Source organism: Podarcis liolepis (genome assembly GCF_965112155.1).
Source record: "Podarcis liolepis genome assembly, chromosome: 11".
NCBI lineage: Eukaryota > Metazoa > Chordata > Lepidosauria > Squamata > Lacertidae > Podarcis > Podarcis liolepis.
The window spans coordinates 24,101,209-24,162,156 of NC_139565.1; the positions used below are offsets into that span (position 1 = coordinate 24,101,209).

At 41.3% G+C, this 60,948-nt stretch overlaps 1 protein-coding gene and 1 long non-coding RNA gene across 8 annotated transcripts; one reads left to right on the top strand and one right to left on the bottom strand.

Moving 5' to 3' along the window:
* The first annotated feature begins 16,189 nt into the window (after nucleotides 1-16,189).
* PJA2 (praja ring finger ubiquitin ligase 2) lies at nucleotides 16,190-56,535 on the top strand. 7 transcript variants are annotated; one of them, XM_083464495.1, is made up of 10 exons: nucleotides 16,190-16,306; nucleotides 27,857-27,973; nucleotides 30,291-30,491; nucleotides 32,243-33,272; nucleotides 37,352-37,537; nucleotides 42,095-42,280; nucleotides 43,556-43,667; nucleotides 53,564-53,678; nucleotides 53,915-54,036; nucleotides 55,851-56,535. In XM_083464495.1, the coding sequence occupies exons 2-10, from the start codon at nucleotides 27,928-27,930 to the stop codon at nucleotides 55,977-55,979; spliced, it is 2,127 nt and encodes a 708-aa protein (XP_083320621.1). In that variant the 5' UTR covers nucleotides 16,190-16,306; nucleotides 27,857-27,927; the 3' UTR covers nucleotides 55,980-56,535. The 7 variants fall into 7 exon arrangements, with proteins under 7 accessions (XP_083320621.1, XP_083320619.1, XP_083320624.1 ...); XM_083464493.1 differs by having other exon boundaries at nucleotides 16,259-16,414; XM_083464494.1 differs by lacking the exon at nucleotides 16,190-16,306 and adding an exon at nucleotides 19,418-19,506.
* On the bottom strand, nucleotides 16,873-19,465 carry LOC310688346. The gene is made up of 2 exons (XR_014516879.1): nucleotides 19,351-19,465; nucleotides 16,873-19,004 (listed from the first exon to the last, which is right to left on the bottom strand). It is a non-coding gene; the product is annotated as an uncharacterized lncRNA (long non-coding RNA).
* Nucleotides 56,536-60,948: the final 4,413 nt, after the last annotated feature.

The window sequence follows — 60,948 nt, forward strand, 5'->3', positions numbered from 1 at the left end:
TTTTTTGCATTTATTGTGGTTCTAGGGGGCTCATATACAGTACACAAATATATATTGTGGCATACACATTTTAAAAATTAAAATCAGAATGTACATGGCGGCCAGCTGGTGACAGTGAAGAGGTTATCTAAACAGAAATTACACTGGGCGCATTCAGGGGGGTAGCGTTCAGTCAACAGTTGTGGAATTTCCCCCTGAATGAGACAGCTCCATAACTGCTCGGTTGAAGCGGTCGCCATTTTTCAGTTCTCTGTTATATGTTTTGAAACTTTATTTGCTATTTTTCATATCACTTCATATATTTTATTTATTTATTTATTTTAACAATTTCTTAGTGATTTCTTCCTCAGTACTTCAACTGTCCTTTTCATTCTTTTATTTTTTCTTTCATGGGTGCCATGTTCTTTGGAGGCTTGCTTAGACCAAGTTAATGGCCTTTTAGGCTTCCTCCACGTGAATAGTTCACTTTTTTGAAAAATAAGAATGATATGTAACGAGGAGGGGAGAGGATCAGGATTTTAGAGATTCTTAGGTGGGGCATGGCCAAAAAAAAGGTTGGGAACCACTGCTCTAGAGTAATAATCATTCCAGCCATGGAATTGGTAGCAAAGTTGCCAATGTGATTTAGGTTGAATGGCAATGACCAGCCCTTTTCTTACACTTTCTCTCTGCCTATTCAATGAGGATTGAGATTCTGCTCCCAGCATCTACATATGCACTCTCTCTGAGCCCGACTTCCATATAAGGGGTGGAACGTAAGAGAGGGTCCACCTTGTCACAACTATTGACCCCTATAGTTCACAGGGCCCATTTTAACATTCCTCCCCATCTGCAGAAAGCAGAAAGGTTGTCAAGCGATGCACGGTTCAAGGATGGGCTGGGACAGAATGAGATGAGTGCTAATAGCCCTGATCCTGCTATAGTCATGTTACACTAAGGTGCTATTTAGAAGGCAAGAGAGTTGGTACCTTTGCACAATCCTATCTACACTACAAAGCAGATGAGAGACTCATCTGGATCCAAACGTGCACATCAGATCCACATTCAATCAACATGCAAAAGGAAAAAAGGATCAGTGCAAGTGTATTTAATACACTTTAAGGCACAATTTAATACAATTTATTTAATAAATACCATTCTGGAGGCCCCGTTTGATCCTGAACCACGATATTCTGGAGGCTGTTCAAAATTTAAGAAGCCATTATATCTCTAATGGTCAAGAAAGCCAGGATGACTGTAATTATTCCAAAATGAATGTTCAGTTTCAGGGTTTTAATTTTGCAGCACATACTCACCCTGAATAGATGGATTTATTTTCCCTGCCAAAGCGCAGCAAGAATGCCAAATAATCTGTTTCTTAATCAATAGAAGGCTATGTGGCCTGTTGCAGGACTATTATGCATTCCAATATATGAATATGTTGACATCTAATTCAGCACAGAACTTTGCACTTCCTTAATGATAATGATAGCTTCTTTTTGCTGCTGACAGCATGCAAGATGCTGTCTAACACAAACTCAGCTGCAGCAATTTTAACATTTCCCCCTCAGAAAAGCTTGCTGCTGATTTATTCCAAGGAATATGGTTGAACCACAGCACTGTACTGCTGTATGAAGTGCACTGGAGAGCCATCTCTGAATAAAACATTGTAAGCATAGTCAAGAGCCATAGCCACTCCCACAGAAACTGTAGTTTGTTTCGAATGCTACGATTTGTTAGGAGACCCCTATTCCCCACACAGAGCTGCAAATCACATAGTAGTTTAACAATTGATCCTTCTGTCCAGGGGATCTTCCAGACCTCACTGCCTAACCTTTGAGATTCTTCCAAAGCCACACCCCTTCCTGTTCCTGTTTTTCCCAGGCCACACCCCTTCCTGTTCCTGCTTTGCACCTCCCTCAAGTGTTTTGCTTGGCTGCACTGTCTCATTGTTCTAGGCGCATTTTGCGACTGGGAATTTCATTAGCGCAAGCAGCTTCTGAGCTCTGGGTGTAGTACTGAGCCTAAGATTTCAGATTAAAAGGGCAGAGTAGTAGGAAAGGAGGACCTTTTTTTGCCTCCCCACTTCCAGCTACTCTCTGAAGACTGCAGGTGAGACCCTCTTAAGAATATTAGGGGGTTGGGTGGTGGAAGGACTAGACCATGTGAAAAATTAACATAATATTTTAGCTGCAGTTCATTTTCAGCCTTGTATTCTTGTTATAAAAAAAAGCGTGGCTAAACATTCCGTCGTTGTGCCCATAACCTAGGTTTAAGGTGCCATTTAGCTCCTAGATAAATATCTCAGTTTCTAACACTGCCTGGCTGTAATGCATCCTTGAACTCTAATCATGCGTCTTCCTGGCTTGGATGGACAGAGAGGGTTTTGTTTTGGTGTTGTTGTTTTTTTGTTTTTAAAAAAATAATATTTATTACTTTTCCAACAATTTAAACACAACACTAAAAAGAAAAAAAAGAAAAATACAATACAATACAAAAACACTACATAACACTAACACATTAAACTAACAAAACCAAACAAAAACAGTTTAAAACACATCAAACAATTTCAGTATCTTATCTTTCATTCACTTATTTCAACAACCTCCTCACACCTCCCTTTTTGTATTCCACTTCTGTTAATTGTTTCAGCAATTCCTTTCCATCTTCCTCTGTTTTCTATCCTATAATTATCTTAACACATTCTAACCTTATTTTTCCTTTAATATTCTATTAATCTATTTATACTTAGTTCCTTATAACATTTCTACTAAAGCCATATAACTTCATTCCAACATTTTTCTAACATTCATTAATTTTACAGTATTACTGTAAATAGTCTTTAAACTTTTTCCAGTCTTCTTCCACCGACTCTTCTCCTTGGTCTCGGATTCTGCCAGTCATTTCCGCCAGTTCCATATAGTCCATCAACTTCATCTGCCATTCTTCCCTGGTGGGTAAATCTTGTGTCTTCCAATACTTCGCGATGAGTATTCTTGCTGCTGTATACATAAAGAAAGTTCTATCCTTTAGCACCAATTGGCCGACCATGCCGAGGAGAAAGGCCTCTGGTTTCTTCAGGAAGGTATATTTGAATACCTTTTTCATTTCGTTATAAATCATCTCCCAGAATGTCTTAATCCTTGGGCATGTCCATCAAAGGTGAAAGAATGTCCCTTCAGTCTCATTACATTTCCAACATTTATTGTCGGGCAAATGGTAAATTTTTTCAAGCTTGACTGGTGTCATGTACCGCCTATAAATCAGTTTCATTAAATTTTCTCTTAGGGCATTACATGCCGTGAATTTCATACCTGTGGTCCATAACTGTTCCCAGTCAGCCATCATTATGTTATGTCCAACATCTTGTGCCCATTTAATCATAGCTGATTTCACCGTTTCATCCTGAGTGTTCCATTTCAACAGCAAGTTATACATTCTTGACAAATTCTTGATTTTTGGATCTAACAATTCTGTTTCCAATTTTGATTTTTCCACCTGGAAACCAACTTTTTTGTCCAAATTGTACGCCTCCATTATTTGGTAATAATGGAGCCAATCTCGCACTTTGTTTTTCAATTTTTCAAAGCTCTGCAATTTTATTCTGTCTCCATCTTGTTCCAGAATTTCCCAATATTTCGGCCATTTGGCCTCCATATTGAGTTTTTTCTGTGCCTTCGCTTCCATTGGTGACAACCATCTTGGGGTTTTCTTTGCTAACAAATCCTTATATCTTATCCAAACATTAAACAATGCTTTTCTAACAATATGATTTTTAAACGCTTTATGTGCTTTTACCTTATCGTACCACAGATATCCATGCCAACCAAATGCATTATTGAAACCTTCTAAATCCAACACTTCAGTGTTTTCAAGAAGCAGCCATTCTCTCAGCCAGCAAAAAGCAGCTGATTCATAATAAAGTTTAAGGTCTGGCAGGGCAAATCCACCTCTTTCTTTGGCATCCGTTAATATCTTAAATTTTATTCAAGGCTTCTTGCCCTGCCAAACAAATCTGGAAATATCTTTCTGCCACTTCTTGAAACAATCCATCTTATCCAAAATTTGCAATGTTTGAAACAAAAACAACATCCTTGGCAACACATTCATTTTTATCACAGCAATTCAGCCTAACAATGATAACTTCAAATTTGTCCATACTTCTAAATCCTTTTTCACTTCAATCCAACATTTTTCATAATTATCCTTAAATAAATTCACATTTTTGGACAGAGAGGGTTTTGTAGGGTGTGCAGGAACCTACATTGCAAAGGTAAAAGTCATATTAATTGTCCTGCCCACTTTTGCCTCTCACCACTTAGTAGGGTGTCAGGTGTGTCAGGCAACTGCGACGGGTACCTGGGGCGTGCCCCGGAGTGGTGTGGGGATGCAGGGGTGCCCCAAAGGTGCACACGCCCCAGGAGGGCGGGGCATGGACGGTGAACGGAGCCCTCGCCCAGCCCATGCTGCCGCCACCCACCATACACTGATTTCATCAATAAAGCTCTTGGGAGTCCAGGTCTTTTGTTTGAGAGTGGGAGCCAGAACATTAATTTGTATGTATTTTCTAGATTATAAAGGTTCTACATAATTAAGGCTCTGATTTCTCACAATGCTCTGGAGCAGTGGTTTGCAATTAGCTAAGTACTGTGGACCCCCTGTTTTTGTTTTTGTTTTAAAAAAAAGTCTGGCAGAGTTTCCAAGTGCCCAACTTCTTCAAAGGACTATGTTGTTGGACATGTAACACTGTTGGTCTAATGGAAGTATGTGAAATGTAACTGATATGCTTTTGTGCCTAATTGAACCATTACGTGTAGTGCTGTATATAAGGAAACCATTACGATTGTAACTAATGCCTTATCTCGGTGGGGAGGGGTGTTATGTACTGAAGTTCTCACCCTGGGCCAGCAGGGGGATACTGTAGATAGTTATGCAAATGAAGGATCGAAAGTGACGTTCAGTGATTGGATAGTTACAGAAAATGGTTACTGTTGCGTTCTAGTGGAGCTCTATATAAGCAGGCTGGCTGAACCTTCAGTTCAGTTCTCTTCTGGCCTGTGAATAAACAAGAGCTGTTTGAAGAATCGCTGTGTCGTCTGATATGTTCACCCACAACTTAACACATGGACCCCCTAGTTTTGAAACTTTTGATATCTCTATGGTACTTTTTGTCATGTGAATGGTGCCAAGGACTTCCTGGTTGGATTATGCGGGTCCCCTGGGGTACACAGACCACTAATTGGGGACCACTGCTCTAGAATAACGCTAGATGCATTGTGGGAAAATAAACGGGCAGCTTCCCAGGTCCAGCCAACTAGAGCTTAGTGAAACCTGGTGGGTCTTGCTGATGTCTGCCACTGCCGGATAAGCCTTCTGGGGCAGGAGTGGGGGTAAAGAGGGATCCACCAGATGTTTTTTTCCCTGAGGATCCCCTTAATCCTGGATCCACCCCTGAGTGTACAGTAAATACTGTTGTCCTACTGCTGTGGACACAGAGCCCTTTCAAAGGCAGCACACTCCCATACATAATGCAAAGGAAAATGAGATGTCTTATTACTTTCTTCTCAGCTTTGGGACAAAATAAATAGGAACAGCAGTCCCTTAATAATCTCCACTCAGGTAGCTCTGCAAGCCTTACAGCAGTACTTTAATGAACCCATTTGCACCTGTCCTTCCAAACAACAGAGCGTTATTATTTCAGCAATAAGGAAGGACAGAGGATGCTGACTTTGAAAAGGGCAGTCTCACCAGCTACTGCTGACCAGGGTGACAGATTTAGTCGCATACTCTGCACGAAGAATATTCCGCGTTTTACCCTTCAAGCATCCAAGAGGAAAATGCTACCAGAACTTACAGCAATTTGACACCAAGGGGAAAGGTGACAGAGGCACAACCAGCAGAAGTTTGAGCAGTTGGACTGCCAATGGGCTCACATCCAAAATCAAAGTCAAACTGGACAAGAACCGTTAAAATTTTAATCAGGGAAGGGCTGCAGCACAGGTTGATCACACGATGGAGTTCCCAGGATCAATCCCTAGATCAGGGTTTCCGAAACGTGGGTCTCCCGCTGGTTTTGGACTACAATTCCCATCATCCCTGACCACTGGCACTGCTAGTTAGGGATGATGGGAGTTGTAGTCCAAAAACAGCGGGAGACCCAAGTTTCGGAAACGCTATCCTAGATCCCTGAGTTGGGGCTGGAATAGACTCCTGCCTGGATCCTTCAAGAGCTGCTCCCAGTCACAGTAATCCAGAAGTGGGGAAACTGTGGCTCTCCATCATCCCTGACCATGGGCCATGTCCAAACACATCTGGAGGACCATAAGTTCCCCGCCCAGCTGTAGTTAACGCCAAGGTAGATGAACCAGCGTTTCAACTTTGTACAGTGGTACCTCAGGTTAAGTACTTAATTTGTTCTGGATGTCTGTTCTTAACCTGAAACTGTTCTTAACCTGAAGCACCACTTTAGCTAATGGGGCCTCCTGCTGCTGCCGCGCCGCCGGAGCATGATTTCTGTTCTCATCCTGAAGCAAAGTTCTTAACCTGAAGCACTATTTCTGGGCTAGCAGAGTCTGTAACCTGAAGCGTCTGTAACCCGAGGTACCACTGTATAAGGCTGTTTCCTATGATCTGAAGAATTGCCAGATGTCTGTAAAAGTTAATTAGACTTTGTTGCAACAAGATTCATTTTCCTCCTTTGCTTCAAAAATAGAAGTGTCGAAACTTGGAAAAACAAAGGTCATTTGCTTCCTGCTTTTCAAGCTCCCTATAGCAGGCGAGCTGAAGCATATTCCATAAGTAACACTTGCTACACTAGTGTGAAACACGCGCCCCCCCCCCCGCATTTATCAGTCTGCAACCCCATTCATTTACTTGTGTGTGTAACATGTCTGCCGGACTGTATTGCTATTGAAAAAGAAAAAATAAAGTACATTATTAACTCTCCCATTAAAATTGATAGGTCTTACATGTTAAAAATTCTGGCAGGATTGTTTAGGATACAGATAGCCAACTGGGGTACCAACTTGAATATAATACTGGGGGGACAGGTAAGCCCTGTCAGTATCTCAGCTCACAGTCAGAGGTAACTGGCCTCCCCCGGGCAAACTGAGTGAGATACTTGTTTACCTTCCGTCTGCTCCTCCCGGCAGGCTAGGTCGTAAATCGGCGATTCTCCTCTACTTGAGAAGAACACACCCTCTGCTACTTCTCTCTCCCAGCTTCCCCCCCCCCCCAGGGAGGGGAAATGAGACAGACAGGAGTCCTATTTACTTGTCTTTTATTCCTGTCATTCAGCAGTACATAGAAACGTGACTGCACCTTCCAGACTCCAGCAGAAGAGTCACAACTCCACCCCTGTACTTCCAGTACAGGTCAGATGACACTCTGAGCTAACATCCGGTGCTCAGTACAGAGAATAGACTCCTCCTTTTTCCCACCAGTACAGTTCGACACATCAACATCCTGTTTTGCATTCCAGCCACTTGCAGCTGGCTTTTGCATTGCTGCTTTTATCCAACAAGCCCAGCCCCACATAACTGATCACAGGACAGTGCACACACACCTTTTGAATGGCAATGTCCTTTAACTGGGGGGAGAGGGGACTACAACTCCCATCAACTAGCCAGTTTGACTGGGGATGATGGGAGGTGTGGTTCAAAACATCAGGAAGTCACCACATTGGCAACCCCTAGTTTAGGATATTGGCAAGCGGCTTCCACAGCAATGCATTGTTACCAACAGTACCATTGTGAAGAGAAGAAGAGTTTGGATTTGATATCCCGCCTTTCACTCCCCTTCAGGAGTCTCAAAGCGGCTAACATTCTCCTTTCCCTTCCTCCCCCACAACAAACACTCTGTGAGGTGAGTGGGGCTGAGAGACTTCACAGAAGTGTGACTGGCCCAAGGTCACCCAGCAGCTGCATGTGGAGGAGCGGAGACACGAACCCGGTTTCCCAGATTACGTGACTACCGCTCTTAACCACTACACCACACTGGCTCTCAATTGTGCTGTTGTCATAAATCAGTCCACGATAGTTAATTAGTGAGGCAGCCATAGCTGTCAACTTTTCCCTTTTCTTGCAAGGAATCCTATTCGGAATAAGGTAATTTCCCTTTAAAAAAGGAAAACGTTGACAGCTATGCAGCATAGAGCGTTGCTGCTATGCTGGTAATGGACTGGACGAGAGCCAATAAACTGAAGCTCAATTCAGCGAAGACTGAAGCACTGTTAGTAGGTGGTTCCCTAGACCAGGGGTCTGCAACCCGCGGCTCCGGAGCCGCATGTGGCTCTTTTACACCTTTGCCGCGGCTCCGGGGTGGATACTAACGAGGGGAGGAGGCGCATTGTGCTCCCCAACACTCCCCACTGTGGTGGGCGCTGTACTGGCTGTGACGTCGCATGGGGGCGGTGCATGCGTTAGTCACGCACCGTCCCGACGTCACCTTCCCGCCCGCCCGCTACATAGTAAGGGGCATGTACGCTGGTCACTGTTTTGAAGGGGAGTGAAGAACACACACACACAAAAAGGTAACTTGTTAATTTAACGTTTATTTCTATGAGGAGGAGTAATTCTGAGGGCTCAAACAAAGAAATAATTAAAAAGTGACAAAAAAGTCCTCCTTTCCCCATATGAACTGACCAGGGCTCTGTGATCTTCTTTGTGTGCCCCCTCTATGAGAGGTTCAAAGAAGCAACACAAGAAGGGCCTTTTCTGCAGTGGCTCCCCAGTTGTGGAATGCTCTCCCCCAGGGTAGCTTGACTAACATTTTCTTTACATATCTTTAGGCGGAAGGCAAAAACTTTCCTCTTCAACCAGGCCTTTGGCCAATTAAACAACCACATTTAATGTGGTGAAAGCATGTCTTGGGCAGAACAAGAAACTTCTTACCTATGTGGTACCCTTAAGGCATGATAACCAATGCAACTTATGACACCTAATGTTTGGTAGCAACTTCTTATAATGGAATGCCAGTTTGTGCCATCAAATGTGTCTCACACATCCATAGGTAGGATGGGATTGTATCTGTATCAGCAATATAATTTACTACCCTTCACCCTATCAGTGATCAATGCCAGCATGATAGGTGAAATCTTTGTTCTTCTTTTGGAATGAGCTTTTTCAAATTTCATTTATTTTAGTTACCAGAATTTCCATGTTGCACAACAGTGATACACCTTTCAACCACAGCATTTTCTCAAATAGCTGTCTTTCAAGGAAAACAAAATGGCAGCCGCCAGGTGTGGCCACTGATGTCTCATAGAATCATAGAGTTGGAAGAGACCACAAGGGCCATCGAGTCCAACCCCCTGCCAAGCAGGAAACACCATCAGAGCACTCCTGACATATGGTTGTCAAGCCCCTGCTTAAAGACCTCCAAAGTAGGAGACTCCACCACACTCCTTGGCAGCAAATTCCACTGTCTAACAGCTCTTAATGTCAGGAAGTTCTTCCTAATGTTTAGGTGGAATCTTCTTTCTTGTAGTTTGGATCCATTGCTCCGTGTCCGCTTCTCTGGAGCAGCAGAAAACAACCTTTCTCCCTCCTCTATGTGGCATCCTTTTATATATTTGAACATGGCTATCATATCACCCCTTAACCACCTCTTCTCCAGGCTAAACATGCCCAGCTCCCTTAGCCGTTCCTCATAAGGCATCGTTTCCAGGCCTTTGACCATTTTGGTTGCCCTCCTCTGGACATGTTCCAGTTTGTCAGTGTCCTTCTTGAATTGTGGTGCCCAGAACTGGACACAGTACTCCAGGTGAGGTCTGACCAGAGCAGAATACAGTGGCACTATTACTTCCCTTGACTATACTCCTATTGATGCAGCCCAGAATTGCATTGGCTTTTTTAGCTGCCGCGTCACACTGTTGGCTCATGTTAAGTTTGTGGTCAACCAAGACTCCTAGATCCTTTTCACATGTACTGCTCTCAAGCCAGGTGTCACCCATCTTGTATTTGTGCCTCTCATTTTTTTTTGCCCAAGTGCAATACTTTACATTTCTCCCTGTTAAAATTCATCTTGTTTGTTTTGGCCCAGTTCTCTAATCTGACAAGGTCGTTTTGAAGTGTGACCCTGTCCTCTGGGGTGTTAGCCACCCCTCCCAGTTTGGTGTCATCTGCAAATTTGATCAGGATGCCCTTGAGTCCATCATCCAAGTCGTTGATAAAGATCTTCTAAGTCATGAAATGAGGAGGAGAGGAAAGTACTTGCAGATATTATTCCATTTAGAAATGTCCTGTGGTGAAGTGAGAAAGGCCGCAAAAGCCTTTTGTGCCTTAATGAAAGCACCTCTGTTTGAAAATATAATACACTCTTAAGAATTTTATTTCAAGATCTGGTTTAGTAGAGTATAGGAACTCACAAATTATTGAAGGTGATTCAGAGGGTTTTTTTTTGCTTTGTTTGGTGTTTTATTATTATTATTACTTGCTTATCATGAAGGTAGGCTGCAATTTATTTTCTGCTTGTAAAAGCATTTGAAATTCAGCCCTACTGCTTGCAAAGAATCTAGGGCACCCGAAAAGCCAGAGGGATTAGGACGTTACAAATAAATGGGAAAAATAAAACCCTGAAGCTGAAGATGAGAAATGATATATTCAATCTATTTAAACTTATGTAAGAATTAAGAAACATTTTTATATTTTTTAAAAAAATGAATTAATAAAGAACTGGAGTTCCCTATGCATGTGAAACAATGGCAATCAATATTAACAGCTGTCGGGTTCTGCTCCTTCAACCTTAGGCTACATCATACACAACAGAAACTTGTTTTTCAGTCATATGGACCCTGCCCTTTTCATTGTCTCTGTCAAAAGCATATCTACTGATATGTGTTGGCATTGTGGTGAGTGGGAACAGCACCGTAACTCATGACTTGGTCTCACCCTGCAGTGGCCCCGTTTGGAGCAGAAGTCCTTACCTGTATTAACTTGGTCCTAGAAGTATCTCCAAAATTTTCAGATGTCCATGCTGTACTTCATTATGTCCAAATCTCCTGGAATTTATTGGAGAAACGCCAGATCTGGACCTGGAGTGGCCAAGTAGCTGATCGTGCAGCACTGGAAGGAAAGAACAGTTCCTCCAGATGCCCATTGACTGAAACATCTCTTTTTTCTTGTTGCATATGAAAGAGCTGCTTGTTCAGCGGCGCACACACAAAAATAAATACTGTTGAGATTTGGGGCACCTATCTGGAACTGTTTGTGTGATCTATCCACTATGTGGAATCTGCTGTGGCCTGTTTCCTTCCTCCTCTTCCCTTTCCCAAGTCCTCCTAATTTCTCCTCTTCTTCTTTTATTATGCCTGGTTTTGATTACATATTCCCAGTGCTTTTTTCCTTTTAAAATGTTTAGGGGTACTCTCATTTTCCTACTCATATTGAAATACTGCCCCTCAATAAGGCCAAACTTAGATTCACAATAAACCATGTATTACAAAACATACACACTGGAATTAGCACACCAGAGTCTGATGCATATATTGTTGTTGAGTCGTGTCCGACTCTTTGTGACCCCATGGACCAGAGCACGCCAGGCACTCCTGTCTTCCACTGCCTCCTGCAGTTTGGTTAAACTCATGTTAGTAGCTTCGGGAACACTGTCCAACCATCTCGTCCTCTGTTGTCCCCTTCTCCTTGTGCCCTCCATCTTTCCCACCATCAGGGTCTTTTCCAGGGAGTCTTCTCTTCTCATGAGGTGGCCAAAGTATTGGAACCTCAGCTTCACGATCTGTCCTTCCAGTGAGCACTCAGGGCTGATTTCCTTCAGAATGGACAGGTTTGATCTCCTTGCAGTCCATGGGACTCTCAAGAGTCTCCTCCAGCACCATAATTCAAAAGCATCAATTCTTTGGCGATCAGCCTTCTTTATGGTCCAGCTCTCACTTCCGTACATCACTACTGGGAAAACCATAGCTTAAACTATACGGACCTTACATGTGTGCATTTTCCTTTCTTTTCTGTAGAATGCTGTGTGCATCTAGCTTTTGGGGCTCCATAATGGTAAATATGGGGACGTGGGTGGCGCTGTGGGTAAAAGCCTCAGTGCCTAGGGCTTGCCGATCGAAAGGTCAGCGGTTCGAATCCCCGCGGCGGGGTGAGTTCGGTCCCAGCTCCTGCCCACCTAGCAGTTCGAAAGCACCCCCGGGTGCAAGTAGATAAATAGGGACTGCTTACCATTGGGAAGGTAAACAGTGTTCCGTGTGCTGCGCCGGCTCGCCAGATGCCGCTTAGTCACGCTGGCCACGTGACCCGGAAGTGTCTGCGGACAGCGCTGGCCCCCGGCCTCTTAAGTGAGATGGGCGCACAACCCTAGAGTCTGTCAAGACTGGCCCGTACGGGCAGGGGTACCTTTACCTTTAATGGTAAATATAGGGGTACATCAAGAGTGTATGTGTGCTTGATCCATGTTTACATGCAGGTTTGCTACTCTGCACCAGTATATTGCCATGTGAGCATTACTGAATATCTTCAATCTGTTTTACTCAGTTTGGTTTTGCTACTTATGTCACCTGCCCCTTCTTTGTGCAATATTTTATATGGCAAGCAATTTTTCTTCCTTCTCTCCATATGCTAAGTTGTGTCTGGGTTGCAGTGTGGATCAAGTATGATCTGACCTGGGACTTGGGTTTTGTGAAAGCATCCTTAGCCCTTCAGAGTAAGGAGTCAGATATTGGCTTGATATTAAACAAACAAACCCAGGAACATCATTAGGCTATGGGACTAATAAGGCATTTTCCACCACTGTGTCTCATTTTCACAATTACTTGGAGAGAAACTGGGAAAATTCTATCCTAACACTAAGTTTTCCTGACCTTATTATTTCATGCTCCATAAAACAAGACGGTCAATAAGACCACTGGCATTGCAGATAACTTCACAGTGAGCTGGCGCCTTGCAAACTCTTCTTAGTAAATTGATATTTGGGGGAGAACAGCAATTAATTTGAAAGAAAAGGCAGAAGCATTTGACAGTGAATGTTTTTCTCTATCTGTTCTCAACAGTACATATTTTGGGAGTAGGTCCTTTCAATAGAACAACATGCACCCGGATGTGTTTCTGTATATCTTGACATGTCCTTAATGCAAATCTGTCTTCATTTCTGCCATGCTGCTGGTCTCTTTTTATTTTGTAGAGTCTTCATTTGACAGCATATCTGTGGAAAAGCCTTGAGAAATCAATATAAGCTACTTGCCTGAGAATGAAATCTATTATATTCACTGCTTTGCCACTATGGCTCTAATAATAACACTAACAATACGTTTTTACTCAAACATCAGAATAAGCAAAAGCTTTCTCTTGGTGACCAGGCAAGTCAATTTCACTCAATAAATTGCCAAGAGCTATAAGTACATGCATAATCGTCTTGTAAAAAAATTCAACACTCTCAATTTGTCAGGGGGGCGGTGCATTCTGACTAGGCCAGATTTAGTCCGCTGCCCCTTTTGGCATAGTTTTTCCCCATATGCTGTTGAGGAGGTTCCAAAAAAGATAAGAAAAATTGGGTCCTCCCTTAAAGAGGGCATGTATTGCGGTGAGACCTGGAAACCAATACCCTGTGTTGTGGGTGGGTTTGATTGATCAGCCACAACACCCGATTGGAGGTCCCTCGATGCTGGGTTTAATCGGGCCGATGGGGCAGAGTCCAAAGGGATCAAGGGACCTATTTATACCCATGCATGTAACCCAGAGCTTCCTCTTTCAGCGCGTGCATTTGGAACACCCGCCCACCTCTCCTTATTTTTAGGGCTTGCACGCTTGACCTTGCTATGCCGCCGTGTGTCATCTGTTGTTGGTACAAGGGCACGGCAGGAATTTTCTCACTTGTGGGATTGGCTGTTGCCATTTGGGTTTTGCTTGCCACGTAGCAAATTGTCACAACTTGTAAGGTTGCGGATAGGCTCTGGTTCAGGTGATAGGGATGGGAGAACGCTCTCGCCATCCCTATGTGAAGGGTATTTCATTAAAGGAATCCAGGGACTCAATGGTTTGGTCAACCCCTGAGAGGGGGCTGTGCCCGTGCTTCAGTTTTCGAATGGTTCTGGGAGTCGAACCAACTCCCAGAATGCATTCTGTTTGAAAACCAAGGTACCACTGTATACCATACAATACACCTGTATAGGGGACTTGTGAAAAGTCTTTATCTCCCTAGCTGGCATAGAATCATGTCCTAAACCTAAAGCATCTTAAATGCTACAAGAGGGGGGAGAAATAATGTACTGCCATGAGAAATGGATGCTGTGTTGCAAGGAAACATCCCAGCGAGGAAAATACAAAGAGGCACTCTATAGGGTTGTATCACATTTTCTTTTATTTGTGTATTATATAAGCAATATTAACTTGAAAGCTGTTTATGTGAATTCTGACAGAAAGGATGAAACTATATATGGTATTTTCTGCAAATTTGCCATCTCTTCTGTGACTACCTTTTAAAAGGTACTGCTTACAATACTTTATTGTGCTAATATATTGTTCCTTTAAAAAAAGGAGGCCCTGTGAAAGCCATAGCTAAATGCAGCACTGTCTGCAAGGGCCTAGTTCTTGCTTGAAATGGCAAACCTGTGTCAAAATTGTACACTTCAAACTACAGGTGGGAACTCCCATGGCTGAACCAAACACTTCCCATCAAAAAGAAGATATAGAGGCAAGCCTAAAACTAGGCTGGAATATTTCCCTGAAATCCACTTCTCAGTGCAGAGGGATTTTTATTTTATTTTATTGTATGAAACAGCATATAAATACTTATATATCTATTTTTACACAAAAAATTCTCTAGGTGGTTTACAAGCTAAAATAGAATGACAGTGGGTTTTTGGGTTTTTTTAAAAAAAGAGCAAATGCAGATGCTATTTTTGTTAGTTAAAAGAGTTTTAGCTTATTGTGTTGCTGTCTGTTATTTGCATTGTTAGCCACCATGATTGACAGAAAGATGGGTTAGAAACACTGTTTATTTAAGGCTATGATTCAATTAATCTCAGCTGTCCCCAATATGATTATTTCCCAGTCTTCTTGGCACAGAATCCCCAGGTCACCGAAATTCCTTTTACCCGTAGGCCTGGTCTCTTTATGCCAATTCCTATTCCTTCCCAAGTGCTTTTCCCACCTATGTTCAGTTCATTCCATTTCCTCTTGCTGCTTCCCTGCAAGTGAGCTCCCACTGTCCTATGCTTTCCCCATCTATCTCCCCACAATTATCCAGCCTGATAAAGCCTTTGGAGTTTCACAAAATCATAGAACTGTAGAGCTGGAAGGGAATCCTAAGGGTCGTGTAGTCCAACCCCCTACAATGCAGGAATCCTGCCCACAGCCATCGGAAGTTCTTACTCTAATGCAGTGATGGCCAAACTTGGCCCTCCAGCTGTTTTGGGACTACAATTCCCATAATCCCTGACCACTGGCCCTGTTAGCAAGGGATGGTGGGAGTTGTAGTCCCAAAACAGCTGGAGGGCCAAGTTTGGCCATCACTGCTAATGTGTCAAGAGTAGGGGGACCATGTGCCCTACTTTACAGAGGGCGATCCTCTGCTTGAATGCACCCTTTTATTTTTTTGGCAATGCATAAGTGGCCACCCTAGTCACAAGTTCATACCCCAGACTCTAGTCCTACATACCCTCCAACATTTCTCTGATGAAAATAGGGACGTCCTAAATAACAACAACAACAACAATTTTACTATTTATAACCCTCCCAACTGACTGGGTTGCCACTCTGGGTGGCTTCCAACATATATAAAAAACATAATAAAACATTAAACATTTTTTTTAAAAAAACTTCCCTATACAGGGCTGCCTTCAGATGTCGGATAACTCCATACCCTCAAACATTTCTCTGATAAAATAGGGACATCCTACTATAACCTCCAACATTTCTCTGATGAAAATAAGGATGTCCTAAGGAAAAGTGGGACATTCTAGGATCAGAAACCAGGACGGTTTCTGTAAATTTGGGACGTCCCTGGAGACCCTATGGGCACTTGGAGGATCTGCTCCTATATTAGTTTTGGAAGTAAGTTGCTAAGCACACTGAGTCTGTCGCTCAGTTCTGTGGTCTAGGTAAGATGGCTATTGCTGAGCTTTTACTTAGCTGGAATCTTTTGCTCAGTAAGAACCACCCACTGAAAACATCACAAGCACAACCAGCACAGTAACAACCATTCTCACAAAGCCCCTAGTAACTGCACAGTTAGTCTACCAATCACACTATTGCTCACAGACAGGTCCCTTAGCAATGATACAATAACAACACTCAGCAATAGCCAGCGATGTCACAATTGCTGAAGAGGATGGGTGACTCGTATGTGCTTAGGAGAGCATGTTTATTCAGAAGTAAGTGTGCTTTGGATTGCAGCCTTAAACCATACCTCCTTTCTCTCTCACACAATGATCAGGCAGAGGCTCAGGTATGCCAAGCCCAGCCTCCATATGGCTTTACAGGTAAGCGGCAATTTGACTTGGGACCTTAAGCTGATAAGCAGCCAGTACAACCGCAGCAGATGAATGGAAGTAAGATATTCCCTAATCCTGGTTTCCAGACAACAGCCAGACCAGGGTATTCTACAGTATCTGAATACTGTCCTGTGTAAATATTCATTTATTCTGCCAGTTACGAAAGTGTTGAAAGTCACTAAGCATGCAAAGGTGGCAGGGACATGGTATAGCATGCAAAATATCTGAGATACAATTCCTGGCATATGTAGGGGGGAAAGGCAAATAGTGATATGAAAGACCTCTGTCAGAAAGCTGCTGCTACTTAAGAGTAGAGATAGCACATCAATGGAAGTTTTCCATGCAGTTCTTATTGCAGGGATTGTGGTCCAAAGTCTGGTCTCTTGCCCTAGCTGCAAAACTTACACAAAGACATAAAATAAAAATCAATCAATCAATCCACCATATAAAATTAATTGCAGTATAGTATTTTATTTACCTGGAAGGGAAGAGAAAAAAATTAGTTTAGGAACATACCATAAATACACAATAACACACAGGTGAGACATTGAGAGCTCTGATATTAAGATCACACACTATTTAAAGAGATGGGGGGGCAGGTAGAGAGAGATCTACCTAGAGCCAAAATGTCCATAAAGAAAATGCGAGGAATGAGAATGTATATTGGGAAGAAATTAACTTCTTGGGTAACCTAGTCCAAAGATATAAAAAAGGTAAAGGACCCCTAACAGTTAAGTCCAGTCGCAGACGACTCTGGGGTTGCAGTGCTCATCAAGCTTTGTAAGCCGAGGGAGCCAGCGTTTGTCTGCAGACGGTTTTTCCGGGACATGTGGCCAGCATGAATAAGCTGCTTCTGGCGCAACAGAACACCGACACTAGAGCAGCGCACGGAAATGCTGTTTACCCTCCCACTGGAGTGGTACCTGTTTATCTACTTGCACTTTTTGGCGTGCTTTCGAACTGCTAGGTTGGCAGGAGCTGGGACTGAGCAATGGGAGCTCCCCCCGTCGCAGGAATTTGAACCGCCAACCTTCTGATCGGCAAGCCTAAGACGCTCAGTGGTTTAGACCACAGCATCACCCGCATCCAGTAGTCCAAAGATACTAAGGGCCTTTAGCAATTAAAACCAGCACTTTGAACTTGCCTTGGAAATGGATCCTGGGCACTAACATAATATTGTTGCACACCACCCTAATCACCACAGCAGTGCAAGATTCAGGGGGTCTCAGGTGCTCTGAACTCAGGGTCTGTGTTTCCTTTTGGACCAATGAGGCACAGTGGAGCCTGTGGTATCTTTATGATATGTGGTTTATTTACACCTGTACACAAACTGTGCTTGCTGTGGAGGGAGTTCCAAACATCACATCCCAAACGGCACCAGTTTCTTCCAAAGGCAGCAGCATCCCTCCCTTGGCAGTCTGCCTCCTCTGCACCCAAGGATCGCATTTCTTACCTGTTCTAACCTTGCTAACCTAAGCCCTGGCCTTCTGTAACACAAAAGGGAGGCCCCACTCACCTGCTTCCTCACACCTGGTGATTGATGCTTTGTTGTGCTAATACCCCCAGGCTCTCACCTCAAAGGAAATTAGGTTGACTCCATTACCTTTGAACCCATGTTAATTTCACAGGATTAAGGATGACTGGCACACTGTCCAGCACACAGGGTCTGACTTAATTAGCCTTCACCTGTGCTAATTAAAGGATTAACTGGGGTTATCACACAGTGTAAATACACCTGAGTCTGGCTATTAACTCCAGGTAAATTAGCTTTGACACCCCTAAACCCTAAGTTAAATTCTAGCACTGATAAATCAATAACAATAAGATGAAAGCACCCAGTCCCAATTTAAGATTTTGAAGACCTCTTTTTAGATCAACTGCCACTTCTAGATATGTTTTGAAGGCAGCCTCATGCACGATGCCTTGCAATAGTCTTACATATGGGGACACCAGAGCAGGGATACCTTTGTCCAGACTATCGCAGCAAAGAATGGTCCTGGCTGATGTACCAACTGGATAATTTCTCATAATTTTATGCTGTGAGATCTTTGGGTGTTATGCAAATTATTTAATTAATAATAGATTAAATAATAGATTAAATTAATTGATAGGTTAAATATAATAATATATTTCAAGGCAGCTTCTAAGCATGTATCGACAATGCTGGATGTATAAGTACCCCATCCAACCCATTACTCTGCCCAGTAATGTCGGTATATATGTTGGAAGCTATCCAGAGTGCTTGTTGCAACCCAGTCAGATGGGTGGGGTACAAATAATAAAAATCATTATTATCATTACTGCTGTTATTAGGGAGTCCGGCAGTGCCTCCATCCTTTCGATAACCTTGTTGCACCGGCCAATCTAGTTATTTTTTGCATCGCTAGGCTTGTCTGGTGTATCGGATTGCTGGACAATGGATAGGATCAGGCTGTTACTTCTAATCTGAAGAGAGAAAATGCCCATTTTATGTTAGCAGGGCCACTCTTCTTCTGTGACTTGCATTTGTTTCACCTAGGGCTCAGGATGGACAGCTGATAACTTTGTGTGTGTATGTGAATCATTATCCCTCGAGCATCTGCTATAAAATCAGACCACATACATTAGCAAGGTACTTTCCTGACCAAATCAGTGGCTGATTTCGAGTTTCCCAGCAATTGTGGGAACTCAAGGGTAGGGATATGCATTGCGTGTTACTTGTGTGCTGCTCAAGAAAAGCCCCGCTGCCAGGAGCTTATATACCCTCATAGCTCCGCAAGGACAACTTTACTGCGGGCAGCGGAGACCCTGCCTGGGAACCTTCCTCGGCCGAAACGTGCGCGAGGGATCTCCTGACAGACGCCCGCAAAACTCCGGCCCTCAGAGGGAACGAGGGAGAGCGGTGGGCGGGCCCTTCCAAAACCACCACCTTCATTTCCCCTCACCGATTGGCTTCCTCCCGAGAGGTGGGAGGCGGGATTGGCCGGCGCGTGCGAGGCTTTCCGGGCGGGATTGGCCGGGCCGGCTTTCCGTCCCGAGGTGGTGCGTCTCGACTGCCGCCGCCGCCGCCGCCCTGTCGCCCTTTGGCTTAAGGGGAGGCGGTGAGTTCTCGCGTCCGGATTCTTGAGGGCCGGCGGCCGGGTGGGCTCCGGGGCGCGCCACTGCGGGCCTTGGCGGGAGGAAGAGGCGGGCGGGCGCTTGGCTGGTTCCCCGCCCCCTCGCGGTTCTCCTCAGAGCGGAGGCCTGGGTGGGGGAGGGGAAGGAGGCCGAGCCGGCCACCCCTCCCCCCGCCCGCTTCTCTCTCCCCCTCGGTCTCCGCCCGGGGTTGGTTCTTCCCGTGAGAGGACGGGGGAACCGCCGTAGCTGGGTACTCTGAGGCGTGGGGGGGTGGGAGTGGGCCTGACAGGGATGCGGCGGGGCCTCGGAGTTTGCGCGGTGCCCAATTCTTGTGGGGGGTGGGGGAGCTTTGTGATGCGCAGAGTTACGTGTTTGTGTGTATATACATAGCGAATACCTTCTTGTGTGTGTGTATATATACAGTGAGATGTGAGCATGCTTCTTAGCGCGGGGGGGGGCTGCGCGTGATGGGCGCACGCGCGTAGGTCGCGCGAGAGTGGTGCAGCGAGGGGGCTGAGGGTTGGCTCCCTTTTTGACAGGCCTGCATTTGTTTCGGCCCGTGAGAGGTTTGCCACGGGCGTGTGATGCAAAGCTTCTTCCCCCCACCTACGTTCCTCCTCCCCACGTGGGTTTGATTTGGGAATGGAGCAGAGAGAGAGACGACTTGCATTGAGATTTGAACTGGGAACCAGATGAATTCTTCGGCTCTCCATCGGAGGCCCGGAGATATAAAATGTTGGTTTTTAATTTGCCATCTTCTGCACGTGTTTTCGTATTGTATGCACACCTGGGGCTTGTTGCTGTTTAGTCGTGTCCGACTCTTCGTGACCCCATGGACCAGAGCACTCCAGGCACTCCTGTCTTCCACTGCCTCCTGCAGTTTGGTCAAACTCATGCTGGTAGCTTCGAGAACACTGTCCAACCATCTCTTCCTCTGTCGTCCCCTTCTCCTTGGGCCCTCCATCTTTCCCAACATCAGGGTCTTTTCCAGGGAGTCTTCTCTTCTCATGAAGTGGCCAAAGTATTGGAGCCTCAGTTTCAGGATCTGTCCTTCCAGTGAGCACTCAGGGCTGATTTCCTTAAGAATGGAGAGGTTTGATCTTCTTGCAGTCCATGGGACTCTCAAGAGTCTCCTCCAGCACCACAATTCAAAAGCATCAATTATTCGGCAATCAGCCTTCTTTATGGTCCAGCTCTCACTTCCGCACCTGGGGCTTATGTAAAAACAAAAGAGAGAGAGAGAGAGAGAGCCCCCCCCCCCCCGCACACCAAGAGTTGTCTCCAGAAGTACTACCTAAGGGGGCCAGTGCATTTTGACATGGGATTCTGATTTGGAGGTAACAGAAGCAAACAAGATGGAATTGTCTTTATGCCTCTGCCCTATATAAATTGTGTGAGAGAGGGGGAGTTTGCAAGCATATACTGATTATATAAAAAGGAGTAGGGGAGCAATCTCATCTGCCCCTAAAGCACTTTGCTGCTTTAAGCAGTTTTCCAACACCAGAAGTGAGCTGGCCAGAAACAAACAAACAAAAACTATTAAAAGCAACAGAATGCTGGGGGGGGGGGTGTCAGTAAAATAGCATGCTTGAGCAGATAGCATGTAATACTGTTTTAGCTGATGGTTGATACGACTGGTTCAATTGCTCCTAAATAAGTTGTCTTGCATTTTGTTTGGTCTTCTGGGTCTCCCAGAAGAGTCCTACAACTCAAAATAGGGAGCGTCTAGTACACCTTTGAGATTTCATTCTTTCATTCCCATGTTGTTTCTTCAGTCTGCCTGCCTGTAGTTACCATACTGTGTTTGCATGCTAAACATTATTTATCTGTTTTGTATTCTTTCGTACTTATAAGGAACTTGGACAGTTGGGTGCACATAGAATTACTCCAGTTTCAAATTCTCTTTATTAAAACATACAGGGTTTAAGCAAATAAACCCACCTTTTTATTTTGTTTTTGCAGTATTGATCAAGCTGGAAATAAAGGCATCACATTTGAAAAAGTAGTCTTAACCTAAAAGCTGTTGTGGTATATTGGGCCTCAGTATGTTTCCTGAAGAAAGGGTTAAAACTTATGACTGGTTGCTCACAGAATCCAAGTTTGGAAAGGCTCAAAAGCCTGTTCAGTTCAGCCCCTGCTCCAAGGGCAGACACGTTCTCCTCTTTGTTCTCATCAGGCTACATAATCCAGTATGTTCCAAAGAGAAAAGTTTTTCTCATGTAAAATGTCACATCTGCTTGGCAAAAAGATATGTGTCATTGAAAGAGAGACACTGAGGCTATTTAGATCTTTATATTTCTATCTCAGATAATTAGTTTTATGCCCCTTTCCTCTGTTAAATAAAAAGAGGGGGGAATGCAAGCTTAAACCTACTTTTCAATATGTTACACATTGATTTAATACAAATATAAAAAGGAGCAGGAAAACTTCTAAATGCAGTGCTTTCAACTCTTAAGAAATTAAATGTACACTGGATAATTTAACGGTTTGATTTGGTTTGCAATTTGGTAATGCACTGGTGGAAAAACTTTAATCTTAAGGTCTGCATTTTCATTTATTTATTAAAAAAATTGACTCCTTTTCATCATCAGTGTGGCCCCAAAGCATTGCCTGATGGGCAGCCTTCAAGGAGTCATTTGACAAATGAATAGAGCAGGGTTGGTTAGAGGCATGGATGGGGAAGGAGGAAGAATCCTGAAGGCTGGATAGAGAGGTTTTTTGTGTCACATTTGGGCTATGGAGTGCACATTCCCTATTCCTGAGTTAGTAGATGCTGCTCAGCTTAGAATACTCAAATGGTAAAAGATTGCAATATGGTTTCCAGTTGATTGGTAGTAAGATTAGTTGATTTCAGAAAATATAAGTTCAAAAAATGGGCTTGATAAGACTTTCCAATTAAGAAATTTTGATCTGGTTTCTCATGTGAAAATTGTGAACATACTACTTTGTGTCACACTTAATGCAGTTATAATAAACAATGAATCCTATTCTTTTCTGACTAGGGTGTTTTTGGAAGATGATATCCATATCTGAGATAACATGCATGACAAGCTACTTTAATCTATTGGAGATGGGCACAAAGCATGACCTGGAAATCTTTAATCCTAGCTTCAAATTTATCTCTTTTTGCATTGTATGAACTGCTGAAAAACAGATGTGTAAGTGACTTGTGCCTCCACTGTAACAGTTAAAGGAGAATTCAAGTGGAGGCCATGTGTGAACTCAAGGTTCTTACAGAGCTAGTGCATTTGGCTTTCATGAGTATTCTTTGAAAGCTATGGTGAAAGTATGACTCACGTGTGTTGGCCTTGATAGTTTGTTTATAACCAAGGCCTGATGCAGATGTAAAATTCCTAATCTCAGGATCACAATTTAAGAGCAGGGATAGCTAATGTGCAGTCCTCCAGATGTTATTGGATACCATCAGCCCCAGTCAGCATGGTTAAGGATGTATGGGAGCAACATCTGGAGGGTCACAGGTTAGCCACCACATTTAGAAACCCCTGGTTTAATTTCCTCCTCCCCTTTTGGAGATAACTATTATATCTGCACCCATGTTAACACATTGTGTGGTTAGTGTCAAATCAAAGTTTGCCTCCAGGTATGCATGTTTGCATACCCTGATTAAATTTAACTGAGGCATTAACAAAAGTGGAAATGGAATAATTTCCATAGGAGAGGAGACAAGGGAGAGCAGCCTGGCTTAGAGATGTGGAACATGTTGCTTGTTCCAAGCTTTACAAGACAACCTAAATCAATAAAACGTGTTGTATTGTAAGGATAAGAAAACTAACCATGCAAAACCTTTGAACATACTTTAGGTGCTTCTGTTCTTATCATTTTTGTTGTAATCCTAAACTGTGATACATCAAGTATACACTTTAGAGATAATTACTTAAGTTATATCACTGCGCACAACACCACTATTTTTTATTTAGCTGCAAAGTGCCGCTGGCATGAATTTAAAATGTTTATTGTTTGTTTGAAGATGATTTCTTTAATATTACATAAAAAGTTGAAGTGTTGTAGTTCTAAATCCCAAACTCCTGGAATCTGAATATCTCAGTAGTGCCACTAGTCCAAAAATTGTTGGAGTATTTGTAAAGTGTATGCTTTCTGCAGAATTTCACTTTTCACCTGGCAACTGTGAATTATGAAATGGCTCCGTATTCTGCATGTTTAGTTAGTTTAAAATGAAGTAAAATAAGAACTGAATCAGAAGTTTGTTGTGAGACTTTCTAAGCGAATCATAATTATAAATTTTGGGCTGCTGTGCATGGATAACTTATTCTGTTATTTCTGCAAATAAGTTATAGAGATAGTTGTGGAGAAGCTGAGGTAGATGATCTCAGAAGAATAAGGGGAAACTGACTTTGGGGGTGAAATTGCTCTAATAAAAAACATGTCCATGTACTATTCTGTGTTTTATTATTTTTTTAAAAACTTGCAGTTCATGGTGACTTGTTCAATAATAGTCTCCACATCTTCTGCTACACCTTCCCAAATGCCATTAACCTACAGACCAACTCAGAAAGGTCTTGCAATATTTTTGAAAAATGCTTGGAATTTGGCAAATTCTAGGAAAAGAATTCAATAGTTACCACTGAGAATACTTTTATAGTATTGATGCCTGAACATGGCATGCACATTATATTGTTGAGGTCATTCTTTGTCAGACTAAGATCACTCAGTGTAAGGTTCTGTGGATAAATATTAGCACCTTCCTAGAGGACTACCTCTAGAAGGAATGGTGTGCCAGAGGAAGGGTAGGAAGGAGGAAGATGGCTGCCAGAAGCAGTAACTGTCTCAGCAGTGGTGCAAAACTAGAGGAAGTCAAGGATATGGTTAATTGAGGATTGAAGCAGTGGATGAAGAAGGACCTACCTGCCTATTTTTTTAAAAAAGAGAAGGAGACAAGCTCGGAGGAAAAAATGGAAAAAGAAAATATTACTAAATGGTTATTGGTTTAATAAAGCAAAAATGGGCTGTTCCAGTCTTCTGAGATCTGCTTTAAAAAAAACCTAAAAAACAAACAAACCTACAATCCTTTTCCTAATAGGAACATAGTTTGCTTCTAGGAAGGCAGACCTTTGGTTCATCTAGCTCAATGCTATCTATGTTATTTGGGAGCAGCTCTCCAGATTCAAAGAGGAGTCCTTTCCAAACTTTCTGATAAGTTTTCTGATTCAAAATTTTCCAGAAAACCCACATTACTGATCATGAGGCTCCAAATGTTCATTAAATATTGGTCTGTGTTCCAGTATCCTGTGGACCACAGACTACCTCTCTTTGTAATAGATGAAGAACAAGTTATACCGGCTCAACTGCATTCCTCCTGAATAGGCTCTGAGAAACAGAGAACCTTGTAGAAAGGCTTTTGTTAAGGGTTGGAAGGGGCACTGGACTTGAGATTTGTGGGAAATATTTTCATCACAGTGTTTTCCACTTGGCATTAGAGAAGGATTGTATGACAGATACCTCAGAGAAAGCACTTTCATTGCAGGGATAATCCCCCAAAGCATCATAGGGCAGCTGATATTTTGTGTTGTCAGAATCTCTACTGCAGACTCCCACTGGAATAGGAAACTGCAGGAACAATCTCTTTCAGTCTGATGGATTTTCTTTGCTAGTTGAATACACTGATTCTACAGTTAGTTTACATGCACCACCAAAGGGGTTCAGCAGTAATGAATATCTGAGCACCCAAAGGTTTAAATGTTTGTGGCCGAAAGCATGTTAGTGACATTCTGTCTGCCTTAGATCACAAGTCCTGGTGGCCTGTTATTTCAGTTTTGTTTGAATTTGGCTTCACTAAAGGTCCACAAATCTGTTGCTAGTGGCATTCATATATGTATAGATTTCCAGAGACCGTTGATGAAAGCCTGTAGTATATCCTCCATAGGGATAACGGGCTTTGAAAAGGCTGCTGGCACAGAAGGCAAAGTAACTCTTGACATGGTGCTCTGCTGTGCACTGTGTTGGGATTCAGTGTCATTGATTGAAGGTTGGGGGTTGCCACAGATACTCATCTCCAAAGCCCCTCACATCTCAACTGGCTGTTAAAATGGTTGACTAAGAAGTTGACCAGAATTATTTGCGTCATTCTTTAGTGGCTCTGCTGCATTCAGTCTCTTATTATGAACAGGTATCACATGAATACCAGTACTAAAGACCTTAGTCATAAGGAAAGTATGAGCACAGTGTACCATCAGCATAGGATGGCATCAAGCCCCGGGCCTTCCTATGATCTCTGTCAGTAGCCTCTTAGATGTATTGGAAAGCTGATTAGCTACCCTTTCTCCTGTTCCAGAACCTCCCTGCCCAGAATGCATCTGAAGCAATGTCACCAACATGTCATGATCAACAATACTGAAAGCCATTGAAAGATCCAAGAGGATCACTAGGGTGTGAATTTCTTTGCCCATTTCAAGGCGGATAAAGCAACCAAGGTTGCAAGTTCTATCTCTTTGTGATATCTGCTATGAATGCCAAATAAATGAATGCCAAATAGATAGTGGTTAAAAATGCTTGCATCTAGATGTGCCCAAAATGGAAGGACGGTTATTACAGGATTTTATTTACAGAAGAAGAAGATGGAAATCAACAACAGCTAGTTTAGAGCATTGCTACTCAAAACTGGTGGTCCACTGGTGCTGGTCCACAAGTCATTGGCTGCTGGTCCGCAGCAATTCTACCACAGCCCAGGTTGGGTGGGATGCTTTTGGGACCATATATGCTTTGGGCGCTGGTCCAGTTGGGTGGTGGGAGAATTGCTGGTCCACCACATCAGTTTGAGAAACACTGGTCTAGTGGATCTAGAGTACTGCAGATAGGAGGGCAACTTGTACACTGCATTCAATGAATGAAGCAATAACAAAGTGCAGAGTCTGCTGACTGCTGAGCATTCACTAGAAATTCTGAATCTAGTGTGTCAGTGATTGCTTCCAATCATAGAATTGTAGAGTTGGAAAGGGACCCCAAGGATCATCTAGTTCAACCCCCTGCAATACAGGAATCTCAACATGCAGTCCTCTCTCCAGTTGAAGCCATAACAGGCCCTATCTGGAATGCTGACTCCATTAACACTAGCAACTTCCAAGGGAACTGAATCTAAGCAATTTTGTATGCAAAGCAGCTGGTGTATCATTGGCAAGAAAATGAGCAGTTCCTCAATTTTCAGGCAAAGAGAGCCTGAATTTGTCAGAACAATTTCCATGTAGAATAGACAGATTGTCCACACAGAAGACCATTTCCTTAGCAAACTATGCTATAGCAATGACAAAGATCATTTAAAAGGCAGTGGCCAAACTGTAATAACAGCAATCTCATTTCCATTCCCTGGATGATGTATTTCTGAGCCAGGAGAATATATTAAATGTAGTATATGACCTACTATTTATCAGCTAAGCATTTTGGATAGATCCCAGATTGTTAAAGATAGGAAATCTTGAACCTGTTATCCTGGCCTTTGATGCACATATGCCAAATTATTCAGAGTAAGAACTCCACAACCATTTTGACCAGGAAATAATGTATGTAGGATGGTTAGATGACAGCAGAATCTCCATTCTAACTCAGACCATCAAGATAAGGAATTTGTTCTGCTTTGGCTAGATTGCATGATTTTATTGTGTTATAGGCAAATAAATCTTTATAGATCACAGCTGCTTCAATCTGTATGTCTTGAAAAGTTATCTCTAAGAGAGCAAAGTGTCTGCCGTGTTTTTGTCCTCTTAAATGCTTGCTGCCCAGCAAGCGGTAGTTTTTGATGGCCTAAACTAGGGCTTTACTGTTTTGTTTTTAATTCTATTTTATTGCTCAATATTTCTTAAATAATAATGTGAATACCTGAATTGTTTGAGTCATTCCTTGATGATGAACTGCATATAATCCAAAGCAGAATAGGAAGATGCATTAGAGGAAGCATTTTGAAACAGGCTTGTTTCATTGGCACCATAAAGTTTCTCTCTAGCATTTATAAGTTATACTCTGCCTTGTAAAAGGACCTTGCACACTAAAATTGTTTTTGCAACAGAAGTTACTGCATTCTTTAAAAGTGATGTAGTTAATGCACAGAGAATTAATACTTTTATAAATATAAAAGATTGCTTGTAGGGACATCAAAACAGACTTTGAAAAAGTGTTTTTGTAAGATAATGTTCCTGAATTACCTTCTTTAGATCTCTTGGGAAATCTATAGCTGTAAATGAAATAAATGTGCAAACCTAATGATAGAATACATACAGCTTTTTTGTACTGAGCATAACTATTATAGACAAACTTGGCCTTTGTTTAAAAGATACCAATTAAAATCATGTCATTGGTATCATACAGGTTTCATGGACAAATAAAATGATAGATCTGATGGACTGAGGAGATGGCGGGAAGAAAACTACTGGGAGAATATGGATCATATTGAAGTCTTTTCTAACAAGACCCTGCTGAATTGCAGTAGGTATTACAATTGTTGGAAGGAGATATCTACTAGAATAGGTCTGGAAGAGCAGAGAAAATGAAGTTTTAGTTTGTTAGACATTTTTAAAAATGAGTTTCCATAAGCAAAGACGAGTTTCAGTGTCAAAAACAGTTACTTTGTGGGCTTGCACACTCCTTCCTCTCATCATGGCATTGTCCCCCTCCGCATCGTGTTTTGTAGGTAACTACAGCTTGCCATACAAGATATGAATCAGGAAAGCCATGATTATTGCCAACAAAAGTTTGCCTACAAACCAGAATTCACAAACCCACTTCAGACTGTGGTTTCTTATTCTGGTTTGAAGGCAAACTTCCATAGCTCATCTGAATAAATGATTAGAACTCGTTTCTCCAACTCTAATTAAAGATTTATATTAATAGAATTACTGCCAATCAGGGTGCATGACTTGGAAGTAGTTCATGTAGTATCTCTGTTTCCTTCCTTGCCTGCTTGATGTTGGTTATTCTTGTTTGCTTTTAAAGCAACTATTCTAAAATTATTACTGTTATTTTTACTTTATCTTAGAAGGCGACAGATGGATACAGATTGCAAGGGATAACTTTACTGCAGCATAGTCTAGGGAATGCAGATAAAAAAGGAAAAGAACTATATTTTATACAGACACACTGAGAGAAGTAGCAGAAGATCCATAAGCCTTAAGGCAGGACCTTATTTTAAGTTTTTATAAACAAAACTATACAGCACTTAATTGCATTTTTGGAGCTTAACAAATTATAAATATTAAGATACAAGGCAAATGTACCATAGGCACAGTGAATAGACTTTTCATTTTCTTCAGTACATCTTTATCTTGTGATGTTCATTGGTGTAAAATATATAGAGGGCCACTAGCTTAAATGAGTTAAAGACTCCAATTCATGAGACCACAGGTATGTCAGCAGCTGTTAGCTTATTGAAATCTCTGTGCCCGGGGCATTGTACCTCTGAATATCAGTTACTGAAAGAGAAATAGAATGGGTATCACCATCAGCTTCCAGAAACAGTTCAGCCTCTGTTGGATGCACAATGTTGGGCTCTTTGGTCTTTGATCTGATTGCGCAAGGCAGTTTGTGTGTCCATTCTTTGCGTGATCCACGCTTTAAAATCTGCTTGACTGCCATTGCCTCCTATCTGAACTTCAATAAAGAACAGACAGAACATCAGAACCTGCCAGCACTGCAGCAGACGTTAATTTGTTTCTATTATAACGTGAGTTTCCCAATTATAATGTGAGTTCATGTAATCCATCTTGTAATTTTGCACTCTCCTGCCATCAGGTTGAACAAGCAGTGTTTATGCACGCTGCTTACCCTAGTTCCATTATTTCTTCTTGTGGAACCCTCACCTGCCTCACTCATCCTCTTTTGCTTCTCTTGTATAAAAATCGGAGATTGCAGTGCTTTGTAGTTTCAGTTCCTATAAGGTAGTGATAAACCAGAAGTGGAGCAGACTAGATCATAGTTGTGACTGTAAGGAGAAGGGATAGAGTCAATTATTTAGAATCGCCTTTTGAGCCCTAATTTTGTCCTTTGCAACAGAAAAATGCAAGCATATTGTACTCAGCAACTGAATCCCCCCATATTTAATGATAATATGAAGGATTATATATTTAATTAGAATTTAAGCATAAAATACAACAAGGGATGTAGTGAGCAACCTGTGTATTAAAGGTGGCCGTTCAGAAGTAGCTGTATGTGGTTAGCCCAGTTAGTAAAGAAAGGCTCTGGAAATTTGACTAGCCCCTTACATGTTGGCACCTATTTGTAGGTTTCTTCCAGCAACTTGAGAAACTCTGAGGTGCTGTTTGAATCCCAGTGAGAGAAGCAGCGGCATAAAACAGGCTGTGAAACTGAAGAAAAAGCTAAAAGGGAGATATAAGGAACAGTTGTGGAATGGGTTGGATTGTTTGTGTGATATTTCCTAATGTTAAAAAATGCTAGAGAAATGTGATTTATTAGGGGATGCTGCTAAAAGTTTAAGAGAGTCAGGTGCATCGATTCAGCTGGGCTAACATGCCAGCTATTTTCTAAATTGGAAGCTATTAGACAAAAAAGCATGCTAGTTTGTTCTTATGCCGCTGTCCTATTTTTAGGTTTTATGCAATATTTTGAAAAGTAAAGTAATATGACAATTGACATACAGTACATACCTGTATTGCTAGCAGCATGAGACCTAAACTGTAGTTTTGCATGTAGCATTTGTTTATACCATGATTAAAAAATGAGTTTTTTATTTAAAAATATTTTCTAATGTGTTTAGAATTGCTTCCCTCCTCCCCTCTTTCTCTTGCAGAAATGGGTCAGGAAGCTGGAAAGCCCACATGGCCAAAACCAGCAGGAGGGTATCAGACTATTACAGGCAGAAGATACGGAAGAAGGCATGCCTATGTCAATTTTAGACCATCTCTGACGAACCAAGAGAGAAATTCGAGCCAACACGATGGAGAATGTGAAGGATTAGAACTAGATGATGTTCAAAAAGAAAATTATTTGTGTGCGTGTCAAATAATTGCAACCTGAAAATATTTTTCTTCTTTAGGGAAAGCATTTGAAATAATAACAAGCTGTTGGTACAAGTCATTTGAACAGAAGGCTAGGCAATAGTGAAATTGGCACCATTGATACAACTTTTTTCTTAACATCTACAAGTGTATTTGAAGCTCATCAGAACGATATGAAATTATTAAACTGCGGTCAAAACCTTAGCCACAGCGCCAAATTTGCGTAATTCTCTATTGAGGGAAATACTAAAAGTGGTTTGTATGACAGTGGTTCATAGATGGATCATTATTGGAATTTTAGTTTTATTATGCATGCAAACAATAGAATGCACAGAAATGGTGTTTCAGGTGTTCATTGTCCATGGATATAGTCAATTATATACCATACTTTGTAGTGTTGGGTAGTATGTAAGTGGCCTTCTGTCCATTTCTCTCTCCAGCTTTGCTTTATTTGTTGCATCCAGTTAGTTTCTGCACAATCATCTTCTAGCTTCATTACCTTAATTTTGTTGGTTGTTGCTATTTTGAAGAACTCCTCTCCCCCCTCACTTAATCTTAGCAGTATCTTAACTGTTCTAAAAATGTAAGAATAGCTCGAATCCAATTTTCTCAAAGTAAGACCCATAGGAACATGGGAAGCTGGCTGGTACTGATTGAGACTATTGGTCCATCTAGCTAGTATTCTCAGTGATGACTGGCAGCAACTCTTCACGATTGCAGGCAGGGAGTCTTTACCAGCCCTACCTGGAGATGCCAGGGATTGAACCTGGAACAATCTGCATGCAAGGCAGATGCTCATCAACTACACTACCATATTGAAACCCATCAATTACAGTACTGTATTTTTTGCCAATATCGTAGGAGATGCCAAATCATCAGTTAACACATTTACATCTAACCTCTTAGCCAAATGTTCATGCTGCTGCTTACAACATATTAAATATAAATCACAATAAAACCATTTAAATGAAAATAAAATAATAACTTTGGCAACATAAAGTGAAACAGCATCCTATTAAAGCTAGCAGAATATGTGCCCTTCCATGTTTTCAGATTCTTTCATCAAAATCACAGAAATACTGATGGAGAGACAGAGGAAGGACATTCCAGAACCTAATTAAATTGTTCCATGAAGCACTTAGCTTTGACTTGGAGGATTGTATCATAAGGAATGGCATTGACAGTCACAATAAATATACACTTGTTTAATCTTAGTAATAGCTATTGATAGAAAATACTGCATTCCTCTTCTTAAGATGTTGTAGAACAAGAATTTCCTTTAACTAGCCATGTTAGGAGGTTTGATAAAGTTTCTAGTGCAGGAATATTCTTTAAAATTTCTGTAATTTAATACTGTGTGTTGACTCAGAAGTAATACATAGTAATTCTGCAGCCTAGTCAAGCATTCTGTGTTGTCCCCTAAGTTCTTAATATGTGGCATATCAGCAGCTATAAAAATGTCAGGTTATGGTTAACACAGAACTGCTGGCTTTCTCATTCTGACAATACAGCATGATTTCTCAGCATTACCTAAATATATTTTAATTCTAGCAATGAACATCCATGAAATCTTCATAAAATGCCTCTTATACATATTACGACTCGGTTTTTTTAACATTCTAATGAAGAACAGCCACAGTTGAGCATCATCAACAAATGCCATTTTTATTATGTGTGTTGATAAAAAAAACTTTGATTGGTCTTATCATTCCAACATATGCTTTCTTTACATTTTTATATAAAGGTTCCAGTCCACTTGCCCAAGTATGTTCTCCTTTGGCAGATGTACCATTGTTAGCGAATGTTGCTTCAGAAAATCCTGTTGGTCAAGCTGAACTGAACCAAGCAGTCAACACAGATGCTTCTCCATTTTCTCCAGCATGTTACAATTGGGGAGACGGCCAAACTGGGGGTAACAATATGAATTCTGATCCTTGTGGAGAGCACAATAACCTTCATGGTCAGAATGGAATTGCTTTTGTAAACATTGACTCTTATGAGCCAGATAGCAGTGATGGAGAGGAAGAGAATGACCAAAATGATCTTTCATTAGCTAAAGAAGAAGCGGGAATATTTCAAGAGACACTGGATAGTATGCTTTCTGAATTGGAGAAAGGAGTGGACTCCTTTAGTGATCTGCAGTCACATCTGTCTAATTTCAATCATAATGCTTCAAGCAAAAGTTTTGAAGACATAAAACCAGTGCCTTTCAAGAGACATTCTAGCCTAGAATTGGATACTGATCACCAAAATAAGACACTTGTAAAAACATCTAGTGAAGACGAGCGTCTAGTAAAAAATAACTTTAGTGTTACTTCTGATATGGAACAGCAAAAAAATACAGCTGATCCTACAATTAGGACACAAATAGGAATTTGTAACGAACTGAGTACTGTGAAGACAGACCAAGAGAATTCATCAGAACTGGTCGTAAGACCCAAAGTTAGAAAACAAAATCCTGTGAGCCAGTTGGATAGGAAGCAGTCTTTTTCAAATGAAGAGGAAGAAAAGACCAGCAGTAGAAGGTGGAGTGAGAATGTGGATGTCCAGCACTGTAACACAGAATGTGTCCTGAAGCACAGCAAAGAGAAAAGCAATTCTAGTATGTTTTTTGATCCAAGAGACTATGGAGGAGCTCAAAAGAAAATAAAAAGTGAACTAAGGAAGCAAAATATAACACTTCAAGAAAAAAGCAAAGTGGACGATAGTGCTTTCTGGGATGAATTTGAAGATTCTGGCAGAAATCTATCAAGCTCCAACAAAGATGAAGACAGGTAAGATTTTCTTCAAAGTTTAATTCAAATTTTCTACATGTCTGAATACCTGTACAATGAAAATCACCATGGTTAGGACAATATTAAATGGTCTCGTAGGACCAACCCCATGTAAGGTGCAGTAAGATGATATCTGCCAAATGGTACCAGCTCCCCATATTCCTTATGATGTAATTAATGGTCCCAATTTTACCCCTTTCTGATCTTTGCCAAAGGGAGTGGGCCCCAAGACAGAAAATTCCAGACTATATACCATCTGATGTTTATATTTTTCACTATGTAATTTATGACATAATTATTGGTGCCAAAAAGTGGTGAGTTTTTTGTTTTGTTTGTTTTTTGGTGGAGCCGCCAGCCCTAAGACTTAGCAGTTACTCATAAGACCAGCAGTTTTGGAAATAACATAATTTTTGTAAGATTTCTTGATAGCCAGACCTTTTTATATCTTGTGACATAAGTATTTTGACCCAGACTTTTGGACTATTAGCATCATCTGCTAAAAGCAAAGCTGCATTTCTCTTTTTCTTTAGTGGTATATTCACTGCTGTTAATGCTGTCTTAATATTTCAGAAACACTTTATCTCCACATGACAAAAAGAGAATGAAGTCATAAAAGAAGCCACACAAACAAATTTAGGAATGAAGGTGAAATGGAAGTAAAATCTTTTATCACTAGCGGCCTCTTCAAATGCACTACAAACTTTGAACACATCTATATCTTGTCCTGAGTTTGCCCAGCAGTGTGCAGATGTAGTGTTAATGCACCTACTGGAATTGAGCAGATCCATTATTCTATATATGCTTCATGGGTAGAGAAATTGGGGTTAGGCCACAGGAATATGCCGCTTCAAGAATCTTTAATGCTTTTGGAAATTGTTCTGTCAAGTAGAGTAGGGCAAGGTGTTTTCAGCATGAGTGGGGTGAAATGTCGGACTCTACACCTTCTCATTGTACTCATCCTTGTGTGTACAAACTCCCACCTCTGATTTATTAATAAAATTATATACTGCCAATTCAAACAACACAACATGGCACTGTACAGCAGCACATACAACAAAACACCATAAAAACAGTTGAGAATGATTAAAATGACTGGCTCATCCATAAATTTAAGCAGGTGCATAGGCTTGTCTACATAAAAAGGTCTTTAAGAGATGCCTGGAAATAAAAGCAAGGGTGTCTGCTGAACTGAGGGTGTTTGCTGAATCTGCTGGAAGAGTGTTGGTGGCATTAATGCCCACCTTCTAGTGGAGGCCATACCTTTCCCCAAAAAGATGCAGCCCCCAAGATACCCCAACTCTAGCTTTGAAAGGTGAGGGGGCTAATTAATTTCAGCTCTTCTTGCCGCTGGAACTAGCTTCAAAAGGAAAGTTCAGGGAGCCATTGCATCTCTCCCAGCCTTCTCCCCAACCTCTTCAGCTGCCTGGCTACCTTCATTTGGTTGTTGTACACTGTATAGTAATTCTAGATAGTTAAGTAAATTTTTAATTTCCCATAGTTGAAACTAATAAGTTCTCTGCACCTTCAAATAAAGAAAACAACTGTTTCAGAGCTGTATCTGTAGGATATCCTTTGCATTATCCTTTCTTTGAATGTTTTAATGAATGGAAGTACTTTAAATTTTTTAGCATATTTAAGGCATTTTCCATGGAACTTGGACCTGAATGAAAAGTAGCTATGAAATTTCCATGTGCTGAGCTCTCCTCTATATAAACGCACCTCTTCATTAAAAGCGCAAATGTGTTTCTGCCATGTTAAATCTACTTTGTGATACAAAGTTAATTTGTTCAAACACCCAAGTAAAAGAAGAAATAATAGATGTATCCATAATGATTCTCTAATTTGGCTGCATTCCAGCTTCACTTTTAATCATTCCCTCAGTGCTAACTGGGTATTGTTGCGCAGTGTAATTAGGAAGACTTGGATTTTAAATGTAATTAAAATGTGCTGGAATTTTACAATGGTGGCCTGTTTCTAAATTGCTCAACAACTGGGAAAAGAAAAGGAATAATTGGAAGGGTGATACAGAAGGGTGCGTTTTGGAAAAACTGTTAAAGCATTAAACTGTTTAGGAGCTAGTATGCACACATTTGGGTCTGTATCCTAAAATAAGAGGTGCCCAAACCACTTCAGTATTTCTGAGAATGAAAATTATGTTCAGCATCTACTAGTTCATTCCATCAAGGCATCAACTCCCTCGTTGTTCATTCTTCTGGGTATTTTGTTTTAATTGAACTACTCTCATGTCATGAGCATGTGCTCCTTTGCAAGTGGGAATAAAGAACAGATGGAAGTATTTCATCATATTTAACTTCTGCGCTGTTGGAGCAACTGAATGCCGTACAATCTTGGCAAACCTATTGGAATGCAGCATATTACTTCTTAGTTTAAATTATTTTCAACAAAGCCATGAACATATGGCAGAGGAAAAATCACATTTACACATTGTCCCATAACTTGGTCAGAAAAATACAGCGTAATTGTCTTAAGATAACTTTTCGTTCTGCGTCTTAAATATGTCTACAGCCAATTAGGTTAGAACTGCTTCATTTCTTAGAATTTTTAAATGTGGAAATCAGGTCTGGTTAAGAAAAATGCAAAGTAGTATATGAATGACTATATAAGTGTTTTGCGGGAATTTCTAGAAACATTTTACGGCTATTAAAATACATTTCTATGCTGGGGATAGAAATGTATCAACATTCTAACCAGCTATTTTGGTTAATTGCTTTTAGATAGAACCTTCATCTAAACTTTTTAAAGCAACTTATTTATTTATTTATTTATTTATTTTATTTAACTGAGAAGCAGACCAAGCTGACAGCTTCTGGTAGTATTTGTAGTCTAAAATATTACACATGGAGCTTTATTGCCACAATACTTGTACAAATGTGGCATGGCTTTGGATGAAACTGTATATAGTACTATTCATTGAATCCACCCTTTCTGACATAAATTTTGTTCGTTTAATTTCATTTTGTTTGAAAATCATGGATCAGACTTGTTATTTGGCAAATGTTTCCCACTCCCAGTTATTGCAAATTGACCAGGAGCTAAAATATTAAACATCTCAAGTGTATATTTCTCAAAGGTAATTTATTGTTATTTACTTATAATAGGTTAAAAAACTGTAATAAAATACAGCACAAACAAGCAATTAACCAAACTCAGCAATATCAAAGCAGTTGAATCATGCAACAGCAAGATTTACAATTGCACGCTGAAAGCATGCCAGGGCAGAAATGCCTTCAGTTTCTTGTTTTATTTTTTTGGAATATGCATTTTATTGGTTTTAATAACAATAACAACAAACAACTATGAAGTACAATGATGCAATTATACAGTCAAGTTACAGTTTAGCTTGCTTTTGAATTACTTTGCTATGGTATGTAAAGTGTTCTGAGAAAGCTATTTCCCATTTTCTCCAAATAGCAAGACTAACCCCCAGTTTCCAATTAGCAGAGATCTCTTTAGATGTCCATGATTTAGAGGCTTGAAAACATTTGGATTTGGGAAAGAAAATTTTGTTGACCAGAATCAGTAAAAGAATTGACAGCTTTTAGTTTGTCCTCCAAAAGGAAGATAGCCATTTTTATTTTTATTTTGCTTTCAGCAGTGCATTGTGTACTGATATAATGCATAGAGAAACTGTACAGTGGTACCTCGGGTTAAGAACTTAATTCATTCCGGAGGTCCTTTCTTAACCTGAAACTGTTCTTAACCTGAGGTACCACTTTAGCTAATGGGGCCTCCCACTGCTGCCGCGCAATTTCTTTTCTCATCCTGAAGCAAAGTTCTTAACCCAAGGTACTATTTCTGGGTTAGCGGAGTCTGTAACCTGAAGCATCTGTAACCCGAGGTACCACTCTAAATACTTTGGGCACACAATCCATCCAAACTTTGAGCATGATCAAATCTCACTGATTTCAATGGGAGAGTTAAGCTTGTGATTAAATTTCTGTCATTATAGTTTTTGGGACAGAAATATACTTAGCTTGGTTAGATCACAGTCGGCATGTTAACTTCTACATAAAAATCAATCAGCATTGTAAATGCAAATGGAATGTCTTCTATTGCAGCTCTGAATGCAGTGATGGTGAATGGTCTACATCTCTGCCCTCCTATTTTGCTGTGACAGTGAAGGATCAGTCCTCCAGCGATGAGAGCTGGGAGACTCTCCCAGGAAAAGAGGAGCAGGAACCTGAATTGCAGAGTGACAGCAGTGGTGTGGAAGAGGAACATAATGAGTTTGGTTTCCAAGCAGGGTATGTTGTCTTACAGAATGAAGTGTACTACTCAGTAAGAATTATTGATGTATTATGTACACTTTACTGCGATAGGTAAAGGTGATAGTTGCTGCTAAAAGAAAACTAATTATGTACTGTTCCATATGTGATTATTAGCTGAAATAATTCCAGCAGGAAGTATATAATTAGCTTTTGGGAGCCCCATTTTGGATAGGTTTCCGTATGTAACATCAGGTAAGGTTTTCCAAGTAGATGTTGACTTCAATCTCCTCTTCCCTGATTCCCCCCCCCAAAAAAAAAACACAAAACGTTGTGGAGTCTTCATTAGCTCTGCTATACTCTGCATTATCAACAGCTTTGGGGGTCACTGATTTCCTATTTTGTGATCAGTAAGGTTTAGCTGAGATAGAGAAGCAGAACCAATAAGCCTACAGCCTTTCAGCACATTGAATATGTGACATACAGTGTGCAGGCAACAACCAGTTTACGTGCATTTGATGTGTGTTCGTACACAGCATTGAATCAGGAAGTGACCTGAAAATATCACCAAAATGTCACTAAAAGGGCAGAACAGGGTTGGGGTGGAACGCTTTAAACAGGCCCCGCCGATGTGCATGGGCATCTGGAGCATAACTCCCGTGCAAAGCAAGGATTGCCTGTATCTATAGCTTCAATACACTATGACTCTCCCTTACCATGAAAAGCAGCATCTGCTTACTCCGGCGTAGTTTATTTTTGTAGATATGTCAAGTGTGCCCAGTCCAATCTTCCATGATTTTGTCAAGTTGAAGTGTTACGGGTAATGAAGACTCCAGAAAGTGACATCTCCTAGGGGTTGGTGGGGTGTGATTGTCAAGCAGCAAATTCAGCTTTGGTTTAGTTCTATTCAAGTGCATAGTTGGTGACTTGAACGCTGCAGTTTGTTACTAATATAATCATTATATGGAATGCGCCGAGTTTACTGGACACCAGTTGAAGGGTATGGGATGGTACACAATGATGTCACTGTTACAGAGTGTTCTCTTTGTGTGCTAAATCCTTTTTATGCATTTACAGATACTGTTCTTGCTCTGTGCCTCAGTAACTTACAAGTACAGGGCCTACTCCAGGATGCAGTCAGCTTTATATATCATTGTTGAAGTGGCTGTTCTCTCCGTTTTACTTGCTTTATAATTTATGAACTGTCAAAAATGTCAAGGTAACAAGTAACTCGGAATTTTTGTAAGCAAGAGAGCACTTAGAAAATGATCACATAAGAGAGAAACCAGCTGTTTCTGTTTTGGTGCAGAGACGACCATTCCAACATACATTTCCTCTATCTGCATTCTGAAGTGTTACAGTCTCAATAAAGCTGTGCCACATAGCTTTTTGTCTCGCATATTTATTTATTTTTATCACCCAGCTGCAAGGTGAGCTGGTAAGATTAGAGCAATAAGGGCTGCAGGCAATAAGAGTAGTTTTAGTGCTAATAAATAACATTAGTATATCCACTGATACATCCACAGCTAAAACATTAATGTGGCCTCATTCTGCTCCTAATTTAGTATGGTATCACTAAAATCTGTGTGTTATCTTACCTTATTAAACTTGTTTATTCTCAGGAAAGCCAGTAATGATGGATGTAAGATAAATTTATCTAATTCAGTAGTTTCATTGTGAAAGCACAGTTTAAAGGGCCGTTCAGGAATTTAAATCTTTTTAGGACAACCATGAATCATACTAAAACTGGCTTTTGCCCTACGTTGACTTGTTTCTGCATTTTTTACTGGGGAAATCAAAAGGGAGTCTCGAACAAAAAGCCTGTGATATCAAATTGTAAGAAAAATTATATATGGTGAAATGGGTTTTTTCCATTGTTGTTACCTTGCTGGGTTACAATTTGGCCATAGCAGAAAGGTTATGTTAATAGAAGCGTCATTGATTATGTGATTTTTGCAGGTGCATGTGCTGCATTACATATTCAATACCAAGGTGTAAATTTGTTATATAAAGGTGTAAATTTGTTATATAAAATACTTGAAAACCTCAAAGTGGGCTTTTGTTGCTGCAATAAAGCTGCTTAGACCACTCCCTCCAGTTCTTCACTTCTGCTAGACAGAACATATATTAAATATTTTGGTCGATGCTTTCCTTTCTGGTTAGATTTAAGAGCATGTAGAATTCTTGCTCTGATAAAACTGTCACGTTTTCTTAGAGCTGTGCCAGTTGTCATGCTTGTGTACAACCAGTTGCACAGAGCTTGAGAATTCATTAGCAGGGATTCTAATGACCTTTCCGCTTAAGTCAGTCACTTTTGGGGAACTGGACTAGAGCAGGAGGAATGTCTTGTTGCAAATAAGTAGTGAAGAATCGTGTGATTCATTCTAAAACATTTGGTTGAGATTTTTTTTTTGTAAATGGAAAGAAAAATATAGTTAAGACCATAATTTTGTCCACCTACACAATAAAGCAATTGAAAAGGAAATTGTTTTACTTGCATGCTAATGACCTTTTTCATGTCACATGACTACAATATAACAAATCGTGACTCTTACAGAGTTATTTAGATAAGAGGTACGTGTGTTCTTGAATACATAGTGCTGACAGTTTTTAAATAGCAGCTAACTTTAAATTATTCCCTCTCCCTATTTTCACACACAAAAATATGAAGGTCTTGTAAATCATTTGATATTGTTGACCTTTATATAAAGACAGCAGGCTGATCAGTAAGCAAGATAAGTTTCAGTTGCAGCTAATTTAGCCAGAATTAGTCTCATGTAGGTTTATAAACTCTGCTTTATTTGGCCTTTTTTATCGTCAAGAAGAGAATTGCTCAAGCTTCACATTTCAAGCTAAAAGAAACACACACACAGCTTGGGTTGTTTTGTTTTGTGTTAAGACAGATAGGGAAGCAAAGGGTTATATCTAATTGTATTTCTTTGCTGACAGAAGACTTTTTGATCCAGTGGAGACTTCTGTGAGTTAAAAGGTGAGAGGAAAGTGATTTTCACAAACTCCTGCTTTCTCCTACAGTCCCTTGAGTGTGTGCAGGTTGCTGCAGAGGGAAGGAAGAATATGTGAAAATGCTCTCCCCTCTCTTTTCGCTAATGGAAGCCTGTGCTGAAATCAAAGAGTTTTTCATCAGTGAAGGGACACTATTAGATGCAGGGTTGTATAAGCCCACAATGTGTCATTGTCTTTTCACACAGAAGGATCAAGAGCAGGAACTCTACAAAGAGCAGGTAATAGTTCTACTAAGGCCCTCCACAGTCACTCAGTACAAGTAGTAGAGTTGCGTAGCCACTTGTGTAGTGCTGATTGAGTCTGCCTCCTCATTCTAACACACGGTGTCAGATTCTCAGGAGTTTGAGGCTCATTCCTTGTGCAGTAGGTCAGTAGAAAAGGTGAAAAAAGCTGTACCCATTTAAGTGTCCTAATCATAAGTGCATTACTTTGTGCAGGTTTGCTCCTTTTGTACTATATAATTTGCTTTTTAGTATAATAATGTTCTTAGTGGATGTTTCCACTTCCACAATTCATAGAAGCATAGATTTGTAGAGTTGGAAGGGACCCTAAGGATCATCTAGTCTAACCCCTGCAGTGCAGGACTATGCAGCTGTCCCATACGGGAATTGAACCTGCAACCCTGGTATTATCAGCACCATGCTCTAACCAGCTGAACTATCCAGGCTCAATTCCAAAAGGGATATTTTCTGACTACTATCAATATTTATGAAAAATAAATTTAATATCGCTAGAAATTACAGCTCTGATTAAGACATTCCTCTGCTCTTGTTATTAGCCAGCTGCTTTAACTTGTCCTACTCACTTCTCTGACTATCTGCCTTCCAAATGATCCAATTACAGCCTACCTTCATGATTTGCATTTTGTGAAGATGGCAGATGTATTCCTCTCCAGAGCAAGATCACTAATTTTCAGTTACAATAAAACCTTTGTCTTGTATTCTGGTTATAAAATGGGGAAAACAGTATCATTCAATAATTATGCAAGGATGAACGTTCAATAAACACAGTGGAGTTTTTTTTTTAAAAAATGATTCATTTAGTAAATTTATATTCTGCCCTTCCTCCCATGGGAGCCCTGGACAGCAACCACCAAAGTAATAAAACAATTAAAAATGGAGTAAAAACATTTTAAAGTATTTTTTTTAAAAAATCTAAAAGCACGTTAAACTCATTATTGTGCTATAGCAGTAGGAGAATACAAAATTGAACTATAGATTCGTGAATGGACTTGACAAAGAGAGTAGTAGGGTGGTATCTTCCCTGCACAATGTGCTAGGACTTTGGCTCACATCACCAGAGCAGTTTATGCAGACATTAGATCTTTATTATTCATATGTATATAGTTGCTCCCTCTCAATTTTTAAAATAGAAATAATGGTATTTTAGCTATTGTTGTTGAATCGTTACTTAATAGGATATGCTGCTTTCTATGGAAAACGGCTGCCAGGTTTTGTTTGCTAGCAGCTGGGACATAATATGAGCATTCACCAATGAAGAGCGCACTCTGTACACTTGCTTACATGTAGTTTTACTTTCATTTTGTATAGCTTTTCTCATTTTTGTATAAAGGGAACAGACTACCCTAGAGGACGGCGAAATTCCTTGGTTGCAGTATCATGAAGAAATTGAAAGCAGCAGCGATGAGGAAAATGACCAAGTGAGCCATTTTGTGCATCCTGGCTTTTTCATGTTGGATGGAAACAACAATCTGGAAGATGATTCAAGTATGAGTGAAGATCTAGACGTGGAATGGAGGTACTTTACTACGTGCTGATGCTTATTTGAGACATTCACCACTCACATGTTGCCTGCATTAAAATCAACTGAGAAATGGCATAGTAAACGTTCTGCTGTAACAGGTTAACTTAACTACTGAAATGTATTATGAACATTGGGTCTCAGCAACTGGTGGGTCTCTGAATCAAATTCAACATAGAGAAAGGTTCTGCTAGCTCCCCAATTGCTATCTAGCACTGTGATTTCCCTCCTTCCTCTGTGTAAATTAAAATGTGTGGGGTTGAGGGAGGGAGTTTGGAGAGTTGCATGATGAAGGGAGGGGAGGGTTAATCCAAACTTAATTCTACTGTGTTTTATGCTCATTTAGTATGGGATGTAAAACTGGTCTGAGACCGTAATAAAATTTAGATATATAATGAGGCAAGTCATGCTTATACACTGTATGTCCATGTCAAAAAGGAAGGCCTGTTAGCGTGTTGGGCCATTGCTAAGGATTGACCTCACATGCCACCTGTTTCCTTCGCATACATGGAGGACTTACTGGCAAGGCCAATTGTGAAAAGGGGGAATATTTGGTCTGCCACTCGCTAACTGATTACCATAGTAAAAATCCTGTAGCTGCAGATATTTTTGTTTCAGGTAGGTAGTCATGTTGGTCTGATGCAGTCGGGGGGGGGGGGTTTTAAAAGTTGTCCAGTAGCACCTTAGAGGCCAACTCTGAAGTGTGCATGCACAAAAAAGCTTATACCCAGAACAAACTTAGTTGGTCTCTAAGATGGTACTGGACAATTTTTTTAATTTTTTAAAAATATATTTTTGTGTTTACTTTCTGCATGACTGCTCAGCTCTAGTTCCCACCTAAGTGTTCATTAGCACAACTTAAAAGAAAAATCCAAGAAAAACCTCTGAAAGCTCAGTCCTGAAGACTACATTTTCACTTATTCCTCCCAGAGGAACTATAGTCACCCTAAAAGAGCCAACGCTTTTTGACTCAAAGATAAGAAATTTCGGCTGTTAAGGTACCGTATTGAAAGTACTGCTAATCAGGTTGATTTTGTGTCGCATTCATCTTCTAAGATCCCCAGGCCAAGCCTGTGGAATGGTTGTATTTCCTGGCAGCAGCAGCAGCAGGTTTCTTTGTGTGGTTCATTTTTCAGTCTGAGAACTTATTATCTGAAGTTCTAGAACATGAGAGGCAAATGTATGCAGCCCCTTGTAACAGCCTAATTTTTTTGGGGGGGGGGATATGGTATCTAATTGCAATTGAGAACATAAATCCTGCTTTTCCCCTAGGCTGCTTGATGAATTTGGTGATGGCTTGGGTGTTGCTCAAGCCATTTCTTATGTGGATCCCCAGTTCCTTACATATATGGCCCTGGAAGAACGACTGGCACAGGCTATGGAGGTAATGCAATACTTTTCTAAGTTTTCATTTTAAGATTAGTTAAACTGAGGGAAAACATAGCTCAGCTACATTTATAGTAGCGCGAACATCCACTGTGGATTAGGCTTTTTCATATTTATCGCATCTGTGAGGAAGCTCACAAGAAGCACCTGAGTGCAGTAGCACTGTCCCCACAGTGACGCCAAGCAATTGGTACTCCTAGGCACATTGGCTCTGACAGTGGAGGCAGAACATAGGCCCCTATCCCCAAAATAGAGCGGTGGCAAAAAGGCTCAGCCCTCAGGAGGTAGGCTGCAAATGGTGTAAGGAATTTGGACTTCTCTTTAGGAAAGGGAGTATAAAGATATCTGCATTAGCTTTATTTTGCTCTTCGATTTTGCTCTGATTAAAACAGGATTTTTCTGTTCAACGTGTGCTATACGAGCATTGAGCGTACTGCATTGTCTTAAATGCAGTGTTAAAACATTGGCAATATTTCTATCTATAATGTATATGTTGCTGGATATTTCAGTTTTGTTCATTCACCCTTGTAGCATGGGAATACTCCCCCTGGTTTAAGTCAAGGGACTCAGCTAGGTTGGTAAAGAAAAAGCGTAATACAGTGGTGCCTTGCAAGACGAAAAGAATCCGTTCTGTGATTCTCTTCGTCTAGCGGTTTTTTCGTCTTGCGAAGCAAGCCCATTGACGGATTAGCGCTATTAGCGGCTTTTAGCGGCTTATCGGATCAGCTGATAAGCGGCTTAGCGGCTTAGAAAAAGGGGGGGAAGGGGAAAAAACCCGCAGGAACTCGCAAGACATTTTCGTCTTGCGAAGCAAGCCCATAGGAAATTCGTTTTGCGAAGCACCTCCAAAACGGAAAACTCTTTCGTCTAGCGAGTTTTCCGTCTTGCGAGGCATTCGTCTTGCGGGGCACCACTGTATATGCATTGTATATGCGATATAACACTTTGGCACCGGATGGTGCCGTGGAGTCCTGTCTTTCCCTACCAGATTTCCCTGTATGAGTTTACGATGCATTTAACTGAATCACTTCTTTGACGTGTCTAGATCCAGCCAAGGTTTTTTTTTTTTAAAAAAAAAAATTATATTTGTATAGCATCTTATACATGGCTGCCATTAGTCTCCCATTTAAGGGACTGGCCACCTCGCCCAGGTTCAGCAGTACTGTGACATCTGATCCAAACCACTCATTGGTTTCTGCTTTAAGTCAAGTTTTTGTTTGTATGTTTTTAAAGCCAAGCTGGTAAAAGTTGATGGTTATTGCTACTTTGGAAAGAGGTTTAGTTCTTCTATAGAACATAGAGAAGGGCAAGGGCTCTCCCTGATTTAGGAGCTGGAAAGGAAGGTGAAAGATTTCCATGCAGTTGCATTGTGCTTTGCAGGCGTTTGGGGCACCTCTGGAGGTCAGCATCATGTCACAAGGTCCCTGCCTCACCTGTTGTAGGGTCAGGGGAAGGGGAAGGGTTGGTGACCTTGGGGTGGTGTGTAGATAGTGTGGATGATCCTTTAGTATTACCAAAGTATTATCAGAGTATACAGAGATAGCCCTTGGTATGAAATTTTTGGCACCTGCTGTTCAGTATAACAGTTTCTCTAGTTTGTTCTGTATTTAAGTTCAATATTATGTAGGAGATCAGTTTCAAGCTTTTGGATATGGGTAAATTCAGCTATTTCCTAAGTTAGTTTTTGAAATAACTACATTTTATTGTGATAAGTACCGGAACAGGCCATATGATCACAAGTAATTTAGATCCAAGTTCATAGAGGTCATTGAACACTTGGAATCTTAACGTAATGAGAAATATAATAAACCTCTGCTTTTTAGTGAACAAGGAAGGTTGAAAAGTCCTCCTCCCAAACCTAACCCAATTCTATTTATTTTGGCTAATAATTTTTCAGCCACCTGTTGTAACAATTGTGAACCTGATAGTTTCTTGGATCTTTTCCATTATAGCCTGGGAAAGTATTTTGGATATGTTTGAACTAGAGAATTCTGTCACAACCCCTTGAACAGCATAGGGAGCATATAATACATGCAATTGTAATGCATATAATACTAATCTGTAATATATCCACATGTTCCATGCATTTCCTGAAATTGGGTCTGCATGCTCTGCTATTAATGCCACTTTATTGACATTTTTGCCAGTTGCCTTTTGGATTCTCTCTGCTCAGGAAAATTAAATTAGGAATTGCCGGAGTTGTATGTTGTTGCGTTGTTAAAATAGCAATGTTTAGTAGTCTAAATGAATAATGCAGATTTAGGTTTTCAAAAATGTAGATTCAGAATTTGGACATGTGGTCAACTATTGGAGAAATGAAATGGTAGAGGGTAGAGCAAAGAGCATCAAGGTTGCATATAGACCAGTCCTGAGCTTTTGGGCTCAGGTTTGCTCAATATTCAAATAAATAAATCATTGTGCCTGTCACTGCTGGAATTATCCTGCACATCCTTTTTTCCTCCCCCCCCCCTTCTTCTCCTGCCTCAAGACGCTAGATAGTTCTGTGCTTTCCCTGTTGAGTTCATGAATAAACGGAAAACACATTTTTCTGGCTAATGTCTGAAGTGGGGGAGAAAGCACTTTGACTTCTGAATGCATAATTGGAAAAGCTGTTGAGATGTAGGTTTTCCATTTAGGAAAATGGGATGAACTCCAGTCAGTTATATATAATACTGGCCTGGGGAAAACTAATTTCTTGGAGTTAAGACCTTCAGTTTCTATGCAACTTTTTGAAGCATAACTTATGTTGAGGGTTGAGAGACAGCCACACCCGTAGATGACAGAAAATATTTATGGATTTGAACCTTGTCTCTAATACCACTGTACCACACTAGCTTTGCTAAAGATCAGGGCACCAGTAAGCTCAGGGAAGTGTGACAAGTCCCTTGTTGGTATTGCTACCTGGGACAGGCTTATTGGTAGTATTGGTAGCAAGAACCTGGCAGCAGTTGTGGTGGACCCTGGCAGTTGCCCTAAGGTATCACATGCTGATACTCATTTCCTTAGACATTTTTGATATTTTCTTTTGTAGAATAATGGCAAACTTTTTTGTTCACACATACAATTTTTATTACATGTTGAGGGACCGCAGAAATCAACAATAGTTTTAAATAAATATACTTAATATTCTTTAAAAACAGGATAGTGATATTTTAATATGTAATTGTTATTACAGTATCATAAATGAAACTTGTGTTCCCAACTTCAGTTGAATAAATTATACATTTCAAAGTACATGTCAGTAACTTTTTACACAGAAAAAAGAGAGTTTGCGTGCTTATGTATGTGTGTGGGTAGTATATGCATGTGTTCTGTCTTGCTTTGGTCTCACAGGATTTCATTGTGTATAAAAATAAGTTGTGTGATTCCTTGTTAATAAATAAGTTCTCCATTTTATTTTATTTAAAAGCAAGCCATTTGTCCAAGACTTCTGTGTACAGTGGTGCCTCGCAAGACGAAATTAATTCGTTCCGCAAGTTTTTTCTTCTTGCGAGTTTTTCGTCTTGCGATGCACGGTTTCCCATAGGAATGCATTGAAAATCAATTAATGCGTTCCTATGGAAACCGATTTCAGACCAGGTCCGGGGACAATCTGTCTCCCGACCTCTTCTGAAGGCTGGGGGGGCGAAAGTCTTTGCTCCCCCCCCCCCACGGCAGCATTTTAAAATCGCCCCGGACAGCGGAGGACTTCTCCGCTGTCCGGGGCGATTTAAAAGCCCTCCCGGGAAGGCAGCCAGGGGGGACAAAGATTTTCGCCCCCCGCCAGCCTTCCCCTCTTTTGAAGCAAAGGGCGGAGGGAAGAAGATCGCTTCTCCCCTTTGCCGCCCCTTGCTTCAAAAGGGGTCCGGGGGGAGAGAGAGGAAGGCGCGCGCCTTTCCCTCTGTCCCCTCTTTTGAAGCAAGGGGCGGCAACGGGGAGAAGATCGCTTCTCCCCTTTGCCGCCCCTTGCTTCAAGAGGGGTCCGGGGAGAGAGAGGAAGGCGTGTGCCTTTCCCTCTGTCCCCTCTTTTGAAGCAAGGGGTGGCAACGGGGAGAAGATCGCTTCTCCGCGTTGCCGCCCCTTGCTTCAAAAGAGGTCCGGGGAGAAAGGGGAAGACGCCAGCATTTTAAAACACCTCGGGACAGCGGGGGATTTCTCCGCTGTCCGGGGCGAATTTAAAATGCTGGCGGGCGGCAGCAAACCCTTCGCTGCCGCCCGCCAGCATTTTAAAAAACCTCGGGACAAAGGAGAAGTCCCCCGCTGTCCCGGGGTTTTTTTAAATGCTGCTGGGCGGCAGCGCTGCCGCCCGGCAGCATTTTAAAATCGCCCCGGACAGCGGAGAAGTCCTCCGCTGTCCCGGGGTTTTTAAAAAACCTCTCCGCCCCCCGCCAGGCTTCGGAGCAGCCTTCCGAAGCCTGGCGGCGGGAGGAGGTCCGAGGACAGTGGGCAAGACGCCCTGTCCCGGAGATTTCCCTATGGGCTTTCGTCTTGCGAAGGAAGCCCATAGGGAAATTCGTTTTGCGAAGCGTCTCCAAAACGGAAAACCCTTTAGTCTAGCGGGTTTTCCGTCTTGCGAGGCGTTCGTCTTGCGGGGTACCACTGTATTTCTTTCAATATTTTATTTCATATCTGTTATAAAAAGAGAAAAGTTTGTGATTCTAACAACTCTTTTTAGAAGATAGTTCAGTTTCTTGAACTTTGTTCTAAAAGGAAAATTCAGAACTGACTTTGAGCATTGTGTTATCAACATTTAGGTGAATTCCTTTAAAACACTATACTCTTGAAATAAGTAGCTTGGAGAAGTTGTTTTCAAGTGGCGAAAACATACTAGTCAACAGTACCCTGTTTCAGTTGAATGTTTTATTCCTTTGTCAATATATTTATTTCAACACGTTTAAACAAAGATTCTTTTTCTATGTGCTGCATTTAAATAACATGCTTAGTGTTTCTTTATCAGAGAGGAGCTGTGCAAGAATTTAACATTATAGCTATAATAACTGTACCAGAAACAGCCATTAGTTTACATAGGAACTGAAATGTTTTGAAATTTCACTCCTTAGCTACTTTAGTTTGGGGGTACGTATTTTTAAAGAATGCTTTACTCCTCTTCATCACTAAACTAAATCTTTTCAAATAACAAGCATGTTCATATAAACGACTTACCAGTGTCCACAGGTACTTGCAATTTCTGATTCCCTCCATTCCATCTATGCAGATGATGTACTTAATATGGAAGAGTGCCAGCATTTTTATTTTCTATTTTCTTCTGAATCAGTGAGTCATTGCCTTCCTGTAAGATTCAGTGACCTTTCCAAGAACATTACAGTGCACAAGAGCCTTTGCATGTAAGATTTGGAGTCGCAGGTAGTCTAATTTCCTGGAAAAGGCAGAATGTAAAATGTTGATGCCATACCATAGTTGGTACTTGTCATTTTGCGGCAGTTTTGGCTGTGGATTTATTTATTTATTTAGATTTATTTAGCTGCTTTGAATACTTTTGAATACTTCTTACATTCCTAAGTTATCTAGAAATGGTATTGGGTGTATTCTACCCTCATCAACAGAACTTTTATTTAAGTTAAATATAGTTCTGGTGCCCTGCTGATGTGTTTTATGTTGAAAGTGTGCGCTGCACGTCCTATACCAGCAGTTCACAAACTTCATTCAGATAGTCTGTGGCAAATATATGAATTTGTGGTTGAAGATGGGAGACGTCACATCCATCACACTGAATATTTGTAGTCATTTGAATTGTGCATTTATTCATTCATTCATTTCCTTTCATTGTATTATGATTTGAATTCTGTGGAATTACAGTTGCTACAATGGACAGGAAAATGATATAAGTGGTCTGCCAAGAACTTCAGCAATTTTCAAGTGGTCCATAGGGGAAAAAGTTGGGGAACCACTGAGTTAAACTAAATACTGAAATTGTGTTGCAAAGCAATTGTAAAGGGAAAAGTAAGCAAGTGTTTATTATAGTATAACATCGAATTGTTTTATTCCTCCTTTAAGTTTAAGATGGCACCCTTACTGCAAAGATTATTGCCTCCTTTCTTTAACTCTTTTAGATGTTTAGAAGATTAATCTTCCAAATCATTGAAGTAACTTTGTCATCATGCTTATGTAGTTAAACTTACCGTATTTTTCGCCCTATAGGACGCACTTTTTCCCCTCCAAAAATGAAGGGGAAATGTGTGTGCATCCTTTGGGGCGAATGCAGGCTTTCACTGAAGCCTGGAGAGTGAGAGGGGTCGGTGCGCACCGACCTCTCTCGCTCTCCAGGCTTCAGGAGAGCCCCAGCGCCAGCCCCACAAGGTCGGGGGACAGAGGGAGGCGGAACGCCGCCATCCAGCTGTCTCCCGAAGTGGTTTGGAGGCCACAAGCTCCGGGGACAGCGGGGAGACGCAGCGCGTCTCCCTGCTGTCCCCAGACCTGATCTCAAGGCGGGCGGTGGGGAGAAGAAGAGCGCTTCTCCCCGCTGCCTGCCCCACAAGCTCCAGGGACAGCTGGGAGACGCAGCGCGTCTCCCTGCTGTCCCCAGACCTGATCTCAAGGCGGGCGGTGGGGAGAAGAGCGCTTCTCCCCGCTGCCTGCCCCACAAGCTCCAGGGACAGCTGGGAGACGCGCTGCGTCTTCCTGCTGTCCCCGGACCTGATCTCAAGGCGGGCGGCGGGGAGAAGAGTGCTTCTCCCCGCTGCCTGCCCCACAAGCTCCAGGGACAGCTGGGAGACGCAGCAAGTCTCCCCGCTGTCCCCGGACCGGATCTCAAGGCGGGCAGCGCGTCTTCCTGCTGTCCCCGGACCTGATCTCAAGGCGGGCGGTGGGGAGAAGAGCGCTTTTCCCCGCTGCCTGCCCCACAAGCTCCAGGGACAGCTGGGAGACGCAGCGCGTCTTCCTGCTGTCCCTGGACCTGATCTCAAGGCGGGCGGTGGGGAGAAGAGCGCTTCTCCCCGCTGCCTGCCCCACAAGCTCCAGGGACAGCTGGGAGACGCAGCAAGTCTCCCCGCTGTCCCCGGACCTGATCTCAAGGCGCCTGGGGGGGGGATAAAATTTTTTTCTTTATTTCCCCCCAAAAAAACTTGATGCGTCCTATGGGCCGAAAAATACGGTAATCTTTTAGATTTGTTTGTGTGTTATTAACAAATCTAGAATGATGGGAAACATAAGTGTGGCATCTCCAAGCAGCTGATTCTGCATTTTTTACTGTTTGCAATACATTATTCTCATTGTGAATAACCTTTCTGTGTTGGCTTGCTAGTGGAAAGGCTGGGGGAGAACATGCCCTGTAGGTCAAGGTGGAAGGGTTGGTGACTGCATGTCACAACATCTCATTACATGTTTTGCGCCTTCTTTGAAAACAGTGGAATTTTGTGCAGTGAAGTTGGAGTTAGAAAAGATAAACATGAAATCAGAGGAAATATAACGGACAGGCTCTTCTCTAAGTATAAATTAGTTAGAATAGTTCATAATTTTCTCATATTTTGACAACCTCAATTTTGAAAATTCAGAACTCTGCTACAAGCAGAGGCAGCTGCTAATAATAATAATTAATAGTAAGAAAAGTAGGTAGAGAATGATGTTACTGAGAAATATTTGTATTGCCTGGTGGATTAATGGTATGAAGTTCTATCAGATATTTGCACAACTACAAGCAGAATAGTAGTTTTACTACAACAGCAGAATTTGTCTCAATTATTTCTTATCTTCTAGGGCACAATTGTCAGCTGCCCTAGGTTTCAGAAACACTTGTGATTCACAACACTTGTGCACCAGACTTGGTTATACCCATTCAATAATGCAAGGGGGGGGGGGGAGAGGATCAATAACAGCCATAAGGTAAAGGTACCCCTGCCCGTACGGGCCAGTTGTGTCTGACTCTGGGGTTGCGCACCCATCTCGCTTAAGAGGCCGGTGGCCAGCGTGACGAAGCTGCTCTGGCGAGCCAGCACCAGCGCAGCACACGGAAACGCCGTTTACCTTCCCGCTATAAAGCGGTACCTATTTATCTACTTGCACTTAAGGGTGCTTTCGAACTGCTAGGTGGGCAGGAGCTGGGACCGAAAGATGGGAGCTCACCCCGCCGCGGGGATTTGAACTGCCGACCATGTGATCGGCAAGTCCTAGGCGCTGAGGTTTTACCCACAGCACCACCCGCATCCCAATAACAGCCATAGAAACATCCAAAAGCAAAAAGGCAGGTGCACAAATGAATGTGGTTGCAAATGTGTTTTGAGGAAAAATTTCATCAAGAGAAGTGTTTAAAGCTTCTTAAAACCTGTATCAAGCAGTTTTTAGTACAGCTTACCTTAAGTGGCCGACAGGTTTCTGAAAGCACAACGTAGGTCCTTTGCTACAGTTGTTACTCTTCCTGAGAACAAATAACCAAACCATGTTTGGCACAAATCTGAATATTAGAGTTGTATGCTTAACATAATACTAGTGGTGTTGGCTCCAAAAGCTTGTTTGGTTAGCCTTTAACTCACTAAGAAGCTGTGGGCAACTCACTATCCTCTCAGCCCCATATCTACAATATGAAGAGCTTGGCCTGCCCTACGTAGCTGTTGTGGGGATTGCAGAAGACATGTATGTGGAACATTTTGAGCACTCAAAATCCACAATATAAATGCAAAGTACTATATTTGTTTTCATTTCCTGAGTAAGTGAACATATTTTCTCTCAGACTTTCTAACAGTTTCCCTTTTAAAATATATTAAGTTAAAACAACAGCAAGTAGTCTAATGGAATAAATATGTATTAAAAGAATACGTAGATTTAGATATTCCTATGATCTATTTTTTATTGAATAACTGCAAAGTTCTTTGTAAATGATGAATAATAATGCCATTCTAGTATTTTTCTGGGGAAGTAATGTAAATTTATGGACCTTTTCACTAAGCACTGTGACGCAGTGTTGAAGGTGAAATTTGGCCTCTGTTCACCAAAATGACCATGCATAATCAATCAGAACTTAATTGGAACTACAGATGTAGTCTAAGCAGTTAGACCCCAGAGCAAAAATGTACTGCATTCTTCTGGTTATGGAAAGGGGTTTGGTTATCTTGGCCACATACCCAATGAAGTTTACATACGAAATCTTGTTTAAATAATAATAGCCTTTGTGTGGGTGAGTTTCTCAATTTTTAGACAATATCTTGATGTAATATTGAACAAAGGCATCTTCAAAGTGTGTGGCGCCACAGGCAAGTTCCTAATTCTGCAGCCCAATTGAACCACCTGATCACCTATCTGCAGCTCATTCTGTATGTGCAAACCAGTACATGGCATCTGGTTTCCATTTTCCTAAGAGATTATACTGCATGTAACCACTGATTCCCCCCCTGAGCACCATGGACACTCCATTTTGGGGAGAAGGACAGCATAGCAAAGTTGTGACAAAGGAAGATGTAGCTGCCAGCTAAAGTAGGGCAAGGCATGAAGAGGGAAGCATATGTTTTAGAAGCATGACTAACCTGCTCCATAGCAGCATTAAACTATGCAAACCACTATTGTAACTGAAAATTGAACTGGTAACAACTGTGATTGGTTGAAATGAGAGACTAATCTATGATAGCGCCATGCTGTTACTAAGGCAATCAAGCCTGGACCGCTCTCCTCTGCTGAAGTAAAAGATGACAGATGGTTCATCCACTTTAGTAATATAGATTCATGTTCATTAAGGAGTAAATTTTATTCTTTAATTAATTCTCAGAGATTAATATTTACAACCAGATCTCTCATACGTATTATATCAATTTAGCATTTCTGAGGGGAAATGTAGAAGCATGTCAATTTGTACCCATCCTTTTCTACAGTTGTTGAGCTTCATGCAACCCTTTTAAATGGATTTTTTTAAAGGAATAATTTATATCTGTCTTATGCATAACAGAAATGGCTTCTTATGCATCTTTTTAGACCGCTCTGGCACATTTAGAGTCCCTCGCAATTGATGTTGAGCAGGCCCATCCACCAGCTAGTAAGGAGAGCATAGACTGTCTGCCACAGATTATTATAACAGAAGATCACAATGGTAAGCATAAATGAGGCAACTCTGGTCAAATTCTGATTAAAATAATGGTGGCTTGTGGTTTTTTTTCTTTTTCCTTTGCAAGCTTTAGCATGGCAGTATCTGACCTGCAATTAGAACTAGAGGCTAGTTTCAAAAGCTTTATGCTTAGAAGCTTATATTTCTAATTGTGCCACCTTAATCTTTGAGATCTCCTAGGTTTTGAAAGTGCAGGCTGATATGTACTTTGTTTCCCTAAGCTGTAGGTCAGGAGCAGTGCTGTGCTATCTGCTGCAGTGAGTATATCAAAGAAGAAATTGTAACAGAACTTCCATGTCATCACTTCTTTCATAAGCCCTGCATAACACTTTGGTTGCAAAAGGTGTGTATTTGCATTGAAATCTAACAAATTCCTTTAAAACTCGCAATTTCTGTGAAACATTGACTATACTCGGTGGACATGGATTTCTTCCTACTTGCTTTCAGTTGTACTTTGAGAAGATGCCAAACAAACATAATAATTCTCTTTTTTGAAGTTAGATTTAAATGTATAGCTACAAGTGCATTGTTTTATCCAGTCTATTTACATGAATATGTTCAGTGCCATGTTAATTATTTTTAAAATGCTTCATTGACTAGAGATCCAATTGTTCTTGTGTTTAAAGGCAGAAAAGCTCTGCTGGTAGTGGTTGTCAGACTTCAATTTAGTATTGAAAGAATATAAAGATCAACTCAATTGGATCCTAGGCATTTGTTTTCAGTAGCTGAACTGAACCTAAGTAACAGTCCTTCCACACACAAGTTCACTCCTGGTTAGCTTTCTTTCTTTCAGCAGCCTAATTACCGTATTTTTCGTCCCATAGGACGCACGTAGTTTTTTGGGGGGGAAATAAAGGGGGGAAATTCCCTTTATTTCCCCCCCAAAAGCAGGTCGGGGAAACAGAACCAGGTCGAGGAACAGCGGGATGACGGTGCTGCGCCTCCCTGCTGTCCCCCGAGCTTGTGGGGCTGGCCGATTTCTGCCCCGCGCAAGGGGCGCTCTGCATCAGGGCGCCCCCCCTGCAGGGCGGCAGGCTGCTATCCGCAGCGTGGGGAGCCCTGCGGGGAACTCCTGCAAGGCTCCCCACGCTGCGGATGTCTGCCTGGCGTGGGGGGCGCTCTGCTTCAGGGCGCCCCGCCCGCCGGGCGGGCGGCAGGCTGCTATCCGCAGCCTAGACATCCCTGCTGGACCTCCTGTAGGGCTGCCTAGGCTGCGGGTGTGTTCCTGAAGCCTGGAGAGCGAGAGAGGTCGGTGCGCACCGACCCCTCTCGCTCTCCAGGCTTCAGTGAAAGCCTGCATTCGCCCCATAGGACGCACCGAGATTTCCCCTTCATTTTTGGAGGGGGAAAAGTGCGTCCTATAGGGCGAAAAAGACGGTAAGGTGGGAAAGTAGTGTGTCTGTGTTTGCTATTGTTAAACAGTTGGGAATCAGCAGTCCTTGCTGGTCTACAGCAAGTTCCTCAGAGACCTACGAGTAGATCCCAGATCATCACCCCCAAATTTTCTGGAATATTTGCAAATTTAACAGCTTTACTAAAAAGTTTGATTACAGTGAAACACAGGTTAGAGATAATTGTTTTAGTAATGTTTTAGGCCTTTTCTATTGGAAAATTTGACTATATTATATTTGTGATTTGACCATAACAAATTCCTGAGATTTCAACGTTTGCTGTGGCAACAAGTGTTAACTTAACCTGCCCTCATCAAGACACTAGTCCAGGGGGAGGGGAGGGTAGTGAGTGCAGTGTTGCATATAGATTGGCTTTCTGCAATTAGAATTTAGCTTTCTGAAATGAATTTTGCCTATTTCACATAGTAGTGAACTTTAAACAAAAAATCTAGTGTTCAATATTTTAAGAAGGTTCCTATCACAAGTAATACCACATTTTGTCATTTTATGTTCGATGTTTCACTACCTCTACCAAAGGCAGTCTCCCGATTTGCTTATTCCAGAGAAATCCCTCTGAAATTGGCATGACACCTAAGAAGCAGGTACACAGAGACTGGTCTTAGGTTAGCAAACTGGCTGCTTTGCTCACTCAGGGTTCACACACGCAAATCTGTGTTTATTTGAGGTGTTGTATTTTGGCATTCTTGCGTACCTTGCCTTCTTGTAGCTGCCTTGCAACTGATCGATGGCCTTTTCTTTCATCTAGTCCGGAACGTGTCCTGTATGCCGCCATGTGCTTGCGCCTGTGCTTCCAGAGCCATCTATTCCCACAGTTACCTTCCTGCCTGATCGTGATTCTACTCCTTCAGTCCACAGTACATCAGGAACACAATAAAATGAACATCTGAAAAGAGAGTTTGAACCATCAAATTTTACTGTAAATTTCTCCTGTTTAATTACAATGTGAAATTGGTTTATATGTAAGTATATATATATAAATATAAATATATATTAAAAACACTTTAAAGTATACTAGTTTAGAAAGAGAATGTATGACCATTCTAAATGGTTTAGAAACCATTTAGAGCTAGAATTATCAGACTAAAAGGAGTAAAAGCTTGCACTAGTTTTCCTCAGTAAAACATGTCGCTGTTAACTAATGTCTAATGCTTATATTAAATTTGTCTTAAGGAATGATCATTATTAATGTGGCACTTGTGTTCAAGGTAATGCAACTGCAGTGCAGTTGGAGCTTACAGATGTTATGCATATAACCTGTTTTACATTATATAATAATTGAGGCTTGGGTTGTTTCTTTTTGTTGAAAAATAGTGCCACTTGATTACTTTGTACATAGCTCTTTCATATTTGCATCAAATGTGAAGACGTTCTGTGATCACAGCAGTAGTATACTTTGGTTTCACTGGAAATAAAAAAGCATAATAACTCAACTTCCCTGTGATTTCATAATAGCATGTGTGCTTGTGAGCGTTTCTCTAACCAGTACCCAGAACTGATAGTTGGGCAGCTTTATGGAGTTCATAAAGGTAAAGGGACCCCTGACCATTAGGTCCAGTCATGGATGACTCTGGGGTTGCGGCGCTCATCTCGCTTTATTGGCCAAGGGAGCCAGCGTACAGCTTCCGGGTCATGTGGCCAGCATGACTAAGCTGCTTCTGGCGAACCAGAGCAGCGCACAGAAACGCCGTTTAGCTTCCCGCCGGAGCGGTACCTATTTATCTACTTGCACTTTGATGTGCTTTTGAACTGGTAGGTTGGCAGGAGCAGGGACCGAGCAACGGGAGCTCACCCCATCGCGGGGATTCGAACCGCCGACCTTCAGATTGGCAAGTCCTAGGGCTCTGTGCTTTAACCCACAGAACCACCCGCGTCCCTTTATGGAGTTCATAATCTGACACAATTTGACATGCCTGTGGTAGAAACTGAGGGCACATCAGACTATAGAAAACCTGTGGGAGCTGGGTGCTTTCATTATATCAGCTGTTGGAATTTAGATAGGCAAATTTTAGTGGCCAGGTTGAGAGGTTATAAAGGGGTCATACTGCCTGCAAAGCTAATGAAATACAATGGAAAGAAAGAACTCCGATTCTTGTTAGTAGGACACCTAAGGTACAATGCATTACATTACATTACATTACATTACATTACATTACATTACATTACATTACATTACATTACATTACATCTTCAAAATTTTCTGCTGACTTCATTATTAATATTTTTATTATTTTAAAATTGTGTGTACAGTAGGGTGAGCTGCTGGGTTACACACTATCCACTCACTAACTGTTCTCTTTATACATTGTACAATACATCCAAATCCCATGATACTGATGGCTGGGGAAATTATGCAAGTCTCCAACACCGAAGTGTCTGCAGATGTATTATTTTACTGTAAGAGACTGTGAAACAGACGCATCCCGGGTTCTTCTACCCAGCTCTTATTTAATTTACCATAATATGAAAAAAGATTTTGCGCTTATACATGAATGATCTGTTAACAGCTACATTTTTTTTAACAGTTGTCAGAGTATATTCTTCACTTGTCCTGTAAGAACAGATTTTGCAGCAGTGCTTTAGCACTGTAAGAAATAGCAGGGATGGGGGGAAGAGAATAATTCCACACTTCACCCACAAAAATGTCAGCTCACAGTTTCTAGAACAGAAGGGAAATAACAGCTGGACTCTGTTTGGAAAGGGTGTAGGACTAATTATTTAAGCTCCCATAGCATCCTTGCACTGTTGCTCTCTTCCTCCCCCCCCCCCCCCCGCCACATCGCTGAAGCTGTATGCAGCCTAGCCAGTTTGTCAGGTTTAAAGAACAGGAAATTATGTTCTCAAGTCACCTAGCAATAGACAGATGCTTTCATTCCTCCCTTCTACAAAACTAGGTAAAAATGCCTGGGCTGAGGCTTTGGCAAGAAGAAACATCATTATCACGCTGGTACATGAGGGGAGTGCCCTTTTTTCCCCCAAGGGTGGATTGTCCCCCACCCCAATGATCTAAATCAATCTGCCTTGGCAAACAGAGCATTCCTCTTCGTTACCATCATTATAAAGAAGGCTTTTGCTGCCCAAAAGTCCAATTTAAATAACCTCTTAAATCAAAATTTTCATGCTGAAATACATGTTTCCTGAAAAAGATGAATACTTTAAGAAACCAGAGGCCTTCCTCATTGGAATATTAGGTTCTGAACTGACCAAGAAAGATGTAAAGGTATTTTTGTATGCCACAACTGCTGCTCGAATTCTAATAGCCAAAAAGTGGAAAACACAAGAATTACCAACTGTGGAAGAATGGCAGATGAAGATGATGGACTTTATGGAGCTAGCTGATCTCACTGGGAGAATCCGTGACCAGAAAGGAGGAATACCAAGAAGATTGGAAGAAATTTAAAGACTATTTGAATAAATATTGTAATATTAAAGATTAGAAGTTACTTGAAAGTACTAAATAGATCTAGGTTTAAATTAGGATTTAAATAAATAAATGAGATATAGAATGTTAAGAAAAGTTAAGAAATTCGATTATAAGAAAATTGTTTTCTGAATAATGATATTGGAAAACTGCTACATTTAGTTACAAGGAAATTCAAATGGAAGAGATTAGAGGAAGTCAAGCAATATGCTTATGATGTTGGAAGTTTAATTAATTAATTTTTACTGTCTATGTGTTTGTGGTTATATCTTTCGTTACTATTCGTTATATTTGTTTTAATTCTTTTTTCTCTTTTATTTTTGTTCCATTGGTTTTATAGTATGTGTTGTATTTGTATGAAACATAATAAATATTATGGGGGGGGGGGAAGATGCATACTTTAATTGAAACTGTTTTGTACAACCTCGGAGCATAATCCAGAACTTTTGGCCATGCATCTCACAAAGCTTCTGCACTGCAAACTATAGAGAGACGTGAGACTTTTTTCTGTTTAGCACTCTCAACCCGTGCAAGGATACACAAGAAAGGGCCTGTTAGTGGCTTCCCATTTGTGGAATGCTCTCCCCAGAGAGGTTTGACTGGCACCTTCATCATACATTTTTAGCCACCAGGCAAAAGCGTTAGCCAGGTCTTTGGCTAATTAATACTCTACAGCCTTTTAAATGTGTCTGTGGGGAGTTGGGGTTATTGTTTTGCTGTTTTGTTTTAATTATTTACTTGTTTTTATCCTGTACTTTATTCTGTGAACCACCCTGAGATCTTATGATGAAGGGTGGTATATAAATCTAATAATTATTATTATTAATAATAATACAGCAGAATATCACTGCAATCCTGGGCATACCTTTTGGAAGCAAGCCTTGTTGGAAAGCAAGACAGCTAGTAAATGTCTACCTTGTTAAGTATATGAACCGCCCTGAGACCCCTGGGTATAGGGCGGTATATAAATTAAATAATAATAGTAAATAATAAGTCATAACTATTGTTAACTGCAAAGCTAACAATAGAGAGCATAAAATAGGGGCACAAGCTAAGATACTTTTTCTTTCATCCTGGTGAGATAAAGAAGGCATTTCCTGGATTCTGTTCCCCAAGATGAATTTCTAGTCATACCATGCAATAGGTTCTAGGCCTGATTCCCAGCTACAAGCTAAAGTAGAGCAAGTTTTTTGCCCAATCTAGGCCCATATAGTGAACGCTTATTTCAAATATAACCATTGCATACCTCTTTACATTTTGGAAGGCAAGGAGACTTGAGGCCTGTTTCAGTGCAACTGTTTTCATTGCATCTTGTCAGCCACCTCTTCAAGATTAGTCCTGTGGGCAGGAATTCAAGATCCAGGGGTTCTTGTCAAACAATCTGTATGAATGACATATCCCATTACAATGACGTTGTGTATATATTTCAGTGAAATCTCCCAAGTGTTATGTCTCGGAGGCAAAATGTGGTAAGGAATGATCCAGTTAATCCATAAAGTGCTTTTAAATATCCATTTAGTTTTGGACATGTGAAGAAATGAGTAAAAAAGCTAAACAAACAGTGATGTGTCTTGTTAATGGGACAAGTTGGCAAGAGCCTCTTTAGATCTTACGTACGGGGACAATTTGGTGGTGGGTTCTGTGTCGCTAGATAACACGGCTGGTATATAAAAAGAACCATGCTGGTCCAAAAGCCACAGTAGGGCAATACCTTTATTAGGATCAACTGCAATGCCACAAAGTACAAGTTGTAAATTAACTGTCAAAGGTCTTGTAAGGTAAAGGTAAAGGGACCCCTGACCATTAGGTCCAGTCGTGGCCGACTCTGGGGTCGCGTCCGACTCTGGGGTCACAGCGCTCATCTCGCTTTATTGGCCGAGGGAGCCAGTGTACAGCTTCCGGGTCATGTGGCCAGCATGACTAAGCCGCTTCTGGTGAACCAGAGCAGCGCACGGAAACGCCGTTTACCTTCCCGCCGTTTACCTTACCTATTTATCTACTTGCACTTTGACGTGCTTTCGAACTGCTAGGTTGGCAGGAGCAGGGACCAAACAATGGGAGCTCATACTGTCACAGGGATTCGAACCGCCGACCTGATTGGTAAGTCCTAGGCTCTGTGGTTTATCCCACAGCACCACCCGCGTCCCACAAAGGTCTTGTAGCAACCTACATTTGCTGAATGCTTTTGCAGGATACAATCTCAAATCTTTTAAGCTTTTTAATATATATATGATCTTATTCACCTTACTGCAAATATTCAATATTCAGTTATAACAACGGAATAGAACTTTAAAAGCAGCGTTGCACTCAATGGTAAGCAAAAGTGAAAATACATAATCCTCTCCACATAAACCGAGGGCCTAATATTGTCCTGTAGGGGGCTTCCAATAAATAGACTTTTCTGCACATTGGAATTGGATTTCAT

Excerpts from the sequence above, each read along its gene's own strand:
- PJA2 (XM_083464495.1), top strand. The coding sequence starts at position 27,928 with ATGGATCATATTGAAGTCTTTTCTAACAAGACCCTGCTGAATTGCA. Across the intron at positions 27,974-30,290 it reads CAAGACCCTGCTGAATTGCA|AAATGGGTCAGGAAGCTGGA; the intron begins GTAGGTATTACA and ends TTTCTCTTGCAG. Across the intron at positions 30,492-32,242 it reads TCAAAAAGAAAATTATTTGT|GTTCCAGTCCACTTGCCCAA; the intron begins GTGCGTGTCAAA and ends TTTTATATAAAG.